The 72,089-nt window shown below is 41.9% G+C and overlaps 1 long non-coding RNA gene across 1 annotated transcript; it reads left to right on the top strand.

Annotated features, from left to right (window-relative positions):
- Positions 1–43,853: 43,853 nt before the first annotated feature.
- LOC139179945 (uncharacterized) lies at positions 43,854–66,160 on the top strand. Its single transcript, XR_011564255.1, has 3 exons — positions 43,854–43,914; positions 63,225–63,299; positions 65,185–66,160. It is a non-coding gene; the product is annotated as an uncharacterized lncRNA (long non-coding RNA).
- Positions 66,161–72,089: the final 5,929 nt, after the last annotated feature.

Below are 72,089 nucleotides of genomic sequence, written 5' to 3'. Positions count from 1 at the left end.
CTTTGGAAGGAATGATGCTAAAGCTGAAACTCCAGTACTTTGGCCACCTCATGCGAAGAGTTGACTCATTGGAAAAGACTCTGATGCTGGGAGGGATTGGGGACAGGAGGAGAAGGGGACGACGGAGGATGAGATGGCTGGATGGCATCACTGACTTGATGGACGTGAGTCTGGGTGAACTCTGGGAGTTGGTGATGGACAGGGAGGCCTGGCGTGCTGTGATTCTTGGGATCACAAAGAGTCGGACACAACTGAGCGACTGAACTGAACTGAACTGAAGTCTCTTATGATCCTTTGTATTTCTGTGTTGTCTGTTGTGATCTCTCCATTTTCATTTCTAATTTTATTGATTTGATTTTTCTCCCTTTGTTTCTTGATGAGTCTGGCTAATGGTTTGTCAATTTTATTTATCCTTTCAAAGAACCAGCTTTTGGCTTTGTTCATTTTTGCTATGGTCTCTTGTTTCTTTTGCATTTATTTCTGCCCTAATTTTTAAGATTCCTTTCCTTCTACTAACCCTGAGGTTCATTTCTTCCTTTTCTAGTTGCTTTAGCTGTAGAGTTAGGTTATTTATTTGACTTTTTTCTTGTTTCTTGAGGTATGCCTGTATTGCTATGAACTTTCCCCTAAGCACTGCTTTTTCAGTGTCCCACAGGTTTGGGGTTGTTTTGTTTTCATTTTCATTCATTTCTATGCATATTTTGATTTCTTTTTTGATTTCTTCTGTGATTTGTTGGTTATTCAGCAGCATGTTGTTCAGCCTCCATATGTTGGAATTTTTAATAGTTTTTCTCCTGTAATTGAGATCTAATCTTACTGCATTGTGGTCAGAAAAGATGCTTAGAATGATTTCCGTTTTTTTGAATTTACCAAGGCTAGATTTATGGCCCAGGATGTGATCTATCCTAGAGAAGGTTCCGTGTGTGCTTGAGAAAAAGGTGAAATTCATTGTTTTGGGGTGAAATGTCCTATACATATCAATTAGGTCTAACTGGTCCATTGTATCATTCAAAGTTTGTGTTTCCTTGTTAATTTTCCATTTAGTTGATCTATCCATAGGTGTGAGTGGGATATTAAAGTCTCCCACTATTACTGTGTTATTGTTAATTTCCCCTTTCATACTTGTTATCATTTGTCTTACATATTGCGGTGCTCCTATGTTGGGTGCGTATATATTTATAATTGTTATATCTTCTTCTTGGATTGATCCTTTGAGAATTATGTAGTGTTCTTCTTTGTCTCTTTTCACAGCCTTTGTTTTAAAATCTATTTTATCTGATATGAGTATTGCTACTCCTGCTTTCTTCTGGTCTCTATATGCATGGAATATCTTTTTCCAGCCCTTCACTTTCAGTCTGTATGTGTCCCCTGTTTTGAGGTGGGTCTCTTGTAGACAATATATATAGGAGTCTTGTTTTTGTATCCATTCAGCCAGTCTTTGTCTTTTGGTTGGGGCATTCAACCCATTTACATTTAAGGTAATTATTGATAAGTATGATCCCATTGCCATTTACTTTGTTGTTTTGGGTTCAAGTTTATACACCCTTTTTGTGTTTCCTCTCTAGAGAAGATCTCTAGCATTTGTTGGAGAGCTGGTTTGGTGGTGCTGAATTCTCTAAGCTTTTGCTTGTCTGTAAAGCTTTTGATTTCTCCTTCATATTTGAATGAGATCCTTGCTAGGTGCAGTAATCTGGGCTGTAGGTTATTTTCTTTCATCACTTTAAGTATGTCTTATCATTCCCTCCTGGCCTGAAGAGTCTATTGAAAGATCAGCTGTTATCCTTATGGGAATCCCCTTGTGTGTTACTTGTTGTTTTTCCCTTACTGCTTTTAATATTTGTTCTTTGTGTTTGATCTTTGTTAATTTGATTAATATGTGTCTTGGGGTGTTTTGCCTTGGGTTTATCCTGTTTGGGACTCTCTGGGTTTCTTGGACTTGGGTGATTATTTCCTTCACCATTTTAGGGAAGTTTTCAACTATTATCTCCTCAAGTATTTTCTCATGGTCTTTCTTTTTGTCTTCTTCTTGCACTCCTATGATTTGAATGTTGGGGCATTTAACACTGTCCTGGAGGTCTCTGAGATTGTCCTCATTTCTTTCGTTTTTCTTTTTTCCTCTCTGATTCATTTATTTCTACCATTCTGTCTTCTACTTCACTAATCCTATCTTCTGCCTCTGTTATTCTACTATTTGTTGCCTCCAGAGGGTTTTTGATCTCATTTATTGCATTATTCATTATATATTGACTCTTTAATTTCTTCTAGGTCCTTGTTAAACCTTTTTTGCATCTTTTCAATCCTTGTCTCCAGGCTATTTATCTGTGATTCCATTTTGATTTCAAGATTTTGGATCATTTTCACTATCATTATTTGGAATTCTTTTCAGGTAGATTCCCTATCTCTTCCTCTTTTGTCTGTTTTCGTGGGCATTTATCCTGTTCCTTTATCTGCTGGGTATTCCTCTGTCTCTTCATCTTGTTTATATTGCTGAGTTTGGGGTGGCCTTTCTGTATTCTGGCAGTTCGTGGCGTTCTCTTTATTGTGGAGTTTCCCCGCTGTGGGTGGGGTTGGACAGGTGGCTTGTCAAGGTTTCCTGGTTAGGGAAGCTTGTGTCGGTGTTCTGGAGGGTGGAGCTGGATTTCTTCTCTCTGGAGTGCAATGAAGTGTCCAGTAATGAGTTATGAGATGTCAATGGGTTTGGAGTAACTTTGGGCAGCCTGTATATTGAAACTTAGGGCTGTGTTCCTGTGTTGCTGGAGAATTTGCATGGTTTGTCTTGCTCTGGAACTTGTTGGCCCTTGGGTGGTGCTTGGTTTCAGTGTAGGTATGGAGGCGTTTGATGACCTCCTGTCGATTAATGTTCCCTGGAGTCAGAAGTTCTCTTGTGTTCTCAGGATTTGGACTTAAGCCTCCTGCTTCTGGTTTTCAGTCTTATTTTTACAGTAGTCTCAAGACTTCTCCTTCTATACACTGTTGATCAAACATCTAGGTTAAAGATGAAAAGTTTCTCCACAGTGAGGGACACCCAGAGAGGTTCACAGAGTTACATGGAGAAGAGGGAGGAGGGAGTTAGAGGTGACTCGAATGAGATGAGGTGGAATCAAAAGAGGAGAGAGCAAGCTAGCCAGTAATTACTTCCTTGTGTGCGCTCCACAGTCTGGACCGCTCAGAGATGTTCACAGAGTTATACAGAGAAGAGAAGAGGGAGGAAGGAGACAGAAGTGGCCAGGAGGATAAAAAGGGGGAATCAAAAGGAGACAGATCCAGCCAGTAATCAGTTCTCTAAGTGTTCTCCACCGTCTGGAACACACAGAGATTCACAGAGTTGGGTAAAGAAGAGAAGTGGGAGGGAGGAGACAGAGGCGACCTGGTGGAGAAAAAGGAGAGTCCAAAGGGGGAGAGAGCAGTCAAGCCAGTAATCTCACTCCCAAGTAAAAATGGGTACTGAAGATTGGGTTCTTAAAGGTACAAAATTGATAACAAATACCAAAAAGCAAAGATTAAAAATCTAGAATAGAGGTTGGATTTTCAAAAATACAATATTAAAGAAAAGGAAAAAAAAGGGAAGAAAAGGGAAAAAAAGGAAAGACAAACCAAAGTCACAAAATTATATTAAATATATATATATGAAGTTTGCTTTTAAAAATACGGTCTTTTTTTTTTTTTTTTTGCAAAGTAATAGGTTATAAAAATGAAAATTAAAGGAGTAATAGAGGACTTTAAATTTTTTTAAAAAATTAAAAAAAAGAATGATAGTAAAAATAGTAAAAATATATCTAGGACTTTCTCTGGTGGTGTTGTGGGCAGTGTGGGGTCATTTCATTTTCAGATAGTTCCTTGGTCCGGCTTATATTTCTCAAGATCTATAGGCCCCTTCCTATGTCAGTTCAGTCGCTCAGTCATGTCTGACTCTTTGTGACCCCATGAATCACAGCATGCCAGGCCTCCATGTCCATCACCAACTCCCAGAGTTCACTCAGACTCACGTCCATCGAGTCAGTGATGCCATCCAGCCATCTCATCCAATGTCGTCCCCTTCTCCTCCTGTCCCCAATCCCTTCCAGCATCAGAGTCTTTTCCAATGAGTCAACCCTTCGCATGAGGTGGCCAAAGTACTGGAGTTTCAGCTTTAGCATCAGTCCTTCCAAAGAAATCCCAGGGGTGATCTCCTTCAGAATGGACTGGGTGGATCTCCTTGCAGTCCAAGGGACTCTCAAGAGTCTTCTCCAGCACCATAGTTCAAAGGCATCAGTTCTTCGGCGCTCAGCCTTCTTCACAGTCCCAACTCTCACATCCATACATGACCACAGGAAAAACCATAGCCTTGACTAGATGAACCTTTGTTGGCAAAGTAATGTCTCTGCTTTTGAATATGCTATCTAGGTTGGTCATAACTTTCCTTCCAAGGAGTAAGTGTCTTTTAATTTCATGGCTGCAGTCACCATCTGTAGTGATTTTGGAGCCCCCAAAAATAAAGTCTGACACTGTTTCCACTCGGTACTAACTACAGGTTTTAATCTATTGCACCTGTCACTTCCAAGGCAGTTCCCTCTGTTTTAGCTCCTTTTGTTTGCTGGTCTCTTCAGTGTCTGATTTCCACCCTAACACAGAGGGGGCAGTGGTGGACACTTTTTTTAGGCTCACTTGTTCAGTCGCGCTGTGGGGAGGGAGGGACGCTGCAAACAAATAACACTGGCGTGTGCTCGCAGTGTCTCAGCCACACTGGGCCTGCCCTCCCTCACGGCGTGTGTGCCCTCCCTGCCCACACTGCTCAGGCTCTAGGTTGCTCTGCCGGGAACCGTCCAAGGCCGGCCCTGGGCTGCCTGCACCTCCCAGATCTAAGCCGCTCAGATTTAGGCACTCAGGTAGTCCTCAGAGGCGCAGACTCGGTTGGGCCTGCGTTTTGTGCCCTTCCCAGGTCTGAGCAGCTCAGGTGATGAGGTGTTTGGCAAACGCGGTCGCTGCGACTTATTGCCTCTCCCATCCCTGCCGCTCGGTTTTCTGGGTGTACAACCGGCGCACCTTCTCAGGCGGATGTTGACCATCCAGAACCCCAAGAAGTCTTAGTTAGCAAAGAAGCCTGCTTGCAGTTTTGTAGATAATGTCTCTCTGGGGCTGTGACTGCCCCCTTCTGGCTCTGGCTGCCTGTCACTGGAGGGGGATGGTCTGCAGCCGGCTATCTCTGTTCAGCCCTTTGTTCTGTGTGTGGGCCTGGCAGTGTCTTATGTTAGGGCTTTTCTCGTGGTAGCTATCCCACAGTCTGGTTTGCTAGCCCAAGTTAGTTCGCTCAGATTGCCCTCGGGGCATTCAGGCTCGGTCCTTACTCTAAGCAATGCAGCCCGCACCTCCCTGCCCAGGCCCCACTTGCTAGAGGCGGGTACAGGCGTCTGCGCTGCTTCTCCACTGGGGGAGTTACCATTGGGCTCGTAATCTGTGGGTTTTAATTATTTATTTATCTTTCCCCCCTGTTATGTTGCCCTCTGTGCTTCCAAGGCTCGCCACAGACTCGGCAGTGAGAGTGTTTCCTGGTGTTTGGAAACCTCTCTTTTTAAGACTCCCTTCCGGGGACGGAGCTACGTCCCTACCTCTTTTGTCTCTTTTTTTGCCTTTTATATTTTTTCCTACCTCCTTTCGAAGACAATGGGCTGCTTTTCTGGGTGGCTGATGCCCTCTGCTGGCATTCAGAAGTTGTTTTGTGGAATTTACTCAGCGTTTAAATGTTCTTTTGATGAATTTGTGGGGGAGAAAGTGGTCTCCCCGTCCTATTCCTCCGCCATCTTAGGACTGCCTCCCTGAATTTATGATTTCTTAAGGTATGACATCTGTACAGCTGATAAAACTCAGGCAAGCAAGCAAAGTGTAGTTCAGTGGTTTCCTTTGTTTTCTTAATTTTTGCATTGCACAGACCAGATGACTACCTTTATATATGGTGTCAACTCAGTAAATTTGTCGATTGCTGTGTTTATATAGTAATTTCCCAACAGCCTATACATTGGGTGAATAAACATATGGTATTCAAGGGTTTGTTAGCTACAGTGTTAGTCACTACACTAGGTTATTCATCAGCACTTCAGATGACACTGAAATGATGTTTTAAAAAACTGTAAAGATAGATGGGGATTGGCTTAGGATGAAACATTGGGGAGTAATGAGAAATGGAGCTCAGTTTGTAAATTGGAAGAACATGGACTGTCTGAAGCTGATCTATATAGAGCTTGGATTACATCCTGAGGCTATTGGAGAAACAATGAATTTTTTTCTCACCAAAACATGTGACGACAGAAAGACTTAATAAACATGAAGTTAAATTTGTCTTAGATGGGCTGCCTTCAGTTATACTACCTGTGAACCTCAGGGGTGTCCTGTGTTCTCTGAAGTGTGGCAATTAGTTCTCTTAGAAAAATCTGGAAATGTTACCTGGAAAAAAAAGTATTTTACCCAGATTTGAAACAGATGGAAATTTGACAGACTGATACAGGGAGGGGTGTTACTTGAAGAAAAGATCAAAGTGTTCTACGGCCCATTAGGAGAAACAGCCCCTTTTATTCTTTTCCTGGAAATTAACTCAAAAGTAACTATAACTGACCTGGCATTTTGAAACAAGTGGTTGACTCAGGATTCTAAACCTAGTCTAATTCAAAGGGGCTCATCACATCCAGTACAATGAAATTTAGTGCTGTGGACCCTTGTTTTATCCCTTAAAAGCACCTTATAATCCCTCCTTGAGTCTTATTATCGAGAATAAATAGCCCATTTTCAACTGCTACTTCTGACATAGCTTTCAAGATGAAACCAATAAAGTTAATCAAAGTTATGTGAACTACATGTTTTAGTGGCCCAGATTATCTGATCTATATCTTCCTAAACTATATACTGATTTTGTGTTTTTGTTTCCATGCCCCCGATAAGTATGCTAGAGCAACTGGACAATAATATGAATAAAAATGAACAGTTACTTAACTGTACACAAAAGATGGGTTTTGGTCTTAAAGATTAAAATTGTAAACCTAGAGAAAATATCTTTGCAACCTTGAAGTAGACAAGGTAGTTAAACCAAAAATGGCACTAACCATTAAAAACAAACATCAGAATTTTAAAAATACAATAAAAAATGCAGGTACAGACAAAGTAAGTCACAGTTTATCTGGTAGGACATTAATAAGAAAAGACAACTTAACCTGATTAACAAATAACTGGGTTGGCCAAAAGGTTCACTGGGGTTTTTCCTTTTTGGCCAACCGAATAGAACCAAGAAGGAACACTACAGTGCACCCAGTATGATGACAAGTAGATGCCATACCAAGGATGTACAAATAACTGGGACTCATACATTGCTGTTTAGAGTGTAAGATGATACACGTACTTTGGAGAAGTTCTATTTCTAGGAAAATTTAAAACTATCCATTCTATTAGCCAGAATTACTACCATTTGTAGAGGAAAGGATTCCCAAGAGAAATGAAAATGTGTCCTTAAATGTTCATAGCAGCTTCATTACTAAATATCATCAAGAGAAGGGCAATTTGTATAGTGGAATACTGCATAGTAAAAAATCAAGATAGGAATTATTGATACATGCCATAGCACAGATGAGTATCAAAAACAAATGAAAGAAGCCTGGCACAGAATAGTATATGCTCTATTCCATTTATGTGAGGGCCAAGAACAGGCAAAACTAGTTAACATAATAGAAGCCAAATTAATGTTTACCAGGAGGTGTGGAGCGGGAGCTGGACTAACAAGGGGCCTAGTGGAACTCTCAAGTGATGGAAATCTCTTGTATGCTGATCTGGGTAGTGGTTAAACAGATGTGTACACAATATGAAAATCATTAGCTATACATTTAATATTCACTTTAAACATGTATTTAAAATCTAATGAAAGTGGACGTTGCTCAGTCGTGTCCAACTTTTTGCGACTCCATGGACTATACAGTCCATGGAGTAGAATTCTCCAGGCAGAATACTGGAGTGGGTAGCTGTTGCCTTCTCCAAGGGGATCTTCCCAACCCAGGCATCGAACCCAGGTCTCCCACATTGCAGGCAGATTCCTTACCAGCTGAGCTACCAGGGAAGCCCACAGTTCATAGTCATGCTTACTGTTTGAAGAAATAAATCTAATTAAACCTAAAAATGTGAAATAAAAAATACTTAGGAAAAAGAGTAAATTTCTAGTGAAAGATACAGAATGAAACCCAGGAAAACTTAAGATACTGGAAATATCAAAGTACAGTTCATAAAATTTTTGTTTAGTCACTAAGTTGTGTCTGACTCTTTGCCATTCCATGAACGGTAGGCTGCCAGGCTCCTCTGTCCATGGGATTTCCCAGGCAAGAATACTGGAGTGAGTTGCCATTTCCTTCTCCAGGGTATCTTCCCAACCCAGGGATTGTACCCATGTCTCCTGCATTGCAGGAGACTTTACCTCTTTACCACTGAGGTACCTGGGAAGCCCACAGTTCATAAACAGTCATGCTTAATGTCTCAAGAAATAAGATGAAGGTTTTAAAAGTGAACATCTGATTTTGGTGTCATGAGTAAAGCCGGATCCCTGAACAACTCACCTCTTCCATGATAGCTGATCTTAGAACATGCTTTTTAAGGCGTTGCTGGCAAGAAACTGAAGGCTTCCCCCAAGGACATTTCTCCCTCTCCTCTGCCACCCCAAGCCCAAAGCAGAACTAAATCTGGATTAATCAGGGTAGGGACTAGTTTTGCAGCTTAGATGACTGGGAGCAATTTATTTGAGGTCTGGAGCTGAAGAATAGGGGAATTAGAACAGGCTGAAGTATTTCCAGGTGGGAAATGCCAGTAGAAGCCAAATCAGATCCCTAGAGGGGAAACTTCCAAGTTAGGCCAACAGAACTCTCACAGCATTATTTAATAGTCACCAAACATGTAAGACCAGCCACTACAGAAGCATGGGAACACAGATCCAATTGTCAAGTGATAGATAAAATGCAGAGTAGCTATAATTATTAACATGAGCTTACAATAAGAAACATTAGGAATAAATAGAGTAGGGACTTCCTGGTGGTTCAGTGGCTAAGACTCTGAGCTACCAATGCAGGGGGCCTGGATTCGATCCTTGGTCAGGGAACTAGATCCCATGTGCTACAACTAAAACTGCATGCCTCAACTAAAAATCCCACATGCCACAACAAAGACCCAGCACAGCCAAATAAATATATATATTTAAAAATTTAAAGGAATAAACAGACTTAAAGTTAACAGTAAAAGTGAAAAATATAGGAACTGACATCAACTCAATGAACAAATCAAAAATGGACTAGACATAACTGAAGTGATTTAATCTTGAAGATATATCTAAATAATTGACCTAGAAGACAGCAAAGAGAGAGAGAAAAGGACTGTATGAAAGAGAAGAGGTATGGAGGATGGAATGGGAATGTGCAATACTTGGTTATATTTAATGAAGAGAATAGAGAAGAGGCAATATTTTAAAAGGTAAAATTCCCAGAGCTGATAAACATGAATCCATAGCTCCACGAATCACAGTGCATCCTATATAGGATTAAATTATGCCTATACACCTAGTAAAACTAAAGGACATCAAAGCAAGACGAAGATGTGATTTCTACTACCTGTATGATGGGCTAGGTTTTAAGGCCAATGTTTCTAATGAGTGCAATTAAAATACTAGATAAAATATTTCAAAAATGTTAACATCCAAGAGTTAATATAATAAGGAAGAATGAGCAGGCCAAAATCTAAGATACAACAAGAACCTAGAAAGTTAACAGCTACTTAGACATGTTTGCTGATCTATATAATCTTGATAGCTTTTCAAGGGACAGAGCAGATGACCAAGTAGGCCTCACCTAAGTCAAGGAGCCTGTAGATCCTTCCCATTAAGTTAGGACCCCAGAAGTAAATTTAGATTCTTTCTTTTGCCTCGTTTCCTTGGTGCTGAACAAAGTATATTGTCACCGTGCTTATTTAACTTATATGCAGGGTACATCATGAGAAATGCTGGGCTTGATGAAGCACAAGCTGGAATCAAGATTGCTGGGAGAAATATCAATAATCTCAGATATGCAGATGACACCACCCTTATGGCAGAAAGTGAAGAGGAACTAAGGGCCTCTTGATGAAGGTGAAAGAAGGGAGTGAAAAAGCTGGCTTAAAGCTTAACATTCAGAAAACTGAGATCATGGCATCCGGTCCCATCACTTCATGGCAAATAGATGGGGAAACAGTGGAAACAGTGGCTGACTATATTTGGGGGGGCTCCAAAATCACTGCAGATGGTGATTGCAGCCATGAAATTAAAAGACGCTTACTTCTTGGAAGGAAAGTTATGACCAACCTAGACAGCATCTTAAAAAGCAGAGATATTACTTGTCTACAAAGGTCCGTCTAGTCAGGCTATGGTTTTTCCAGTGGTCATGTATGGATGTGAGAGTTGGACTACAAAGAAAGCTGAGTGCAGAAGAATTGATGGTTTTGAACGGTGGTGTTGGAAAAGACTCTTGAGAGTCCCTTGGACTGCAAGGAGATCCAACCAGTCCATCCTAAAGGAAATCAGTCCTGAATATTCATTGGTAGGACTGATGCTGAAGCTGAAACTCCAATATTTTGGCCACCTGATGCGAAGAGCTAATTCATTTGAAAAGACCCTGATGCTGGGAAAGATTGAGGGCAGGAGGAGAAGGGGACAACAGAGGATGAGATGGTTAAATGGCATCACCGACTCAATAGACTCCAGGAGTTGCTGATGGACAGGGAGGCCTGGCATGTTGCAGCTCATGGGGTCGCAAAGAGTCGGACACAACTGAGCAACTGAACTGACTGACTGAACAGATGAAGTTTCCTTGGTACTGAACAGAAATTAGGGGGGGGGGGAATGAGAGAGGAAAAACCTGTTCCTGAGACAGTAGATCAAGTACTGACCCTTGAGCAGAATTAAAGACTGAAGGCAGGAGGAGAAGGGGACAAATCTGCATTACTATAATGGGGAGAGGGACTGGGAGAGGAACTCTCAGGTCATGAATTAAAGTGGTTCCAGAAACAAATCCCAAGTGCACAATAGATGCAAATCCCATTCATTTCTGGAAAAACCAATCCTCATCCCTCCTCCCAGGTCATGGTAAAACCACATCATGAAAAAAACTTTGTTTTTTCAAGGACTATGAGCAGCACACAGTGAATAATATGCATATAAGGAGACCACATTGCTGGGGACAACTCTCAAAATAGAAGCAAAAACAGCCTATTCTCCACACCACCACCCCCCCCCCAAAGAAAACAGATTCTGGAATTATCAAATGCAGATTGTAAAATGCAAATTAGTGTATTTTTAAAAACACAAGGCATACTTGAAAACAGGAGAATGGGCCACTTAAAAATGGTAGACCAGATTTGAAAACCAAATATAACTTCCAGAAATGAAAAATAAAAATAAAGTGCAGTTGGACAAAGCTGAAAGAGAATTACTTAACTGGAGATGGAGCAGAAAAAATGCAGAATGTAGCAAAGAGAGAGAACAAATTACAGAAGAGAGAGTAAGATACAGGGATGATACAAAGCAAGTCCAATAGATGTTTAATTAGTGTCCCAGAGAAGCAGAGAGAAAATGGATCATAGACATCATCTGAAACTACAAAGGCTGAGAATTTTCTCCAACTGATGAAGATCAGTGCTCACAGGTACTCAAAATCCCAGGTAATCTCAAACAGAATAAATAAAAATGAGCCCATATCAAGACACAAAGTCATGAAATTAGATAACCAAAGACCAAGAGAAAAATTTGAGATAAAAGCAGAATTTTTTCTTTGACAGATTCCTCAAAGCAATGGCAGTCTGATGACTAACTCAGTGTTCATAATAGAAACAATGGAACAATTCCTTTCAAGGTATTGCTAAACTAGGATTTTATACCCAGTAAAAATCTTTCCAAAATGAAGGTGAAATGAAATTTCTAAAAAATTAAAACTGGGAGTTTGCTCTCAGCAGAAGTTCACCAAAGGAAATCCTAAAAGATTTAGGCAGAAGAATGTAAGATCAAATCTTAAGAAGACCTAAGATGCAAGAAAAAATGGTAAGCCAAAGAGCAGTAAGTTAGGCAGGCAAATGCAGAATGTATTTAAACTACATGAAAGAGATAATTGTGACATTTTTTTAAATGACAGAAAAATATAGCGCATTACAATATTTGGAAAGTGAGGAAAGAGGTAAGTGGAGTTTAAATGTTCTGTGAACCTTGTATTATCCAAGAGAAAGACAAAGATCTTGATTCATTTAAAGTTTTAAATATACATTATAAAATGTTGGATAACCACTGAAGGGACAGAAATAGTACCACTTCCCCATACTAGTAGAAGGGGAAAACTTGAAATTAATTTTTTTTTTAAGTCAGAAAGGAGAGACAAAAAGCATGAAATAATATAGGTTGACCAAACATATCAGTAGTTACAGTAAGCGGAATAGGATCAAATGTTCAAGGTCAAAGATTTTCAGGCTGGATTTTAAAATAACAACAACCTTGTGAGAGACATAGCTAAACCATAAGAACATGTTAAGGTTGAAAGTAAAAGAATAAAAAAGGATAAGATGTAAAAATGCTACCCAAAGGAAAACAAGTATAACTATGTCATTGTTGTTTAGTTGCTAAGTTGTGTCCCACTCTCTGTGACCCCATGGACTGTAGTTTTCCAGGCTCCTCCATTCATGAGATTTCTCAGACAAGAATACTGAAGTGGATTGCCATTTCCTTCTCCAGGGGATCTTCCCAACCCAGGGACTGAACCCTTGTTTCCTGCCTGCTGAGCTACCAGGGAAGCCCCAGACAAAACACACTTTCAGGCAAGTAAACAATGCTAGAATTCAAGGTTAGTCATGTCACGATAATAAAAGATTTGTTTCACCAAAGACACGATTATTTAAATTTTTCATGCATCTAATTAAATTTCTTTATTGTGTAGAGCCAAAACAGAAAGAACCACAAAAAGAAACAGACAAACCCATTGCAGTAGTGAGAGGATTTGACAAACTTCACTCAGAAATTGATAGAACAAGCAAGTAAAAATAGAAACCATAGGACTTCCCTGATGGTCTAGTGATTAAGAATTCACCTGCCAAAGCAGGAGAAATGGGTTCAATCCCTGGTCCAGGAAGATTCCACATGCCAAGGGGCAACTAAACCTGCGTGTCACAACTGTTGAGCCCAAGCACCACCACAAGAAAAGCCACCGCAATGAGAAGCTCGTGCACTGCAACTGGAGAGCAGCCCACGCAAGCCACACTAGAGAATACCCGCGAACAGCAATGAAAAACCAGTACAGCCAAAAATAAATAACATTTTTTTAAAAAGTAAGCATACAGATTTCAACAAGATAATTAACGATGCGGACCCAATAGAAATGCATGGAATCGTGCATTCAACATCTATAGAACATACACGATTTTTCAAGAATACACAGAATGTTGACAAAAATGAGCCCAAGCAATTTCATCCAACTTCGAAATATTGAAGTCATACAGAGGAGTTTCTTGAGTTTCTCAGACCACAAAACAATTAAACTGGAAATCAACAAGAAGACTGAAGAACTTCATGCACATCGAAGTTGACGCACATGCTTCTAGAGAACCCACAATTCTCCTCAATCAAATGGACAAACTATCTTAAGCTGAATGGTAATAAAGAGTCTAAATGTTAAAACTGATGAATTTTTAAGCAGTCCTAAGAAAAAATTTCATTTTAAGTCCATACATTAGAAAAGAAAAAAGGCTAAAAATTAATGAGGCAAGCCTTTGTATTAGTTAGGGTTGGCTAGCGCACAGTAGTTTACTGACTCAAATGCATAATGGCTCAACCTAACAGGCAATTATTGCTTGTGCATTTAAGTATCTTGGACTGAGAGCAGGTTGGTTTTGCTGTAACAATTCTTCAGTAGACTGAGGCTCTGCGATTCTCAAAACTCTCCTTCTAAGATCACACTGGGGCTGTGGTTCTCATACTTCATGTGTCATGTACTCAGTCATGTCCAACTCTTTGCAACCCCATGGACTATAGTCCACCAGGCTCCTCTGTCCCATGGAATTTTCCAGGTGAATTTTCCAGGAGAATACTGGAGTGGGTTCCCATTTCCTCCTCCAGGGGATCTTCCCGACCCAGGGATCAAACCTGCATCTCCTGTTTACCTGCATTGCAGGCAGATTCTTTACCCACTGAGCCATCAGGAAGGCCTGTCTTATACTTCAGCATGTATCCAAATCATACAGAGGGTTTTTTGTTTTTCTGCTGATGTCACTGTTGTTTGAAATAAAAAATAAATGTTAACTATCTTATTATAGGATATAGGTAGTTCCAAATTTGGAATTTCAAAATTCCACCATTTGGGGAAATAATTCAGAGAATAGAATTTTAGAGTTTATTTTAAATTTTATTTTCCCCATACTATTATAAGAATATTTCCCTTCCCCCTAGCCTTACTGAGATATAGTTGACATATAACCTTGCGTACCTTTAAGATGTAAATATGATGATTTGATAGTACAATTTTGTATACCAAAGGTTTACCACAATAAAGTTAGTTAACACCTCCATCCCCTCACATAATTACCATTTATATGTGTGTGTGGTAAAACATTTAAAATCAGATCTCTTAGCAACTTTCAGGTATGTAATACAGTATTGTAAATATTGTCAAAGAAAAAGGAGGAAAGGGGGCAAGGGAATAAACTTTGAAAGAATGACATAGTCTAAGGACATGACATAAACTGATTAGAACTAAATAGGTCCAAGATGGCAGACAAGTCACTTCCATTAGACCTTGAGCCTCAGTATATGCTCGTTGTAACACGTCAGCAAGCTAAATGACATACCCAGAAGCACCATGACATTTCCAAGGCCGACCTCAAAGATCAAAAGCTGGACAGTGGCCCAATTCCTGGAAATTTCTGCCCCTTCCCCTAAAAAATTGGAATAATTTTCCTTCTCATTATCCTATGAAATTACACAGCCCATAAAAGCTAACCACACCACATTTTGAGGCCACACTTTCCTGTGTGACGGTCCACACTCTCGTCTGTTGAGTGTGTTTCTCTCTAAATAAATCCACTTCTTGCCTATCACTTTGTCTCTCACTGAATTCTTTCTGCAACGAGACATCAAGACCTTGACCTTCATTAGATCCTGAAACAGGTATATGGTCTCAGTTGGAAGACCATGGGTTTGGGGCAAGTTTGAGTCCTAACACATGAGTTCAAGTCCTAATCTGAGGGAAACAGTTTCATTTTGACTAAGATCTCCCACTTCGGCATTCTTACCTTGAGAACCCTGTGAACAGTATGAAAAGGCAAAAAGATATGACACTGAAAGATGAACTCCCCAAGTCAGTAGGTGCCCAATATGCTACTGAAGAGGAGTGGAGAAACAGCTCCAGAAGGAATGAAGAGGCTGAGCCAAAGCAGAAACAACGCCCAGTTGTGGATGTGTCTGGTGGTGAAAGTAAAGTCCGATGCTGTAAAGAACAGTATTGCACAGGAACCTGGAATGTTAGGTCCATGAATCAAGGTCAATTGGAAGTGGTCAAACAGAAGATGGCAAGAGTGAACATCGACATTTTAGGAATCAGTGAACTAAAGTGGACTGGAATGGTGAATTTAACTCAGATAACCATTATATCTATTACCATGGGCAAGAATCCCCTAAAAGAAATGGAGTAGCCATCATAGTCAACAGAAGATTCCAAAATGTAGTACTTGTATGCAATCGCATAAACAATAGAATGATCTCTTTTTGTTTCCAGGGCAAACCATTCAATATTACAGTAATCCAAGTCTATGCTCCAACCAGTAATGCTGAAGAAGCTGAATGGTTCTATGAAGACCTACAAGACCTTCTAGAACTAATGCCCAGAAAAGACGTCCTTTTCATTATAGGTGACTGGAATGCAAAAGTAGGAAGTCAAGAGATACCTGGAGTAACAGGCAACTTTGGCCTTCGAGTACAAAATGAAGTAGAGCAAAGGCTAACAGAATTTTGCCAAGAGAACACACTGATCATAGGAAACACCCTCTTCCAACAATACAAGAGATGACTCTATACATGGACATCACTAGATGGTCAATAAAGAAATCAGATTGATTCTATTCTTTGCAGCCAAAGATAGAGACACTCTATACAGTCAGCAAAAACAAGACCAGGAGTTGACTGTGGCTCAGATCAAGAACTCCTTATTGCAAAATTCAGACTTATATTAAAGAAAGTAGGGAAAACCACTAAAGGTCATTCAGGTATGACCTAAATCAAATCCCTTATGATTACACAGTGGAAGTGACAAATAGATTCAAGGGATTAGATCTGATAGAGTGCCTGAAGAACTAGGAACAGAGGTTCGTAACATTGTACAGGAAGCAGTGATCAAAACCATCCCCAAGAAAAAGAAATGCAAAAAGGCAAAATGGTTCTGTGAGGAGGCCTTACAAATATCTGAGAAAAGAAAGGCAAAGGAGAAAAGGAAAGATAAATCCATTTGAATGAAGAGTTCCAAAGAATAGCAAGGAGAGATAAGAAAGCCTTCCTAAGTGAACAAAGCAAAAAAATAGAGGAAAGCAATAGAATGGGAAAGACTAGAGATCCATTCAAGAAAATTAGAGATACCAAAGAAACATTTCATGCAAAGATGGGCACAATTAAGGACAGAAATGGTATGGACCTAACAGAAACAGAAGATATTAAGAAGAGTTGGCAAGAATACACAGAAGAACTATACAAAAAAGATCTTAATGACCCAGATAACAATGATGTGATCACTCACCTAGAGTCAGACATCCTGGAATGTGAAGTCAAGTGGGCCTTAAGAAGGCATCACTACAATCAAAGTTAGTAGAGGTGACAGAATTCCAGTTGAGCTATTTCAAATCCTAAAAGATGATGCTGTTAAAGTGCTGCACTCAATGTGCCAGCAAATTTGGAAAACTCAGCAGTGGCCACAAAACTGGAAAAGGTCAGTTTTCATACTAATCCCAAAGAAGGACAATGTCAAAGAATGTTCAAACTACCACACAAATTGCACTCATTTCACATGCTAGCAAGGTAAAATCCTCCAAGTTAGGCTTCAACAGTACATGAACCGAGAATTTCCAGATGTACAAGCTGGATTTTGAAAAGGCAGAGGAACCAGAGATCAAATTGCCGACATCCACTGGATCATAGAAAAAGCAAAAGAATTCCAGAAAAATATCTACTTTTGCTTTATTGACTACGCTAAAGCCTTTGACTATGTGAATCACAACAAACTGTGGAAAATTCTTAGAGATGGAAATACCAGACTCTGTGTTCCAGAGAAACTGGTGGAATGGGTCTTTAGATTGTTAGATGTTTTCAGGAACTGATTCCATGATCCCAGTCCTTGTATCTCTTCATATCTAGAAAATCACTAAATCCTTTTATGGTAACATCAGCTCCTCATGACTAGCAGAAATCTTTTGTAAAATAAGTGTTTGATTTCACTGAACTCCACCTTCACCAAAATCTTGTACATTGACCTACCCCGACAGCTTGTTTGGAGCAGTCTCTCAGAGCGCCCTGAGGTGCTGTCTCCCAGGCTGCAGCCCTCATTTTGCCCCAAATAAAACTTAACTCACAACTCTCAAAGTGTGCATCTTTTTTAGTCAACACATTGCACAGGAAATGATTGATAAACTGGAGTACATTAAACTTTATAACTACTTTTTCTCAAAATACTTCAAAAATATTGAAATTAATCCCCAAACTAGATTATATTTGTAACACATGTAACTGACAAGTGTGTGTGTTCATCCTAAATCGCTTCAGTCTTGTCCGATTCTTTGTAACCCTATGGACTACATCCCACAAGGCTCCTCTGTCTATGGGATTCTCCAGGCAAGAATACTGGAGTGGGTTGCCATTCCCTCCTCTAAGGGAATCTTCCTGACCCAGGTATTGAACCCGCATCTTTTACGCCTCCTGCATTGGCAGGCGGGTTCTTTACCACCAGTGCCACCAGGGAAGCCCAACTGACAAGGTAGAGTATCAGAGTATATAAAAAAACTGTGAATCTCTCAGTTAAAGAAAACTCAATAAAAACCTGGGCAAAGGTCATAAATAAACATTGCATAGGAGAATAAAACATGAAATGCAATAACCATGTGAAAAAATGTTCACCTTAGAAATTAGGGAATTGAAAATTAAAATCATGAGAGGCTACTTTATAAGCATTAAAAATGATATAGAACAAAGGAATTTTTATGTGCTCCAGTTGGGAGTGTAGAGTGGTATCATCATTTGGAAAGAATTTTGCATTATATTATAAAGTTGAAGATGCTTATACCTATAAGCTGGCTCTTCCACTCCTAGGTGTATACATCAGAAAAACCCTGGCTTGTACGTTCCAGGAATCATGCCCAAGAATGTTCACAACAGCCTGCGTGCAATAGAAAATCACTGAAAACATTCCAAGTATCCAAGAATAAAAGAGTGAAGAAATTCACATCAGTGAAAATGAATGAACCACATGATCAGCAAGCATGGTTCAATCTCAGAACTTAATTTTGAATAAGAAATGCAAATTACAGAAGCATATGTGTATATAACATGATTTATGTAAGATGAAGTTAAAAAACCTGCTAAACTCAACAAAATGTGTTTAGGCAAACATATGTATGTGTTTTTTAAAAAGCAAGAGAATGAGAAACAAAAATTCTGGATGATGGTTATGTCTGGCAAGAGAAGAGGATGGCTTCCCAGGTGGCTCAGTGCTAGACTCTGCCTGCCAATGCAGGAAATGCAGGAGATGCAGATTCGATCCCTGGGTCGGGAAGATCCCTTGAAGGAGGAAATGGCAACCCACTCCAGTTTTCTTGCCTGGGAAATCCCATGGACAGAGGAGTCTGGCGGGCTACAGTCCATGGGGTCGCAAAGAGTGGGAACTGATTGAGCGATTGAACAGCAACAAAGGCGTATAAAAAGCTGATAATTCTATTTCTGAAACCACTAGAAAATGATTACTAATGCTACCCAATTTTTAATTTATGTGAAAAACAGCTTAGGAAAAAGATCCACCCCAATGTTTCTCTCAATTCAAACCTTTTCCTAATCGTAAAGTCTTCAGGAATAGAATGAGTTCAAGACATAGAAATAAGGAGTCTTGCCCCATCAGAAGCTCTAGGGGGCGCCTGGCAGCTGCTGTGGGGCTCACAGGTTTGTTTCCTGGGTTTTGCAGAGGGCTCTTCCCCTCTTAGCCCAGTGGCTGGCACCCAGAACCCACAGAACCTAGAAACAGCATGCACCCACAGAGGAACACCCCTGAAAATTTGTGACATTCACATTTTAGGAAAATCTGGGCTATGCCTGAGGGCCTGGTAAATTACAAACATTAAACATGGAGGGAAATGAAGAATGATTTTATAGTCTTCTGTGATGCTAGGGAACAAATTAAATGTGATTTGAATAAATATATTCACCATTAGGTATTTGTCCTCTAAGAAAAATACAATTTGGGACTGGTTATATATGTCCAAATATGGGCTACATATTAATAATTTTATGATTTAACAGTATAATTTAGCCAGAATACAATTATTAAGTTGAAAACAGCAGCTGGGTGCTCCTCGAATCTCTACCCATAGGGGAATAGTCTGCAAAATATTGACATTGTATCTTTAAAACAATTTGATTCTAATTGCAGAGTTGATAAATGCCATCTTTTTATCTCAATCTAGCCCCTCTCCTTTTGGGGCGTGGGATTTCATGCTGACTTGAGGGGGCATTAAATACATTGCAATGTCATACAGGAAATCAAGGATTTAAAGTAATATTGTGTTTATTGGTGTAATTTCCTCTTTGTTCCCAAAGGGTTTCCCCTTTAAAGCAGGTGGGACAAGGAGAAGAGCCAGTGACTGACGTCGGCCTGTCCTGGCTGCTCCCTCAGCCCCCATCATCGAGAACGTGTTCTCAGTCTATGGAAGCACAGAACACACACTCATCAGTTTTCTCGTTTATTTGTTTATTCATATTCAGCAATGTTTACTGAGTTACAAAGAAATCCTGGCAGAGCTTGCTAGAATTTAGAACTTCCTCCCACAGTTCATCACTGCTGATGAAAGACCAGTATAATTGTACTTGGTGATATTTGTGGGAGAGACAGAGCTAGAAGAGAGCTGCTTTCTGAAGGACTTGGTAGGTAGAATCTGCGTTTACAATTGTGCCTCTGGAGTTTCCGACTTGGAGATGGAGACAGAGTCCAAGAGCAGAAAGTCCAGCTTGTTGTGCTGCACACAAAATTGTGCCTAATGGGCAGTGAACACCCTGCCCCGGGTGAGGAGATGGAGACAGGCAAATCTGTTCCCAGACGGCTCTAGTGGTGAAGAAACCGCCTGGGTCCAGAAGATCCCCTGGAGGAGGAAATGGTAACTCACTCCAGTATTTTTGCCTGGGAAATCCCATGGACAGAGGAGTCTGGCGGGCGACAGTCCATAGGGTCACACAGGATCGGACACGACAAGGGACTTAGCACACACGCACTTAAACCTGTTCAAACAGGTTTAAACTCTCAAAGGGAGTGATGGACTCACCATGGTTTCCTAGCTCAGACAGATCCAGGTTCAAATCCTGCATCTGGCACCTGCTCTGGGAACTTGAGCATGTCATTTTCTCCTGTTTCTCCCACCTATATAGTAAGAACTGTGACACCTGCTCCAACAAGGCCGATCTGGGCATTAAAGATGAAATACACCTGTGAGAAGGCCTGCTGCCTAGTAGAAAGCTTATGCATGCAGTATCTTTCTGGGCCTTTCTCTTTGCTCAGTCCAAAGAAATCAGTCAATGTGCCTTCACTGAAAGCCTGATCTAAGCTTCGAGAAATTTCTGCCAGCATCAATCTTTGCTGTTTCAAGAAAAAAAGCAGAAACTTTTGCAAAGGAAAGAACTTTTGCAAACTGCAAAGGAAAGAATTGGGTAAAGAAAGCATTTTTCTCCATTTTAAAATGAGAAGCATATAGCGGAGTACTTCCCTAGTGGTCCTATGGTTAAGAATCCACCTTGCAAAGCAGAGCAAAAGGGCTCGATACCTGGTCAGGGAACTAAGATACCACATGTCTCAGGGCAACTAAGCCTGAGAGTCACAACACGCCTTGATGAAGACCCAGTACAGCCAAATAAATAAATAAAAATTAAAAAATAAAATAGTGAGAGGGACTATGTCAGTAAGCTGAGTTTACCCAGTGCTTACAGAGGGAAGGAGAGAAATTATAAATTTGCCAGGTCCAAAGTTCTGCGACACCAAGCTGGTATTAGAAGATTAAAAAGTTGGTTAGTATTTTGGTAGAAGAAATATGAATTTTGGTATATTTCATATTGATTCCTCCTGAGTCACTGTCTTCAGGAACTCCTATAATAAGTTCCTTCTTGTGACTACCAGTCAAGGGCTGGCTTAGAATTGTGACTCGGAAGAGAATTCCTGCTCATCCTTGTCTCATTTCAGGCTGAGAAATTGTTAGCAGAAGTCTGCCACAAACACATTTCCTCTCTATTCTTACAATACAAGCAAAGCATGGTTAGATGATAATTTCGTATCATCCGAGGATTAATTAGCCAACCCAATTTAACTGGCAAGTGTCTTACAAGAAAAATGGGCAATGCTGGCTTGGCTAGGTGTTTGTGTATAAAACAGAGTTGTGTTGATGGTTACACTTCCTTATTCTTTTTTAGCTCTGAGTCATTGAAGGGCTCAAGGCTCAGCTCTTTTAGCCCCAGCAATTTCCCAGTGTCTGCTGCTTTTTCACCTGGCAAATGAGGACAGTGACCCCTGTCCCCAGAGTCACTCTTAGGATCCAGGAGAAGCAGAAAGCAGAAAGCACAGTTCTCATTGTGGGGAATCTGTTCCCATTGTGGGGCTACAGAGGCAACGTTTGCAGTTGTGCTCTGCTATCAGACCTCATCAAGGACAGTACCACACACGAGGGGTCTCTTTGGAAGTGCTCCTAGTCCCCCATATCCACTGGAAGGGTGTACCATCCCCTGCAGTGTTGGGGGGCAGTCCCAAACAACAAAGCTGTCCTGCACCCCACATAAATTCTCTGAGTCCTACCAGAAACTCGTGTATATAAAAAGCCTGTTCCTGGTTAGCTCATCCTGGAACTTTGTTTTTTATATAAACACATAATACTTCTGTGTGGTGGTGTGTTCTAGAAATGCATCCAACTGTGTAAGTCGAGGTAAGATTATGCTTTATTTCATTATGATTGAAACTTTAGTGAGAGTTTTGCCGTTTTAGAAAGTTGAAACTACGCCTGTATTTGAGTCACTAAGAAAGAAAACACCCGTTAGCCTGCCATATCCACAGTGTTTTTATATATAGATATGGGCATCTGACCAGGGCTTCCCTAATAGTTCAGAGGGTAAAGAATCCGCCTGCAATGCAGGAGACACAGGAGCTCCCGGTCCCATCCGTGGGAGAGGAAGATTTTTGGAGAAGATTTGGAGGAAGATTTTTTGGAGAAGGCCATAGCAACCCACTCCAATATTCTTGCTTGGGAAATCCCATGGACAGAGGAGCCAGGCAGGCTACACTCAACAGGGTCACAAAGAGTCCGACACGAAACAGCAACTGTTGCTCAGTCGTGTCCGACTATTTGTGACCCCATGGACTGCGGCACACCAGGCCTCCCTGTCCTTCACCATCTCCCGGAGCTTGCTCAAACTCATGTCCGTTGAGTTAGTGATGTCATCCAACCATCTCGTCCTCGGTCGTCCACTTCTCCTGCCTTCAATCTTTCCCAGCATCAGGGTCGTTAGAGCTTTTTGTCTAGAGCAACTAGACAAAACAACAAAAAAATGGGCATCTAGCTACTTCATTGTATCTGCGGGTGTAATTGCATCCAAGCTTTTATATATTGAAATACATATTTTTACAAATTATTTTTCTTTCTTCTAACATAATATTAGAATTGGAACATCACATTGATTTGGACTTACTACATGTGATTGATTTTTATTTCAAGATGATAAAGGGAACCTTGCAAAATATTTGCATATAAAAGAAAAGTTTTCTCAGGAAATCTGGTAGCCTGTGAAGCAGAACATCACTGAAGATCCAGAATTCTGCAGTGCTTCTGCATCTGACGTTGTTGCTTGTATCTATTTGGATTAAGCTCATTTGCCCCAAACAAAATACCCAAATACATGGCTTAAACAAGACAGAGTTCGGTTTTTCTCTCCCACAAATGAAGTCCAAAGATAAATGTCAAAGAACAAATGACTCATGAGAATTGTTCAAGACGATAAGGGAAGACACTATTGGAAGGGACTCAATACAATGGGGTTTTTAGCAAGGGGCTGAGAACAGGCTAAAGTCTGAATACAACAAAGACAAGTAAGGATTTATAGCCAAGGAGCAGGGTGCTGGGTAAATGAATGGAAAACTACAGAACGCAAACATCAGGGGTGAAGGAGGATTCTGCCTAAAGTGGCCAATTGTATTCCTGCTGAAGCAGCCGCCACAGCAATCAGACATCACCTGGAGGATGATGGAGGATAAGGAAACTGATCTGATACCAAGTGTTCGAATATTGACTGGGGGTGGAGGGGTTTCTGGCTAAAGTAGTTTTGCAGGATTCCTGCTAAAACTGGATGATGCAGAGATGAACACAAAAGCTCAAAAGTCAGGGTCTAACTGAGAAGAGAGTCCAGGGAACTCAGATAAGAATTTGATCAAGTGGAGAATCTTGGTTATAGGCAGTCCCACTTAGTACGGCAATTCCTCGTCATCGGGGACCCAGGTTTCTTTTATCTTTTTGTTCCCTTACCCTCAGGGCCAGGCTTCTATTCTCAATACTGTTTTAAATGACAATGGACCTCCAGTCACTTTGGCCACATTGTAAGCAGAAAGCTAGGAAAGGGAAGGGCAACAACAGTCTGTCTGTTCCCTTACAAGCAGGTACCCAGAAGTCCCAGTCAACAACTTCTGCTTATGTCTCATTGGCTGCCCCTAACTGCAAGGGGTGCTGGGAAATGTAGTCTTTCAATTGTGTACATTGTTTTCCAGAATAAAAGTAGAGTTCGGAGAAGAAGAAAGGGAAAATGGCTATTGGAGTGGCAGCTAGCAATTTCAGATGCTCCTGCTAGTGTTTTTGATATTGTAAAAGCATCTCCCTCCGCAGGAGTAAGGGGCTTAATTTTTATGATGCCTAAGAGACCTGGGTCACACTGTAGCCCATCCACTTACTTATTATGTGATGACCTTAACCACATGACTTAACCTCTTTGAGCCTCATTTTCCTTATCTGTACAATGGGAGTAGAAATAGTACTTAGCTCCTAGGGTGAATGTGAATTTTAAATTGTTTGAAAAGGCCTTAGCAAAAGCACTTAGAAACATCCACCTCTCCTCTCCCACACAGACACAATTACACACTTAGGAATAACACCTTGGGTCCTTCATGAGGAAGCCTGGCACTCCTTGTTAGAGACATCAACTTGGTGGGAGAGGAAGCAGGGCTCCAGGAAAACCCCCGCCTCACACCTGTCAGTTCTTGGCCAGTTGCTCAGCGGGAAGGATGCGAAGACAGCTGGGCTTGGTTTTTCTGGGCTTTTCTCCATGGTCTTTTCCGGCAGGGCCAGCCAGAGGCCAAAATCTTGAAAGCAGTGAGGTTTCTTTGCAGCATCTGTCTCTCCTGGCTGCACCAGAAAAGATCTGACCAGCGATTGTGGGAACTGCTTGTCTATTTCACTTCCACAGGAGAAAGGCTTTTGCAAAGATTGTGTTCTCTTAAGCACCAGGGCACCTTGGAAAAATGACTGACTCCAGGGCTAGGGCAGGATGTGGACATGATAAGCCTGGGACATCTTGTGCCAGAAAACAAGGAAGCTCTCTGGACCCCAGATCCTATGGAAAAGATGTAGAATCCACTTGAAGGGGCTGTCTGTGGCCATAGATGAGACAGTGGAGTATCACAATGAATAATGATTGTAATTTATTGAAATATCATATATCCTTTAAATCCTTTTAAAATGATACTTAAGAAAAATGTATTATGGGGTTTTTGTTTGTTTAGGTTTGGAAGGGAATGAGTTATTATTTTGAAAACAGGTAAAATAAAAGGAAAGAAGCAAACATTCATCCTGTCTTTACTGGATAGAATATATTTCAGAGTAACTAAAGAGTTGATGGGTAAAAGTTTATCTTTATAGATGAATAATGGTGAATAAAATCAAGAAACATGACTAGAAAACCAAATAATTTTGCAACCCCTATTGAAATATTATATTTAAGCCAAGGTCATCATCGCTGCTAAAACCATGCAGTAAAATGTAAGGGGGATTTATGATGTATAGTGAGCCTCCTGGTTCATTGTAACATCATCAAAAGTATAGCACCCAGATGTGATGTGCCACAGAAAATACACAGCACTACTATGCAGCATCCTTACTCCCCAACTGATTCCAAATTGGACGACAATTCTAGATCTTCCTACCAAAACTACAAAAGATGGAAGAATGTATTTTAAAAGTCCCAGAAGGATATGATCTCCAAAGGCCACAATGTCAGAAATTACTGGATAAATGACTTCGTTTCTCTTTTTTTGGCTGCACTGGGTGTTCACTGCTACCCTTGGGCTTTCTGTAGTTGCAGCGAGTGTGGGCTACTCTCTAGTTGCGGTTCTCAGGCTTCTCATTGTGGTGACTTCTCTGGTTGCAGCATACAGGCTCTAGAGCGTGGGCTTAATTTTCCTGAGGCATGTGGAATCTTTCTGGACCAGGGGTCAAACCCATGTCCCCTGCATTGGCAGCCAAATTCTTATCCACTGTACCACCAGGGAAGTCCAAAAGAGACTATTATTATAGATGAAAATAAATTTTAAAGATGTTAAAACACATAAACTGTATGCAAAAGGAACATGATTGGATTCCAACTTGGACAAACCAATTGCAAAAAGACATTTTAACACAGCTGTTGTTCAGTCATTCAGTAGTGTCTTTTCTTTGTGACCCCATGGACTGCAGCACGCCAGGCTTCCCTGTCCTTCACTATCTCCCAGAGCTTGCTCAAACTCATGTCCATTGAGTCAGTGATGCCATCCAACCATCTCATCCTCTGTCAGCCCCTTTTTCTCCTGCCCTCAATCTTAACACAGTTAGGGAAATATGAACATGGATTGGGAATCAGATGATTTTAAGAAATTATCATAATTTTGTTGGGTGTGATAATGGTACTGTGGTAATGTTTTCTTTCTTCTTTTTTTTTTTTAAATTTTATTTATTTATTTGGCTGCTCTGGGTCTTAGTTGTAGCATGTGGGATCTAGCTCCCTGACCAGGGATCGAACCTGGGCCCCCTGCACTGGGAGCTCAGAGTCTTAGCCACTAAACCACCAGGGAAGTACCTGTGGTAATGTTTTCTAAAAGTCCTTATCTGAGGGTGAAATGATAAGGTATCTAGAATTTACTTTGATATGTTTTGTTTTGTTTTGTTTTGTTTAAAGATGAGTGGATAACAGGATTAAAAAAAAAAAAAAAAAAGAATGGCTAGAACTCAGTCACATGTCCTGCTAACTGAAGGGAGTCTGGGAAAGCAAAGGGAAATAAGCAGAAAAAGAAAACCACCCAAACCAGCCAAAATGGATTTTTAGCTTCCCCAGCTCCCCTTGTCTTCTTAACCTCAACTTCAGAGGATGGGACTACTCCTATTCCTCAGTCATGATCCATCATCATCAGTCACTGTCAGGGCTCATTGGACAGAAGACGGGCACATGGGAAGATGTATTTCCCATACTCCCTTCAATTAGCGGGGCACGTGACTGAGATCTAGCCATTCTCTTTAGATCCCACATATAAGGGATGTCATAAGACTTCTCCTTCTCTGTCCGACTTCCTTCACTCAGTATGACACTCTCTAGGTCCATCCATGTTGCTGCAAATGGCATTATTTCAATCTTTTTAATAGCAGAATAATATTCCATTGTATATGTGTACTACCCCTTCTTTATCCATTCCTCTGTTGCTTATCCATTTAGGTTGCTTCCATATCTTGGCTATTGTAAATAGTGCTGCTATGAATATTGGGGTGCATGTATCATTTTGGATCATGTTATTCTCCAGATATCTACCCAAGGGTGGGATTGCAGGGTCATATGGTAGCTCTATTTTTAGTTTTTTGAGGGAACTCGTACTATTTTCCATAGTGGCTGCATCAATTTACACTCCCACCAACAATGCAGGAGGGTTCCCCTCTCTCCGCATCCCCTCCAGCATTTATTGTTTGTGGATTTTTTTATGATAGCCATTTTGTCACTGCTTCTACCTTTTCCCCATCTGTTTGCCATCAAATAATGGGACCGGATGCCATGGTCTTAGTTTTTTGAATGTTGGGTTTCAAGCCAGCTTTTTCACTCTCCTCTTTCACCTTCATCAAGAGGCTCTTTAGTTCCTCTTCACTTTCTTCTATGAGAGTGGTTTCATCTGCATATCTGAGGTTGTTGATATTTCTCCCTGCAATCCTGATCTCAGCTTGTACTTCATCCAGCCCAGCATTTCACATGATATACTCTGCATAGAAGTTAAACAAGCAGGGTGACAATATACAGCCTTAACTCAGTCCTCTCCCAATTTTGAATGAACTCCTTTCCAAGTCCATTGTTCCATGTACAGTTCTAATTGTTGTTTCTTAACTTGCATACAGTTTTCTCAGAAGACAGATAAGGTGGTCTGGTACTCCCATCTCTTTAAGAATTTTCCTGTTTGTTGTGATCCGCACAGTCAAAGGCTATAGCGTAGTCAGTGAAGCAGAAGTAGGTGTTTCTCTGGAATTCCCTTGCTTTTTCTATGATTCAGTGGCTATTAGTAAGTTGATCGCTGGTTCCTCTGCCTTTTCTAAATCTGGTTTGTACATCTGGAATTTCTCAGTTCACGTACTTCTGAAGCCTAGCTTGAAGGATTTTGAGCATAACCTTGCTAGCATGTGAAATGAGCGCAATTGTGTGGTAGTTTGAAGATTCTTTGGCATTGCCCTTCTTTGGGATTGGAATGGAAACTGACCTTTTCCAGTCCTGTGGCCACTGCTGGGTTTTCCAAATTTTCTGACATATTGAGTACAGCGCTTAACAACATCATCTTTTAGGATTTGCAGTAGCTTGGCTGGAATTCTGTCACCTCCACAAGCTTTGTTTATAGTAATTCTTCCTAAGACCATTTTACTTCACATTCTAGGATGTCTGACTATTGGTGAGTGATCATACTATCATGGTTATCCAGGTCATTAAGATGTTTTTTGTATACTTCTTCTGTGTATTCTTGCCACCTCTTTTTTTTTTTTAATTATTTATTTTTGGTTGCACCAGGTCTTCATTCCTGCTCCCTGGCTTCCTCTAGTTATGGGGGACAGGGGCTACTCTAGTTGCTGTGGGCAGACTTCTCTTGTTTTGGAGCATGGACTCTAGGTTCATGGGCTTCAGTAGTTGTACGTGAGCTCAGTAGCTGTGGCTCTTGGGCATAGTTGCTCTGCAGCATGTGGGATCTTCTTGGACCAGGGATCAAACCAGTGTCCCCTGCATTGCAAGGTGAATTCTTAACCACTGGACCACCAGGGAAGCCCTTGCCACCTCTTCTTAATCGCCTCTGCTTCTGTTAGGTCCTTACCATTTCATCCTTTATCATCCCCATCCTTGCCTGAAACATTTACTTGATAATTTCAGTTTTCTCGAGGAGTTCTTCAGTCTTTCCCATTCTGTGGTTTTCCTCTATTTCTTTGCACTGTTCATTTAAGAAGGCTTTCTTATCTCTCCTTGCTATTCTCAAGAACTCTGCATTCGGTTGGGTATATCTTTCCCTTTCTCCCTTGCCTTTCGCTTCTCTTCTTTCCTCAGCTATTTGTAAAGCCTCTTTGGACAACCACTTTGCCTTCTTACATTTCTTTTTCTTTGGGATAGTTTTGGTCACTGCTTCCTGTACAATGTTACCAACTTCTGTCCATAGCTCTTCAGGCGCTCTGTCTACCAGATCTAATGTCTTGAATCCATTCATCACCTCCACTGTGTAATCATAAGGGATTTGATTTAGGTCATAGCTGAATGGCCTAGTGTTTTTCCCCATTTTCTTCAATTTAAGCCTCTGTTTTGCAATGAAGAGTTCGTGATCTGAGCCACAGTCAGCTCTTGGTCTTGTTTTTGGTGACTGTATAGAGCTTCTCCATCTTCAGCTGCAAAGAAAATAATCAATCTGATTTTGGTATTGACCATCTGGTGATGTCCATTTGTAAAGTCGTCCCTTATGTTGTTGGAACAGGGTGTTTGCTACGACCAGCATGTTCTGTTGACAAAATTCTATTAGCCTTTGCCCTGCTTCATTTTGTAGTCCAAGACCAAACTTGCCTGTTATTCTAAGTATCTCTTGACTACCTACTTTTGCATTCAAATCACCTCTGATGAAAAGGACACCTTTTTTTTTTTTTTTTTTTTTTTTGGTGTTAGTTCTGGAAGGTGTCGTAAGACTTCATAGCACCAGTCAACTTCAGCTTCTTTGGCATTATTGGTTGGGGCATAGACTTGAATTACTATAATGTTGAATGGTTTGCCTTGGAAACAAACTGAGATTATTCTGTTGTTCTTGAGATTGCACCCAAGTACTGTATTTCTGAGTCTTTATTTAACTATGAGGACTACTCCATTTCTTCCAAGGGATTCTTGCCCACAGTCATAGATATAATGGTTATCTGAATTAAAGTTTCCCATTCCAGTCCATTTTAGCTCACTGATTCCTAAAATATCAATGTTCTCTTGCCATCTCCTACATTACTACATCCAATTTAGCTTGATTCATGGGCCTAACATTCCAGGTTCCTATGCAATGTTTTTTTTTCAGCATCAGACTTTACTACTTTTACCACCAAACACATCCACAACTGAGCATCGTTTTCATGTTAGCCCAGCAGCTCCATTCTCTCTGAAGGTATTAGTAATTGTCCTCTGCTCTTCCCCAGTAGCATATTGGATGCCTTCCAACCTGGGGGCTCATCTTCTGGTGTCATATCTTTTTGCATTTTCATACTGTTCATGGGGTTTTCATGGCAAGAATCCTAGAGTGGGTTGCCATTCTCTCCTCCAGTGGACCACAATTTGTTAGAACTCTTCACTATGATTCATCCATCTTGGGTAGCCCTGGATGGCATGGCTCATAGCTTCACTGAGTTTTGCAAGATGCTTCACCACAACAAGGCTTCCCATACGTAGAAAACTGCTAAATTCCTTAACTTATGTGGTTCTCTTTCATTAACGATAATCTTTTGATGTTCTACCTGTCCTTTGTTGCAAAACTTCTATATAACCTGACTCTTTCGTCCTCACCTCCTTGGAACAGTTCTCTCAGGGTTACCTGAGATGTTGTGTCCCATGCTTGACGTCCTAAAAATTCCCACCAAATAAAACGTGACTCTCAACTTTCAGGTTGTGAATATTTTTAACACACCTGAAAGACTCAAGGAGGACTCAGGGGGCCCCAGGACAAGGTGTCTCTCATCTCTTGATCCTGTTCTGTATGGTTCACTCTCAGGAAGTTTCTTTTTTTTTTTTTTTATGTGGACCATTTTTAAAGTCTTTATTAAATTTGTTACAATACTGCTTCTGTTTATTATGTTTGGGTTTTTTGGCCACAAGGTACATGGGATCTTAGCTCTCTAACCCAGGATGGAACCCGAACCCTTCCCTCCCCTGCCCACTCTCACCACTTTGGAAGGTGAAGTCTTAATCATTGGACTGCCAGGGAAGTCCCTCAGAAAGGTTCTTGTTAGGTAGGATGCCCTCAGCCTCCCAAGGCCAACCACCCACTATCATTTCTACCACTCCAGTGGAGAGAGGGTCCTCTTATTGCAGTGAAAAGGAAAAAAGAGGAATGAGCTTTCCTCTTTCTCTTTCCTGAGACCAAAGGAAATAAAGAGAACAGTGAGCACACGTCGGCCTGAACATTTCTAGTTTTGTTTTTTTTTTTACTTTAACTGCTCCTAACTCTGCATGCGTATAACTAAATTTGCTCTTCGGCCCTCTAACTCTGCAGGAGCTGCACTTCACACTTAATTTTCCTTTGACTCTATGCTAAATACACCCTGTGTCAGGTGTTTACCCTTCAACCCCCGTCCTCTTACAGTTACATATCAGAAAGAAGGCCACAGCGCCACCGAACTGCCAGACTCAATTTCTGGGTTACTGACAGCCAGTCTACGACTGTCTCTGAAACAATGCAAGAGGAAGAAATCAAGATCCTATCACCTTTGCACCTCATCACCGACTCCTGACTGTGAGCCGTCACTTCATATAAGTGCCTAGACTCCTCACGGAGAGGGGACATAGTTCTTGAGGCACGAGCCTACTGTGTTCCCCTCTGCGCCAGCTGAGAATAAAAGCCACCTTTCTATTTCTTCCAAACGCTGTCTCCATGCTCCATATTTTTTAATTTGACTTTGCTGGGCAGAGAAAGCGAAGATTTTAGCCAGCAGCACTCTTTCCTAAGAAACCAGCGGAAGCCCTAGGACTGACTTTCCTTGGCTGGCTTGGGGCACGTGCACATCCCCAAGCCAATCGCTGTGTCTTAGGGACTGAAGAGGGTAAAGGGCCCAGCTGGGTCAGGTCTACACCCCGGGGGAGCCAGGCAGCCTCACCTGAGTCACCACTGACTATGAGAGGGACAACAGTTGCTACAGCCAGAAGGGGTCTCCAGCATTGGCAGAGAAGACACACAGATACCCCTTCATCATGTCACCAGCTCCTGCCCCCATTCCTCATCTGTTAAATGGAGATGATGCTGCCTACTCCAGCTGTGTCTGAGTCTTTGCAACCCCATGCACTATACAGTTCATGGAATTCTCCAGGCCAGAATACTAGACTGGGTAGCCTTTCCCTCCTCCAGGGGATCTTCCCAACCCAGGGATTGAATCCAGGTCTCCCACATTGCAGGTGGATTCTTTACCAGCTGAGCCACAAGGGAGCCCTAAAGAGTCAACAGGATCTCCCAAGTCCTGGCACTTGGCAATATGATAAGTGTAACTGTTCTCACCGCCACTCTTTCTAATGGTTCTATTTCTGTTCATTTTCATTAAGACAGAGCTTGGGCTTCAGACAGCCCTCGAGCCAGTGTGTGTGCTGTAGTACAACTACTTCATGTCACCAACCCTTCCTTTTAAAATAAATTTTGGCTTCACCTTGTGGCATGCAAGATCTTAGTTTCCCAACCAGGGATCAAACGCATGCCCCCCCTGCATTGGGAGCACAGAATCTTAACCACTGGACTACCAGGGAAGTCCCACCACACTTCCTGCTCCTGCTCAGTAGTACCAGGCAGCCCTGGAACTGGCAAAACTCCCCAAAGTGCTGGGCTTCCCCCGTGTCACTAGTGATAAAAGACCCACCTGCCAATGTGGGAGACATAAGAGACATGCATTCCGTCACTGGGTGGGGAAGATGCCCTGGAGGACAGCATAGCAACCCACTCCAGTATTCTTGCCTGGAGAATCTCATGGACAGAGAAGCCTGGTGGGCTACAGTCCATAGGGTCACAAAGAGTTGGACATGACTGAAGTGACTTAGAACATAGGCACACACCCAGAAATGCTACACAGCGATTGGTCAGGCCATCTCTTGTTATTTACTCACTAAGTCCTGTCCAATTCTTTGCAACCCTATGGACTGTTAGCTCGCCAGGCTCCTCTGTCCATGGGATTTCCCAGGCAAGACTACTGGAGTGGGTTGCCATTTCCTTCTCCAGGGGATCTTCCCCAACCCAGGGACGGAACCTGAATCTCCTGCATTGGCAGGCAGATTCTTTATCACTGAGCTACCTGGGAAGTCCCAGGCCATCTCTAGATAGTTGCAAAATGTTTTCAGTGGAGCCAGCAGTGGTTGTGAGTTAACACATCTGTGTGTGGTCAAGACACTGTCTTTTTGAGAAAAAAAAAAAAGATTTCAAACATCTGAAAACACGCATTTTCTTGTGATATGAATACCTCTAGTCAAGAAATTTAGTAGCTCAATTCATTTGTCCCCATGGAGAATTCTGATATTTCCTGGCTTCTGATAACACAGCTTGAGGAATTTTTAGTGTTTTGTTTTTCTGACCAAGGTCAGAAGTCATGCAAGAGGCCAAGAGCTCAATATTTATAGTAGGGATAGAATCCTGTGAAGCAGATCTAGAATATTGGCCTTGGAAGCAGCCTGCTTTTGTGTAAATCCCAACAAGCGTTTCTTTCACGCAGTTTCCCCATCTGTAAAATGGAACTTGGAATTTAGCTGTGACACTTCAATGAAGAAACTGGGTCTCAGGCAAGCAGGCCAGCGCTCAGGGCAGTGCTCTTTCCCCAGCGTGGGGATGACCTGAAGCAGTAGTTCCGGCCCTTGGTGGGGATGTGCCCTGGGGCCTTCGCCTCCTTTGTCTGCCCCTTTTGTTCACCATCTGTCTGGCCAGGGTGCCGCCTGCCGGCTGGACCCCACCGACTCCCCTCCCCCAACCTGGGGCTGCCCCGGGGCCTCCCTCAGAACAATGCAGGACGCCATCGGGGTGGCCTGGGTCAGGTCTCTGCTTTGCATCCGCCTGGAAACCCCTCTCCCTCCCAGCCAAGCCCAGATGGGCCCTTGGCCGAGGCCCTTGCAGGGGACATCAAAGGGAGGCTTTGTGGACAGGAATGTGAGTTACAGAAGACAGGGATGGACACGGACAGCTCGGCTTTCCAGATGCCTCCTAGCTCACCCCAGGCCTTGGTCTCCTCCGCAAGGATAGTTCTGAGCTTTTGTGGGAACCAGGCAGGTCTGGAGGCCCAAGTTTGTTTGGATTTACAAGAGCTTTATCTAAAGTTAATTCTGTCTCCTGGGAACTAGTCTTGCTGTCTTTGGGGGTACCAACATATTCAGTGTGTTCAGGTGGCATTCTTTAAGGAAATTCTCTTTCCTATCATTTGCTCATGATGACTGGATTTTTTATTTTCCAGCTGTATTAAAATATTGGCATATGTCATGTCATGAGTAAGTTTAAGGTATACAATGTGATGGTTTGATATACTCATATATTGCAAAATGATTACCGCAAAAAGTTTAGTCAGTACTTTCATTCTCTCCCATAGTTCCTTTTGTGTGTGTGTGTAATATTTAAGATCTATTCTCTTAACAACTGTCCAGGACAGCGGCCGGATCCCCGCTGCTCACCATGCGCCGGGCGGCCTGCGCCCCTCGCCGGCGCCCGCGGGCGTCCCTGTGCGGACCCCTCGGCCGGTCCTAGCCCCACGGAGGGGGGTTAGGCTTCAGCTCCCTGGCCGACCCCGTGGCCGCCCTCCGAGGAACCGCGCTCCCCGCAGGGGCGAGCCCTCGCCTGTGTCGCGGCGCCGGCAGAAGACTCATCTTTGAAAATATGTATTTGGAAGATAGTCGCGTTCTATTGAATACCTTGTGCCGGTGCTGCCATAGAAAGATCTGGTTACACTCTGGGGAGGTCGGCTGCGGCGGCAGGACTGATGCATCTCGGCCCTGAGATGAGTGTGCTGCCTGACATGAATAGATACACAACCATCAAGCAACTCGGGGATGGAACCTGCTGGGAAGAAGCATCGAGTTCCGTCCTGCTGGGAAGAAGCATCGAGTCTGGGGAACTCGATGAAAATGAAAAATGAAAAGAAAGTTTTATTCCTGGGAAGAATGCATGAACCTTTGGGAGGTCAAGTCTTTAAAGAAGCTCAACCATGCCAATGTAGTAAAATTAAAAGAAGTTATCAGGGAAAATGATCATCTTTATTTTATCTTTGAGTACATGAAGGAGAATCTTTACCAGCTCATTAAAGAAAGGTACAGGGTGGTCATCATATTCTTAGAAATAAATGTTGCAACACGCAAAAAAAAAAAAAAAAAACCAAACAACTGTCCATTGTACAATTCACTATTGGTAATCTTGCTGGCCAAAATCTTGGCCTTTTTTTGCCCACCGAAGTTGATGAAAAATACAGAGACAGAGTTTGGAGAAAATAGAAAAGTGGTTTTTATTCTCAGCCGGTGGAAAGGAGAACACGGTAAGCTCACGCCTCAAGAACTGTGCTCCGTCTCTATGAGGAATCTAGGGGCTTATATAAAGCAGGGCTGACAGTCAAGAGTCAGTGATGAGGAACAAAGGTGACGGGATCTTGATGTCTTTCTCTTGCCTTGTTTCAAAGATAATCATAGGCTGCTGTCAGTAACCCAGTACTTGAGTCTGGTAGTTCAGCGGCTCAGTGGCCTTCTTTCTGATATATAACTACAAGGGAAAGGGTGTTACAAGGGTAAACGGCAGATAGGGACAGTATCTACCATAGAGTCAAAGGAGAAAATGGGAATTGTAGCTCCTGCAGAGTTAGGGGGCAGAAAAGCAAACTTAGTTATAGACATGCAGAGTTAGGAGCAGTTGAAGTAAAAACAACCAAGGAATGTTAAGGGGCCTGCTCACTGTTTTCTTTATGCTCTTTGTTCTCAGGAAAGGGAAAGAGAAAAACTAATTGCTTTTTTTTCCCTTTTCACTGCAACAAAAACTAGTCACCATTCTGTACTCTAGATTCCCACAACTCATTTATCTTATAGCTGGAAGTTTGTACCCTTTGACAAACATCTCCCCATTACCTTCACCCTCCAGGTAATCACCATCTTACTTGCTGACTGAAAAGTTACCTGCAACCTAAAGGTTAAGAGTTGTATTTTATTTGGTGCAAATTGGGGGACCTCAAGCCTGGGATCTCAAGTAACCCTGACAGAACTGCTCTGAGCAGGCAAGGGTTATATAGAAGCCAGGTTATATAGAAGTTTTGCAACAAATTGCAGGTAGTCTGAACATCAGAAGATTATTGCTAAATGAAAGAAAACCAGATATCCTAAGTTAAAGAATTTAGCATTTTCTAGACAACACTTTGCCGACAAAGGTCCATCTAGTAGTCAAAGTTTTGGTTTTTCCAGTGGTCATGTATGACTGTGAGAGTTGGACTATAAAGAAAGCTGAGTGCTGAAGAACTGATGCTTTTGGACGGTGGTGTTGGAGAAGACTCTTGAGAGTCCCTTGGACTTCAAGGAGATCAAACCAGTCCCTCCTAAAGGAAATCAATCCTGAATATTCACTGGAAGGACTGATGCTGAAGCTGAAACTCCAGTACTTTGGCCACCTGATGCGAAGAACTGACACATTGGAAAAGACTCTGATGCTGAGAAAGATTGAAGGCAAGAGGAGAAGGGGACAACAGAGGACGAGATGGTTGGATGGCATCACCGGCTCGATGGACATGACTTTGAGCAAGCTCCAGGAGCTGCTGATGGATATGGTAGCCTGGTGTGCTGCATCCCATTGGGTTGCCACCAGTCAGACACAACTGAGCGACAGAACTGAACTATGTAAGGGAAGATGCAAGAATGTAGGCTCACTGAAATCATTCCTTTCATATGCACCTCAGCTATCTGGGGCCAGTATCCTGTGTTCTCACATCCCGAGTTTCCTTTCCTTAAGGCTCACCACAGGGAGCGGCTGTAGTCTGATGGCTGCTAGATGGCAGGTATTCTTTCCTTCCTGAGTTCCCTCAGGGCTTACCAGCTCACCGTGGTGGCAGCAATCACTGATAACTGTGACATCCTTGTTTACTAATATGGCAGGAAATACTCCATTTATCATACTCTCTATTTCTTCAAGTTCAGCTTTAGAAAGATTCTACACATAAGTAACACACAGTTTTGTCTTAATCTGGCCGACTTACTTCACTTAACCTAATGCCTTCAAGATCCATCGATTTTGCTGCAAATGGCATGATTATCTTATTTTTATGACTCAATAATATTCCATTTTCTTAGCTTGTTCCTATTTCTCAGTTATTGTAAATAATGTTGTAGTGACCCTGGGGGTACAGCTGTCTCAACGAGGTAGTTATTTTCCTTTGAATGAATACCTGGAACAGGAGAGAAGGGGGCAGGGCACAACTTGGAAAGAATGCCGTAGCCCAATCAGTTCAGTTGCTCAATTGTGTCCGACTCCTTGAGACCCCATGGACTGCAGCACACCAGGTTTTCTTGTCCATCACCAACTCCCAGAACTTGCTCAAACTCATGTCCATCCAGTCGTTGATGCCATCCAACCATCTCATCCTCTGTTGTCCCCTTCTCCTCCTGCCTTCAATCTTTCCCTGCATCAGGGTCTTTTCCAGTGAGTCGGTTCTTTCCATCAGGTGGCCCAAGTATTGGAGTTTCAGCTTCAACATCAGTCTTTCCAATGAATATTCAGGATTGATTTCCTTTAGGATGGACTGATTTGATCTCTTTGAAGTCCAAGGGACTCTCAAGAGTCTTCTCCAACACCACAGTTCAAAAGCATCAATTCTTTGGCACTAAGCTTTCTTTATGGTCCAATTCTCACATCCATACATGACTACGGGAAAAACTATAGCATTGACGAGACGGACCTTTGTCAGCAAAGTAATGTTTCTGCTTTTTAATATGCTGTCTAGGTTGGTCATAGCTTTTTTTCCAAGGAGCCAGCATCTTTTAACTGCATGGCTGAAGTTACCATCTGCAGTGATTTTGGAGCCCCCAAAAATAAAGTCTGCCACTGTTTCCACTGTTTCCCCATCTATTTACCATGAACTGATGGGACCAGATGCCACAATCTTAGTTTTCTGAATGTTGAGTTTTAAGCCAACTTTTTCACTCTCCTCTTTCACTTTCATCAAGAGGCTCTTTAGTTCCTCTTCATTTTTTGCCATAAGGGTGGTGCCATCTGCATATCTGAAGCTATTGATATTTCTCCTGGTAATCTTGATTCCAGCTTATGCTTCATCCAGCCAGGCATTTTGCATGATGTACTCTGCATATAAGCTACATAAGCAGGGTGACCATGTACAGCCTTGATGAACTCCTTTCCCAATTTGAAACCTATCTGTTGTTGTTCCCTGTCCAGTTCTAACTGTTGCTCCTTGACCTGCATACAGATTTCTCAGGAGGCAGGTAAGGTGGTCTGGGTAGTCCCATCTCTTGAAGAATTTTCCAGTTTGTTGTGATCCACACAGTCAAAGGCTTTGGTGTAGTCAATAAAGCAGAAGTAGATGTTTTCCTGGCATTCTCTTGCTTTTTTCTGATCCAGTGGTTGTTGGCAATTTGATATCTGGTTCCTCTGCCTTTTCTAAACCCAGCTTGAACATCTGGAAGTTCTCAGTCCCCATACTGTTGAAGCCTGACTTGGAGAATTTTGAGCATTACTTTGCTAACATGTGAGATGAGTGCAATTGTGTGGTAGTGTGAGGATTCTTTGGCATTGCCTTTCTTTGGGATTGAAATGAAAACTGACCTTTTCCAGTCCTGTGGCCAAGTTTTGCTGCTGAGTTTTCCAAGTTTCCTGGCATGTTGAGTGCAACAAAGGACACAACATAAGCTGAGTAGGATCAAATGGGTCCAAATGGGTTAGAGTCCCACACTGGATTTTGGCCAGGTTTGAATCCCAGCCTTCTTACCTATCACTTTGGCTCTCGTTGAATTTTTTCTGTGAGGAGACATCAAGAACCTGAGCTTCATTTGGTCCTAAAACCAGATCTGTGACCTCAGTGGGAAACCATGGGTTTCACTGGGTTCAAGTCCCAGCCACGTGGCTTAGGGTCCCAAGCAGAATTTTGGTTCAGTTCAAGTCCCAACACATCTGTTCAAGTTCCAATCTGAGGTAAACGGTTTCAGCTTAAAGTGCTTCATCATCAAGAAGATGCATAGGAAGGCTAAGGAAGCAGTTACAACAGTTCCACATCAAGGTGATGGCTACATGGGGATTCCAGCCCACATTGATTAAACAAAGAGCTGCCCTGCCCCTGGGGCCCCTAAATCAGGTATCCAGAGATTTTTACTCTCTGATAGGTAGGGTCCATGCTTCTACTCAGCCTTGAAGCAGTTACAGAAGATGGACCATTGCCCTTCTGCTTCCCTTAATATGGGAGTAAAATCTCTGAGAGAGAAATGAAACAGGAGGGAAGTGGGCAGGGCACAACTTTTGATAGAATGACATGGCCCAAGGACACAACATAAACTGATTAGAATCAAATGGTCCAAGAAGGCTGAAAAGTTAACTTCAACTAGACCTTGGTCCTTCATCAGCAATCTAAATGACATACCTAGAGGCTCCATATGAGTTCCAAAACACTGTTAAAAGACCAAGGAGTGTACGGTGGCCCAGTTCCTAGAAATCTCCACGCCTTCCCCAAAATAGGTGGAACAATCTTCCCATTCATTAGCCTATGAAATTGTTGTTGTTGTTCAGTTACTCAGACAGGTCAGACTCTTTGCAACACATGGACTGCTGCATGCCAGGCTTCCCTGTCCTTCACCATCTCCCAGAGTTTACTCAAACTTATGTCCACTGAGTCGGCGATGCCATCCAACCATCTCATCCTCTATCACCCTCTTCTCTTCCTGCCCTCAATCTTTACTAACATCAAGATCTTTTTAAATGAGTTGGCTCTTCCCATCAGGTGGCCAAGGTATTGGAGCTTCAGCTTTAGCATCAGTCCTTCCAATAAATATTCAGGATTGATTTCCTTTAGGGTTGTTTGGTTTGATCTCCCTGCTGTCCAAGGGACTGTCAAGAGTCTTCTCCAATACTGAAACCATTTACCTCAGATTGGGATTTGAATCCATGTTCTGGGACTCAAACTCAGCCAAAACCCATAGTACCTGGTTTCAGGACTTAATGAAGCCCAGGTTCTTGATGTCTCATCACAGAAAGAATTCAGAGAGACACAAAGTGATAATTAAGAAGTGGATTTAGTATGGGCCATACTTCCCTGATTACTTCCCTGGTGGCTCAGATGGTTAAGCATCTGTCTATAATGTGGGAGACTCGGGTTCCATCCCTGGGTGGGGAAGATCCCCTGGAGAAGGAAATGGCAATCCACTCCAGTACTATTGCCTGGAAAATCCCATGGACAGAGGAGCCTGGTAGGCTACAGTCCATGGGGTCTCAAAAAGTCGGACATGACTGAGCAACTTCACTTCACTTAGTATGGGCCATACAGAGGGGTGAGTACTGCCATGAAATGTGGCATGGTTAGTTTTTATAGGCTGGGTAATTTCATATGTTAATGAGTGGGATTGGTCATGGGGTTGCTCCTCCCCACCGCCGCCCTTGGCTTCGGGCTTCGGGGCAAGGGGTAGCTCCTCTATGACCTAAATCAAATCCCTTATGATTATACAATGGAAGTGAGAAATAGATTTAAGGGCCTAGATCTGATAGATAGAGTGCCTGATGAACTATGGAATGAGGTTCGTGACATTGTACAGGAGACAGGGATCAAGACCATTCCCAGGGAAAAGAAATGCAAAAAAGCAAAATGGCTGTCTGGGGAGGCCTTACAAATAGCTGTGAAAAGAAGAGAAGTGAAAAGCAAAGGAGAAAAGGAAAGATATTAACATCTGAATGCAGAGTTCCAAAGAATAGCAAGAAGAGATAAGAAAGCCTTCCTCAGTGATCAATGCAAAGAAATAGAAGAAAACAACAGAATGGGAAAGACTAGAGATCTCTTCAAGAGAATTAGAGATACCAAGGGAATATTTCATGCAAAGATGGGCTCGATAAAGGACAGAAATGGTATGGACCTAACAGAAGCAGAAGATATTAAGAAGAGATGGCAAGAATACACAGAAGAACTGTACAAAAAAGATCTTCACGACCCAGATAATCACGATGGTGTGATCACTGGCCTAGAGGCAGACATCCTGGAATGTGAAGTCAAGTGGGCCTTAGAAAGCATCACTACAAACAAAGCTAGTGGAGGTGATGGAATTCCAGTTGAGCTATTTCAAATCCTGGAAGATGATGCTGTGAAAGTGCCACACTCAATATGCCAGCAAATTTGGAAAACTCAGCAGTGGCCACAGGACTGGAAAAGGTCAGTTTTCATTCCAATCCCAAAAAAAGGCAATGCCAAAGAATGCTCACACTACCACACAATTGCACTCATCTCACATGCTAGTAAAGTAATGCTCAAAATTCTCCAAGCCAGGCTTCAGCAATATGTGAACCATGAACTTCATGATGTTCAAGCTGGTTTTAGAAAAGGCAGAGGAACCAGAGATTATTGCCAACATCTGCTGGATCATGGAAAAAGCAAGAGAGTTCCAGAAAAACATCTATTTCTGCTTTATTGACTATGCCAAAGCCTATGACTGTGTGGATCACAATAAACTGTGGAAAATTCTGAAAGAGATGGGAATACCAGAACACCTGATCTGCCTCTTGAGAAATTTGTATGCAGGTCAGGAAGCAACAGTTAGAACTGGACATGGAACAACAGACTGGTTCCAAATAGGAAAAGGAGTACGTCAAGGCTGTAGATTGTCACCCTGTTTATTTAACTTATATGCAGAGTACATCATGAGAAACGCTGGACTGGAAGAAACACAAGCTGAATCAAGATTTCCAGGAGAAATATCAATAACCTCAGAAGGCAGCGGCATCCCACTCCAGTACTCTTGCCTGGAAAATCCCATGGGCGGGAGAGCCTGGTGGGCTGCAGTCCATGGGATTGCACAGAGTCGAACATGACTGAAGCGACTTAGCAGCAGCAGCAGCAGATATGCAGATGATACCACCCTTATGGCAGAAAGTGAAGAGGAACTCAAAAGCCTCTTGATGAAAGTGAAAGTGGAGAGTGAAAAAGTTGGCTTAAAGCTCAACATTCAGAAAACAAAGATCATGGCATCTGGTCCCACCACTTCATGGCAAATAGATGGGCAAACAGTGGAAACAGTGGCTGACTTTATTTTTCTGGGCTCCAAAATCACTGCAGATGGTGACTGCAGCCATGAAATTAAAAGACACTTACTCCTTGGAAGGAAAGTTATGACCAACCTAGATAGCATATTCAAAAGCAGAAACCTTACTTTGCCAACAAAGTCTGTCTAGTCAAGGCTATGGTTTTTCCAGTGGTCATGTATGGATGTGAGAGTTGGACTGTGAAGAAGGCTGAGCGCTGAAGAATTGATGCTTTTTAACTGTGGTGTTGGAGAAGACTCTTGAGAGTCCCTTGCACTGCAAGGAGATCCAACCAGTCCATTCTGAAGCAGATCAGCCCTGGGATTTCTTTGGAAGGAATGATGCTAAAGCTGAAACTCCAGTACTTTGGCCACCTCATGCGAAGAGTTGACTCATTGGAAAAGACTCTGATGCTGGGAGGGATTGGGGACAGGAGGCGAAGGGGACGACGGAGGATGAGATGGCTGGATGGCATCACTGACTTGATGGACATGAGTCTGAGTGAACTCTGGGAGTCGGTGATGGACAGGGAGGCCTGGCGTGCTGCGATTCATGGTGTCACAAAGAGTAGGACATGACTGAGGGACTGATCTGATCTGATCTGAATGAGTGGGAGGATTTTTCCATCTATTTTTGGAGAGGGGGTGGAGATTTCCAGGAACTGGGCCTCCACTCCCTCCTTGGTCTTTTGACAATGCCTTGGAACTGTCATGGCACCCCTGGGTGTGTCACTTAGCTTGCTGATTGATGATCAAGGTCTAGTCTTGTCCACCATCTTGGTCCCATTTGATTCTAATCATTGTGTCCTTGGGCTATGTCATTCTTTCAAAAGTTGTGCCCTGACCCTTTCCCTCCTGTTACAGTACTACACTTCGAAAGCATCAGTTCTTTGGTGCTCAGCCTTCATGGTCCATCTCACATCCATACACAACTACTGGAAAAACCATAGCTTTGACTAGACAAACCTTTGTTGGCAAAGTGATATCTCTTCTTTTTAACACACTATCTAGGTTTGTCATAGCTTTCTTCCAAGGAAAAAGCATCTTTTAATTTCATGGTGGCAGTCACTTTCAGCAGTGATTTTGGAGCCTTTGAAATTACCCAGCTCATAAGAACTTACTATGTCACATTTTGGGGCACCACACTCATCCTCTGCAATGGCCCACATTCTATCTGAAGAGTGTGCTTCTCTCTGACTCTGAATAAATCCACTTCTTACCTATGACTTTGTTTCTCACTGATTTCTTTCTGCAATGAGACGTCAAGAACCTGAGCTTCATTAGGTTCTGAATCCAGGTCTGTGACCTCAGTGGGAAGACAGTGGGTTTTGGCCTGGTTTGAGTTCCAGCCACTGCGGTCAAGTCCCAATTTGAGGTAAACAGTTTCATACCAGAAGTGGAATTACTGGATCACATGGTAAATCTATTTTTAATTTTTTGAGGAACCTCCAAACTATTTTCCATAGTGGCTGTACCAATTTACATTCTTACCAACAGTGTATCAGGGCTCCCTTTACTTTGGTGGATTTTTTCCAAGTTAGACTCAAGCACAAGAGATCTTGTGAACAGAGGGAGGGACTGGAGAAAGGTAAGATGAAGAAAGAAGCAAACAGTTTCAAATAACTGGTGGAGGGGAAATAGTTCCATTTTAATTAATTAATTTATTTTTTTGGCCTCACTGTGCAGCATTGCAGACTCCCAGTTCCCTGACCATGGGCCAAACCCACATCCCCCCAAGACTGGACACGCAGAGCCTGAATGACTGGACCGCCAGGGAAACCCCTCTGTTTTTAATTATATACATAATATGAGGCTTTGAATGTTTAGATTTTAATATTTCAAATAAAACAAGTGAGGAAAGACACTCCCAAAGGAAAAAAATAATAAATAAGCAGATTTGTCTTCACAGAAAAAGACATCAAACGAGTTCCTTGTAGAATTTTATCTTCACTGTGCTTTTGATCATCATAAATTGAGATGGTTGGATAGCATCACCAAATCAGTGGACATGAATTTGAGCAAACTCCAGGAGATAGTGAAGGATGGGGAAGCCTGGCATGCTGCAGTCCATGAGGTCACAAAGAGTCAGACAAGACTTAGCAACGTAACAACAACAAAATAACCCTGGGCAGCAGGTAGTATTATCACAGCAGAGCACAAGAAATGAAAGCTCAGAGAAGGTAAGTGTCTTGTCTAAAGTCACATGGCCAGCCAGTAGAAGTCAACTCATATCTGAGTTTTTCTGGTTCCAAAGTCTGTGCTCATTTCAGGGCTCCTGGTCTCCCATGAGACATCAGACATCCTGTGAGCAACCTGCTTGCTCACTTCATGTCAGTAAAGAAGGCCCTTAGGGCCAAAGTCTCCGTCTCGTGAAGTGAGGAGTTCTCATCCCACTGCGCAAGACAGTCCTAAGGCTTAAGTGAGATAATAGATATGGAAGCATTCTTAAAAGCATAAAGAGCAGCTGTTCTCTGTACAGGTGCTGCTTTTTATCCCAGGAGCCCTGTTATTGGTTTTAATTGGCAGCATTTACAGTCCAGGCATGCTCCACAGTGACTCAGGCCTCTCCCCCATAGACACGGGGAGGAATACAGCAGCTCCAGTCAGAGAGCTGGTAGCTGATGTAAAGCCCCCAAGAAGGAAGGGATGAAGATAAAGAGGCAAAGGCAACCCCAGCAAGGGTAGGAGGGATGATGAGCATCCTAGCGGCAGAGCCAGAGAGGAGGTCTGACAGCATAAAGAGAAAATATGCACACAAATGAAAGGAGGGAAGCCATAGGAGAGAAGCTGTTTTAGCATCTTGACCTTCTAGTGACCTTGGATGCTCACAACACACACACACACACACACACACACACACACCCCATTGAGTGTCCCCACTCAGCGTGTGCTTTTTCTACCATTAAATAATGATCTCCAAGATCCTTCTTTATTTTCCCTTAAGTATAAAAAAGGCTGATTTATGCTTCTATTAACATTCTGTATTTGTGCACAGATACCAATTTTATTGCCCATTTTTTAAACTGATTTACTTATTTTCTTATTATTGAGCTGTGAGAGTTCTTCATAAATTCTGAATATAAGTCCCTTTTCAGATATGTATGTGGCATGTATTTTCTCTGCATTGTGGCTTGTCTTGTCATGATTTTTTTTTAATGTTTATTGATACACCGTGTCATAGTTGCAGCATGAGGGATCTTTGGTTGCAGCATGTGAGATCTCATTTCCTGACCAGGGTTTGAACCCCTGGTCTCCTGCATTAGGAGCACAGAGTCCTAGCATCTGAACCATCAGGGCAGTCCTGTCTTTTCGTAATCCTAACAGTCTTTCAAAGAACAGAAACTTTTCATTTTGAGTAAGTCCAATTGACCGATTTTTCTTGTAGGGTTCAGGCTTTTTGTGCTCTCTTTTAGGAAAAGACTTTTGGCTTAGGACTTCTCTGATGGCTCAGTGGTAAAGGATCCACCTGCCAAATGCAGGATACATGGGTTCAATCCCTAATTCTGGAAGATCCCACATGCTGAGAAGCAACTAAACCCTTGAGCCACAACTATTGAGCCTGTGCTCTAGAGCCCAGGAGCCAAAACTAGTGAGCCCTTGTGTTGCAACTACTTACAAAGCCTGTGCACCCTAGAGCCTGTGCTCTGCAACAAGAGCAAACTCTGCAATGAGAAGCCCGTGCACGCAACTGCACAGTTAGTCCCCACTCTCAGCAACTAGAGAAAAGCCTGAGCAGCAACGAAGACTCAGCACAGCCATAAATAAGTTGATTAATTAATTTAATTAAATATAATAGAAAAGAAATCTTGGCCTAAATGTTAAGTCAGAAATATTTTACATTAACTCTATGATTCATTTTGGATTGATTTTTGTATTTGGTGCAAGTTTAAGATCATGGTCCTGTTTTTGGTGTTTGTTTTTTAAAAATAGTGTTTTCTCCATTGAATTACCTTAATAATTTTGTTGAAGAATAATTGACTATATACGAATGGGTCTATTTCTAGGCTCCATATGTCTGTATGATCTATGTGTGTGCCAATTTCACACTGTCTGAATTATGATAGCTTTATAGAAAGTTATAAAACCAGGTAATGTGAGCTGTTTAGATGGGTTACCTATTACAGATTCATTGTTTTTCCATATGAATTTCAGAATCAGCTTGTCAATTTAAAAAAGCCTCCTGTAATATTGATTGGGATTGTATTCAGTCTATACATCAATTTGAGGAAACTGAATCTTAGTAATGACACTTTTAATTTATGAAGATGGTGTATCTGTTTATTTAAGTCCTCTTTACTCTCTCTCATACAAATCTTGTGCATTCTTTAAACATTTTGTCCCTATGTATTTTTTTATGCTCTTATGAATGGCACTATTTTATAAATTTCAATGTACAATTGATCATTAATATATGTAAAAATACAATTGATTTCTGTATTATGACTTTGTGTTTTCTGATTTCACTTATCTCAGTTAATAGACTTAATAGATTTCTTTGTTGGTTCTTTGGGATTTTTTTTCCTGGATGATCATGTCGTTGGCAAATAAAGATAGTTTTGTTTTTTTATTTCTGATTTAAATGACTTTTGTTTTTGTTTGTTGCCTCATTGCTCTTGCTAGGATCTCCAGTATGATGTTGGTAGGAATGATGAGAGTGGTAGGAATGATGAGAGTGAACATTCTTGTTCCCATTCGTGGAGGAAAGACTTCAATTTTTTTTTACCAAAGGTATGCGTTTGCTTATCTAACATATGCTGAGTACATCATGCGAAATACCCAGCTGGATGAAGCACAAACTGGAATCAAGATTGCCAGGAGAAATATCAGTAACCTCAGCTATGCAGATGACACCACCCTTATGGCAGAAAGCGAAGAGGAACTAAAGAGCCTCTTGATCAAAGTGAAAGAGGAGAGTGAAAAAGCTGGCTTAAAACTCAACATTCAAAAAACGAAGATCATGGCATCTGGTCCCACCACATCATGGCAAATAGATGGGCAAACAATGGAAACAGTGAAAGACTTTATTTTCTTGAGCTCCAAAATCACTGCAGATGGTGACTGCAGCCATGAAATTAAAAGATGTTTGCTCCTTGGAAGAAAAGCTATGACCAACCTAGACAGCATAGTAAAAAGCGGAGATATCACTTTGTCAACAAAAGTCTGTCTAGTCAAATTTATGGTTTTTTCAGTAGTCATGTATGGATGTGAGTGTTGGACTATAAAGAAGGCTGAGTGCCAAAGAATTGATGCTTTTGAACTGTGATGTTGGAGAAGACTCTTGAGAGTCCCTTGGACTTCAAGGAGATCAAATCAGTCAATTCTAAAGGAAATCAATCCAGGATATTCATTGGAAAGACTGATGCTGAAGCTGAAACTCCAATACTTTGGCCACCTGATATGAAGAGCTGACTCATTGGGAAAGATCCTGATGCTGAGAAAGATGGAAGGCAGGAGAAGGGGATGACAGAGGATGAGATGATTGGATAGCATCACCAACTCAATGGACATTAGTTTGAGGAAACTCTGGGAGATGATGATGGACAGGGAGGCCTGACATGCTGCAGTCCATGGGGTCACAAAAAGTCAGACACAATTGAGCGACTGAACAGCAACAAATGAGTTTAGCTGTAGGTTGTGAAATTTCCTTTTGTCCCCTTCTAATTCTTGATTTGTTGAGCATTTTTATCCTAAATAATGTTAAAAAAAAAAAAGAATTTTCAAATGCTTTTTGCATCTACTAAGATGATCACGTGGTTTTTATTTTTAACCGGTTGATGTTGTGAATGATCTTGATTGACTTTTGAATGTCCAGCCAATCTTATATTCCTGGGATAAACCTCACTTGGTTGACTTGGTTGTGATGTAGTCTCTTCTTTATATATATATGTGTGTATATATATATATATATATATATATATATAAAATTTTATTTCTTTGTTTATTGGCTGTGCTGGGTCTTCATTACTGCACAGAGTTTTCTCTGATTGTGGAGAGTGGGGGCTACTCTCTCTAGTTGAGGTAGGTTGGCTTCTCTTTGTGGTGGTTTCTCTTGCTGAGGAGCACACGCTGTAGGGAAGGTAGATTCCATAGCTGTAATTCCTGGGCTCTAGAGCACAGGCTTAGTAGCTGTGGCACATGGGCTTAGTTGTTCCATGTCACATGGGCTCTTCCCAGATCATGGATCAAACCCGTATTTCCTGCATTGGCACTCACATTCTTTTCCACTGAGCCACCAGGGAAGCCCCTGCAGTGATCTCTTCTTTAATAGAGTGTTGCATTAAATATGTTCATTTTTTAAAGGATTGTTTATGTTCATATTGGTCTGTGGTTTTTGTTGGTTTCTTTTGGCCATGTCTTGGGCTTTGGTATCAGGGTGATGCTGGACTGGCTCCTAGAATAAGCTGGAAGAGTTTGTGTAGAGTTCTAACATACAGTTATAACAGCTGCTTTTAAAATCCTTACATGCTCATTTGAATATCTGAGTTATCTCAAGGTAGGTCTTTTTTCTTGATAATGGGCTAAATTCTCCTGACCTTCATATTTCAAATACATTTGGATTGTATCCCCAACGTTGTGCACCTTATTTTGTAGAGACTCAAGATTCTGGTTTGTATATTTATTCATTTGTTTCTTAGCAGATGATTACCTTTGTTGGATCCCTCTCTTGAGTAGTAGCTCAAATCTCAGTTCACTTCTTTTTCCCCGATGAGGCTGCTCACTATCTGCCCTAGGCATGTATGGGTCAGTGGTTCTAGAGATGTGAGTGGAGACTGGCACTGAATTTGGGACTTCCTCTCCCCAGCTCTCTCCTTTACAGGATCTGCCTTCAGTTTTCAGTGGCTAGTTGCCCTGAACTCTATCTTCTACTTTTTCAGGCCCAAAAGTGCAGGCTTTCTAGCAGAGATTTACCTACCTCATGTGGAGCTGACTTAGGCTTACTTTAAAGCTAATACCCATAAATATGTGTAACTCACCTTGTGCCACTCATTTTTTTCTTAGATTCATCCTCAGAATCTTCCTGCTTTGGTTCATTCTTCAGTGTCTTCAGACGTTTTTGGTTTTTTTTTTTTTTTTGGTACATTTTTCTGAAGTTTTGTTTTCTCTGGAAGGATCAAGTCCTTTGGCCCTATTGGCAGTGAAAATATCCTTTCTTTCTTTGTCCATATACTTGTTCCTTTTAAATTTATTTTAAGCTTTGTAAACATACATCTCGAAGAAGGCAATGGCACCCCACTCCAGTACTCTCGCCCGGAAAACCCCATGGACAGAGGAGCCTGGTGGGCTGCCGTCTATGGGGTCGCACAGAGTCGGACACGACTGAAGCGACTTAGCAGCAGTAGCAGCAGCAAACATACATCTGACAAAATACTGCCCAGTTTAAAATGAAATTTTCATTTTGCTGAATTCTAAAAACCATGACATCAACAAAAATCTAAGATATAAAAAGGCCTGTTGACAGCCCTTCTGCTTTTCCACAAGAAAGTGTTCGTTCTTGTGTGTTCCAACAATGCTGAGCAGGAAGACTTTTGTGGAATGCTTTTCGGTGATGAAGGCAGATTCTTTAAAACAAATGTTTTTTAAAACTTGATTTACTTATTTATGGCTGTGGCGGGTCTTTACTGCTGCGTAGGCTTTTCTCCAGTTGCAGCAAGTGGGAGCTACTCTCTGGTTGCGGTGCTCAGGCTTCGCACCGCAACCTTGTGGTAGCTTCTCTAGTGGTGGATCACAGACTCTAGGGCACACAGGCTTCAGTAGCTGTGGCACACAGGCTTAGTTGCTCCAGGTCACGTGGGATCTTCCTGGATCAGGGTTTGAACCCGTGTCTCCTGCATTGGCAGATTGATTCTCTACCACTGAGCCACCAGGGAAGCCCCGAAGGCAAATTCTTTAGCTCATATCACGTTGGAAGAACAGAGACGGCCCATGTTTGGTAAACAAGGCCATGCTTCCACAAGGGAAGACACCCCCCCACCCCCCTCCCCTCCCCTGGGTAGAAGCTTCATTTACTCATTAAATATTTACAGAGCACCTACTGTTTGTCAGACAAGGTTCTGAAGACAGAAATATGATTCTCAGTGACTTACTAAGGGAGCCAGGCATGAAACAACACCCAGGTATAGGATTTGAAACTGTGATTAAAAGTTATGCCCTGAGTTAAAGCATAGGAAGTTACTAGAGTGAATAACAGGGTGCTTGGTACAGTCTGAGAGGTCTGGGAAGGCCTCCCTCGGGAATGAGAAATCATCAGAAAGAAGAGTAAAACTTAATGAAGTGTGTGTGCTAATGGGCCTAGTTCCAGGAAGAAGGAAAAGCATGTGTGAAGACTCAGAGATGGGAGAGGGAATTGGAAATGTGCAGGAGGGAGAGACCCAGGTGAGCTAGATTGTAGAGGACCAGGAGGGAACGGAGTACAAGATGAAGACTTTAAGCTCATGAAAGTGCACAAACTGTGATCTGATCACTCGAACTCGGTGTTCCAGTTTTGTTGTTTTTCAGTCACTCAGTCATGTCTGACTCTTTGCGATCCCAAGGACTGCAGCAAGCCAGGTTTTCTTGTCCTTCACCATCTAACGGAGCTTGCTCAAACTCCTGTTCATTGGGTTGGTGATGCCATCCAACCATCTCATCCTCTGTCATCCTCTTCTCCTCCTGCCTTCAATCTTTCCCAGCATCAGGGTCTTTTCCAGTGAGTCAGTTCTTCCCAACAGGTGAACAAAGTATTGGAGTTTCAGCTTCAGCTTCAGTCCTTCCAATGAATATCCTGGATTGATTTCTTTTAGGATTGACTGGTTTGTTCCTTGCAGTCCAAGGGACTCTCAAGAGTCTTCTCCACACCACAGTTAGAAAGTATCAGTTCTTCGGCTCTCAGCTTTCTTTATGGTCCAACTCTCACATCCATACATGACTACCGGAAAAACCACATCCTTGACTAGACAGACCTTTGTTGGCAAAGTGATGTCTCCACCTTTTAATATGCTGTCTAGGTTGGTCATCAGAGAAGGCAATGGCAACCCACTCCAGTACTCTTGACTGGAAAATCCCATGGGCGGAGGAACCTGGTGGGCTGCAGTCCATGGGATCGCTGTGTCGGACATGACTGAGCGACTTCGCTTTCACGTTTCCCTTTCATGCATTAGAGAAGGAAATGGCAACCCACTCCAGTGTTCTTGCCTGGAGAATCCCAGGGACAGGGGAGCCTGGTGGGCTGCCATCTATGGGATCGCACAGAGTCGGACACGACTGAAGCGATTTAGCAGAAGCAGCAGCAGGTTGGTCGTAGCTTTTCTTCCAAGAAAAAGCATCTTTTAATTTCATGGCTTCACTCACCATCTGCAGTGATTTTGGAGCCCAAGAAAATAAAGTCTGTCACTGTTTCCACTGTTTGCCCATCTATTTTTCATGAAGTGATGGGACAGGATGCCATGATCTTCGTTTTTTTAATGTTGAGTTTTAAGCCAGTTTTTTCACTGTCCTCTTTCATCTTCACCAAGAGGCTCTTTGGTTCCTCTTCACTTTCTGCCACAAGGGTGGTGTCATCTGCGTATCTGAGGTTATTGATATTTCTCCTGGAAATCTTGATTCCAACTCGTTCTTCATCCAGCCTGACATTTTGCCTGAAGTATTCTCTGTATAAGTTAAATAAGCCGGGTAACAATACGTATATTGTCACCTTGATGTACAGCCTTGACATATTCCTTTCCCAATTTTGAACCAGTCCATTATTCCATGTCCAGTTGCTTCTTGACCTGCATACAGATTTCTCAGGAGGCAGGTCAGGTGGTCTGGTATTCCCATCTCTTGAAGAATTTTCCACAGTTTGCTGTGATCCACACAGTCAAAGGATTTAGCTTAGTCAATGAAGCAGAAGTAGATGTTTTTCTGGCACTCTCTTGCTTTTTATATGATCCAACAGATGTCGGCAATTTGATATCTGATTCCTCTGCCTTTTCTAAATCCAGTTTGTAAACCTGAAAGTTCTCGGTTCACATACTGTTGAAGCCTAGCCTGAAGGATTTTGACCATTCCTTGCTAGTGTGTGAAATGAGTTCAATTTTGCAGTAGTTTGAACATCCTTTGGGACTGGAATGAAACTGACCTTTTCCAGTCCTGTGGCCACTGCTGAGTATTCCAAATTTGCTGGCATATTGAGTTCAGCACTTTAACAGCATCATCTTTTAAGATTTGAAATAGGTCAGCTGGAATTTCATCTCTTTCACTAGCTTTGTTCATAGTGATACTTCCTTAGGCCCACTTGACTTCGCATTCCAGGATGTCTGGCTCTAGGTGAGTGATCACACTATCATGGTTATCCGGGTCATTAAGAGCTTTTTTGTGTAGCTCTTCTGTGTATTCTTGCCACCTCTTCTTAATATCTTCTGCTTCTGTTATTCTTCTTAATATCTTCTGTTTCTGTCCTTTATTGTGCTCATCTTTGCATGAAATGTTCTGTTGGTATCTCTAATTTTCTTAAAGAGATCTCTGGTCTTTTCCATTCTATCATTTCCCTCTATTTCTTTGCATTGTTCACTTAGGAAGGCTTTCTTATCTCTCTTTGGTATTCATTGGAACTTTCCATTCAATGGATATATCTTTCCTTTTTTCCTTTGCCTTTCATTTCTTTTTTGAACTGTGGTGTTGGAGAAGACTCTTGAGAGTCCCTTGGACTGCAAGGAGATCCAACCAGTCCATTCTGAAGCAGGTCAGCCCTGGGATTTCTTTGGAAGGAATGATGCAAAAGCTGAAACTCCAGTACTTTGGCCACCTCATGCGAAGAGTTGACTCATTTGAAAAGACTCTGATGCTGGGAGGGATTGGGGGCAAGAGGAGAAGGGGACGACAGAGGATGAGATGGCTGGATGGCATCACGGACTCGTTGGACGTGAGTCTGAGTGAACTCCGGGAGTTGGTGATGGACAGGGAGGCCTGGCGTTCTGCGATTCATGGGGTCGCAAAGAGTCGGACACGACTGAGCGACTGATCTGATCTGATCTGATCTCTTCTTTTCTCAGCTATTTGAAAGGCCTCCTCAGACAACCATTTTGCCTTTTTGCATTTCTTTTTCTTGCAGGTGGTTTTGGTTACTGCCTCCTGAACAATGTTACAAACCTCTATGCATAGTTCCTCAGGCACTCTGCCTATCAGATTTAATTGTCACTTATATTGTATAATTGTAAGGGATTTGATTTAGGTCACACCTGAATGGCCTAGTGGTTTTCCCTACTGTCTTCAATCGAAGTCTGAGTTTTGCAGTAAGAAGTTCGCGATCTGAGTCACAGTCAGCTCCTAGTCTTGTTTTGGCTAACTGTATAGAGCTTCTCCATCTTCAGTTGCGAAGAATACAATCAATCTGATTTCGGTGCTCACCATCTGGTGATGTCCATGAGTAGAGTCGTCTCTTGTACTGTTGGAAGAGGGTGTTTTCTATGACCAGTGTGTTCTCTTGGGAGCACTCTGTTAGCTTTTACCCTGCTTCATTTTGCACTCCAAGGCCAAACTTGCCTGTTACTCCAGGTATTTCTTGACATCCTACTTTGCATTCCAGTCCCCTATGATGAAAAAGACATCTTTTTTGGGTGTTAGTTCTAGAAGGTCTTGTAAGTCTTCATAGAACCGTTCCAACTTCAGCTTCTTCAGCGTTAGTGGTTTGAGCATAGACTTGGGTCACTATGATATGGAATGGTTTGCCATGAAAATGAACAAGATCATTCTGTCCTTTTTGAGAATGCACCTATGTACTGCATTTCAGACTCTTTTGTTGACCATGAGGGCTGCTCCATCTCTTCTAAGGGATTCTTGCCCTCAGTAGTAGATATAATGGTCATCTGAATTAAATTCACCCTTTCCCATCCATTTAGTTCACTGATTCCTAAAATATCAATGCTCACTCTTGCCAGCTCTTGTCTGACCTGTTCCAATTACTGTTATTCATGGACCTAACTTCCCAGGTTCCTGTGCAATACTGTTCTTACAGCCTTGGACCTTACTTTCACCTCTATAAACATCCACAACTGAGCATAGTTTTTGCTTTGGTTCAGCCTTTTCATTCTTTCTGGAGCTATTTCCCTGCTCTTCTCCAGTAGCATATTGGGCACCTACTAACTTGGGGAGTTCATCTTCCAGTGTCATATCTTTTTGCTTTTTCATACTGTTCATGGGGTTCTTGAGGCAAGAATGCTGAAATGGTTTGCCATTCCCTTCTTCAGTGGACCACATTTTGTCAGAACTCTCCACCATGACCCGTCTGTCTTGGATGGTCCTACAGGGCATGCCTCATAGTTTCATTGTTAGACAAGGCTGTGACGCATGTCATCAGTTTGGTTAGTTTTCTCTGATTATAGTCCTCATTTTGTCTGTCCTCTGATGGATGAGTATAAGAGGCTTATGGAAGCTTCCTGATGGGAGGGACTTGCTGTGGGGGAATCTGGGTTTTGCTCTGGTGGGCAAGGCCACACTAAGTAAATATTTAACCCAATTTTCTGCTGATGAGTGGTGCTGTGTTTCCTCACTGTAGCTTGGCCTGAGGCCAAACTATGGTAGGGGTAATGGTGACCTCTTCCAAAAGGACTTACGCCAGCATGCTGCACCTCCCAGCATTGCTGCGGTCAGTGCCCCTGACCCTGAGGCAGGCCACTGTCAACCCGCTCCTCCACCAGGGACTCTCACTCACAGGCAAGTCTGGCTCAGTTTGCTGTGAGGACACTGTCCTTTCTCCTAGGTCCTGGTATACACAAGGTTTTGTTGTGCCCTCCAAGTTTCCTCAGTCCTGTGGAAGTTCTGAAATCAAATCCACTGGCCTTCAAAATCGGAGTCCCTGGGTGTTCTCAGTTCCTCTGCCGGATCCCCAGCTCGGGAAACCTGTTGTGGTCCAGTTCAGGAATTTGTTTTTTCCTTCTCCTCCCTCTTTTACCCCTTTTACCCTTTTGTTAAGTCATTAAGAAAATGACTCATGAATTATAGTCAAAACCTCTGTGTACTCTCCCTGTCCCCGCCCCAGGCCATAGAGATGACCATTGTCAAGGTTTCTCATATATGTTTCTAGAACAATTTCACAAACATACGTCTAATATACTGTATAGATATTTCTAAGAAACAATGGGTATATGAGGGGAAGGCAGATGGGGTTTTACTCGCAGTATTTCACACTTTCATTTGTTCCACTGGACAACACATGTAGAGACTTCTCCATGTCAGCACAGTTGGACACACATAGGTTTTTTCCAGGGGCTGCATGGTACCCCAATGCATGGATGTGACATTATGCATTTACTCAATCTCTGATTGATGGATATTTTAAGCTTTTACTGTTTTTCACTGTTAGAAACATTGCAGCCAGAAACACTCTTATAAAGACATATTTGGGCACGTGTGTGAGTATATGTATAGGATAAATTCACTTCTGAAGAATTTCTTGGTGAAAAGTGTGCACATTTATAATTTTGAAAGGCATTATCTAATTGTCCTCTGGATATATTTGTCCAGGGCCCTTTTACCATTAAAATGTTCTATAGACATAGCTTAGCATCAGGGGCCTAGGAAAATGTCTGAGCACTGAACAGTATAGATTAGCTTCCTGACACAGGGAAACTGCAAATTTGAGATCAATAAATATTTAATTAAATATCTCTACAATGTATTACTTGTAATGCTATTATTCATACAGAGTTCATTATATTTGAAAACAATTTGTAGGTTATATATTTTGCTTATTTTGCAAGAATTCACAACTATGTATAATGACTATTGAGAAATAGGCTATTATAAATTAAACAGCTTATCATAAATTAAACAACTCATCATAAGGATTACTTCAGTTCAGTTCAGTCACTCAGTCGTGTCTGACTCTTTGCAACCCCATGAACCACAGCACACCAGACCTCCCTGTCCATCACCAACTCCCAGAGTCTACCCAAACCCACATACATCGAGTTGATGATGCCATCCAACCATCTCATCCTCTGTTATCCCCTTCTCCTCCTTCCCTCAATCATTCCCAGCATCAGGGTCTTTTCAAATGAGTCAGCTCTTCCCATCAGGTGGCCAAAGTATTGGAGTTTCAGCCTCAACATCAGTCTTTCCAATGAACACCCACCTAAAGGACTGATCTCCTTTAGGATGGACTGGTTGGATCTCCTTGCAGTCCAAGGGACTCTCAAGAGTCTTCTCCAAAACCACAGTTCAAAAGCATCAATTCTTCGGCACTCAGCTTTCTTTATAGTCCAACTCTTACATCCATACATGCCTACTGGAAAAACCATAGCCTTGACTAGACAAACCTTTGTTGGCAAAGTAATGTCTCTGATTTTTAATATGTTATCTAGGTTCAGACGGTAAACTGTGTGTCTACAATGTGAGAGACCTGGATTCGATCCCTGGGTTGGGAAAATTCCCTGGAGAAGGAAGTGGCAACCCACTCCAGTACTCTTGCCTTGAAAATCCCATGGACAGAAGAGCTTGGTGCAGGCTACTATCTATGGGGTCACAAAGAGTCCGGCACGACTAAGCGACTTCACTTTCTAGGTTGGTCATAACTTTCCTCCCAAGGAGTAAGCGTCTTTTAATTTCATTGCTGCAATCTCCATCTGCAGTGATTTTGGAGCCCAGAAAAATAAAGTCAGTCACTGTTTCCACTGTTTCCCCATCTATCTGCCATGAAGTGATGGGACCGGATGCCATGATCTTTGTTTTCTGAATGTTGAGCTTTAAGCCAACTTTTTCACTCTCCTCTTTCACTTTCATCAAGAGGCTCTTTAGTTCCTCTTCACTTCTGCCGTAAGGGTGGTGTCATCTGCATATCTGAGGTTGTTGATATTTCTCCCGGCAATCTTGATTCCAGCTTGTGCTTCTTCCAGTCCAGCGTTTCTCATGATGTACTCTGCATATAAGTTAAATAAGCAGGGTGACAATATACAGCCTTGACGTACTCCTTCTCCTATTTGGAACCAGTCTGTTGTTCCATGTCCAGTTCTAACTGTTGCTTCCTGACCTGCATACAGATTTCTCAAGAGGCAGGTCAGGTAGTCTGGTATTCCCATCTCTTTCAGAATTTTCCACAGTTTATTGTGATCCACACAGTCAAAGGCTTTGGCATAGTCAATAAAGCAGAACTTTATTGCATGAATGCACTGGAGAAGGAAATGGCAACCCACTCCAATATTCTTGCCTGGAGAATCCCAGGGACGGAGCAGCCCGGTGGGCTGCCGTCTGTGGGGTTGCACAGAGTCGGACATGACGAAGTGACACAGCAGCAGCAGCAGATGTTTTTCTGGAACTCTCTTGCTTTTTACATGATCCAGCAGATGTTGGCAATTTGATCTCTGGTTCCTCTGCTTTTTCTAAAACCAGCTTGAATATCAGGAAGTTCACGGTTCACATATTGCTGAAGCCTGGCTTGGAGAATTTTAAGCATTACTTTACTAGTGTGTCAGATGAGTACAATTGTGCGGTAGTTTGAGCATTCTTTGCATTGCCTTTCTTTGGGATTGGAATGAAAACTGACCTTTTCTTTGGGATTGGGATGAAAACAGTGGCCACTGCTGAGGTTTTCAAATTTGCTGGCATATTGAGTGTGGCACTTTCACAGTGTCATCTTTCAGGATTTGAAATAACTCAACTGGAATTCCATCACCTCCACTAGCTTTGTTCATAGTGATGCTTTCTAAGGCCCACCTGACTTCACATTCCAGGATGTCTGGCTCTAGGTGAGTGATCACACCATCGTGATTATCTGGGTCATGAAGATCTTTTTTTTTTTTTTGAAGATCTTTTTTGTACATTTCTTCTGTGTATTCTTGCCACCTCTTCTTAATATCTTCTGCTTCTGTTAGGTCCCTACCATTTCTGTCCTTTATTCAACCCATCTTTTCATGAAAGATTATACAAACTGTGTAGAGTTGTCTGAATCTTTATACCTTCATCAGGCTTCCCAAGGAGTTTCAACGATAAAGAATCTGCCTGCAATGCAGGAGTCCTGGGTTCAATTTCTGGGTCATGAAGGTCCCCTGGGGAAGGGCATGGCAACCCACTCTAGTATTCTTGCCTGGGAAATCCCATGGACAGAAGAACCTGGTGGGGTACAGTCCATGTGGCCACAGAGTCAGACTCAACTGAGCACTATGCCTTCATCAACATTTTGTGTTTTCTTTCTTTTTTTAAATTTGGGTATTGTTTTTGGCTGTGCTGGGTCTTTGTTGCCACATGCAGACTACTCTCCAGTTGCAGGGAGCAGGCTTCTCATTATGATGACTTCTCTTGTTGTGGAGCCCAGGCTCTAGAGTGTGTGGGCTTCGTTAGTTGCTGTTCCTGGTCCCTAGAGCACAGGCTCAATAGCTGGGGTGCACAGGCTTCATTGTTTGCTGGCATGTTGGATCTCCCCAGACCAGGGATTGAATCCATGTCTCCTGCATTGGCACATTCCACTGTGCTCCCAGGGAAACCCAACATTTTGTGTTTTCAAAATTATGAATCTATGTCAACCTGATAATGTAACATTTTTGTTCTTTAGTTTCATATTTATTTAATGATGAGTGCAGTTGAGCATCTTTTCTGTGTATTTCTATGCCATTTTCCTCTTTACTATGAGCTAAATTGTTGTGTTCCAGGTCCATTTTGCTATTGGAATTTGATCCTTTCTGTGTCGATTTGTTAGGTCTTTTATATAATGAGGACTATAGCTCTTTGTTACTCACATCATGTTGCGAATATTTCCCTCCAATTTATTCTTTGTTTTTAGCCTGCTTTATGATCATTTATGTGTGTTCTTTTTTAGCCTCTTTTATACATTTTCTTAGTTAAATTTAAACTTTTCCTTTATGGCTTCCTGCAGGAAGTCCAAGAACAAAAGGAAGCGTTGAATGGTTTTTAAGCAGGAAAGTGATATAATCTGATTTGTATTCTAAATGTGGCTGCTGCCCAGGAAACTGAAGATTGGACTCTCAAGAGGGCAAGATTAAATCCAGGGAGAGTGGTTAGAAGGTGAAAGGTGATGGTGACCTGGCTTGAAGAGGATAAATGGGAGAAATATCAAGAGGCAAAACCAGTGCAGCTGAAGATGGAGAATAAGGCAAGGGCGGCAACAAGGATGAGTCTCAGATTCTGGTTCTGATTTTGGAAAGGAATGGAGCAGCCACTCTCTGACATAGCAAACACTAAAGGAGGACTAGGGATTTATGTATTTATTGTTTTTTTATTTCAGTGAGGGTTGGGGCTTAGGTTGCTGAGACTGTGAGTTAGGATTAGGACATGATGAGTTGAAGTGTTGTTGACATATCTGGTGGAGAAGGAGAAGAGGCTGATGGATCCACGGTGATGGAGCATAGAAGTGAGACATGTAACAGGTGTGTTTCCACTTTGTGAGTTTTGGTTTCCACATTCAGCATCAAAGTTCAACAAACCCCTTTGTGGTCTTGACTCACCAGGTTTCACTCGAAAAGTTCAATTTGGGTCTAGAAGTTGGCATAGATTTAAGGAATTGCTAAATGATTTTCCTGCTGAGAAAAAAAGAGCTTCTGGTTTAAGCAAAAATACACACCCATCTTAACCGTGAACTGATGGCCCTAAATTTTTTTAATTTAAAAATAATATCAAACATACAGAAAAGCTGTGAGAACAATACAAAGAATGCCCTCTTAAAAAAAGTCACTCTCCCTAGTGCTAGTTATCTGTTTTTGTGTTTAAAAACAAAACAAAAGAAAACTGCTGCCAAACTTAGTGGCTTAAAACAGCAACCATTATAGGAGGTATCATGATTTTCTGTGTCAAGAATTTGGGCAGAGCTCAGCTGGGTGATTTCTGTTCCATGCGGTGTTGACAGAGGTCATGGAATGCTATTTAGCTGGTGGACGGAATGATCTAGAGAATCCAAGAGAGCTTCACTCACAAGTCTGGCACCTTGGTGGGGAGAGCAGCAAGGCTGAGCTGAGTGGGGAGTGTCAACAGGAGCACCTATGCATGGCCTCTCTAGTGCGACGGTCTCAGGGAGCTGCTGGATATCTTATAGCAGCTCAAGGGCCCTGGAGAGAGCTTTCCAAGAGGCCCAGACTAAAAGGGCAAAGCTTCTCATAACATAGTCAAGGAAGTCCCAGAGTCGCTTCCCACCAGCCAGGTGGTCTAACAACTGACTAAGACCAGCTCAGATTTAAAGATAGGAATTTGTTTGTCTCCCCAGTGGTTCAGTAGTAAAGAATCTGCCTGCAAAGTAGGAGAGGTGGGTTTGATCCCTGGGTCACGAAGATCCCCTTGAGAAGGAAATGGCAACCCACTCCAGTGTTCTTGCCTGGAGAATTTCATGGACAGAGGAGCTCCGAGGGTGGGCTACAGTCCACAGGGTCACAATGAGTCAGATACGACTGAGTGACTAAACAACAAGCAACCCAATCAGAAGAGTAGCAATAAGGGTGTGGCCATCTCTATTGTACCACAATTCACCAGTTTTTGGTATTTTGCCATGTTTGTGTCATAATTTTTCTTTCTGAACTAGTTGAGAGTAAGTTGCATACATCACGCTCCTTTATCCTTGAATACTTTCCGATGTATTAATAATTTCTAAAAACAAAATAGTCTTTTTTTTTTTTTTTTAGCTGCACTGAGCAGCATGCAGGATCTTAGTTCCCTGACCAGGAGCAGTTTTCCTGTGCTCCCTCTGCAGTGAAATGCAGAGTCTGAACCCCTGGACCACCAGGGAAGTCCCAAACAAAAAATTCTTTGATGGATCCACAGAACAGCAGGAATTTTAATGCTAAAAACTACTAGTATCTAATCTATAATCCGTATGATAATTGTCCAAATATTATAATTTATAACAAACCTTTTTCTGGTCCAGGATCCAATCCAAGGTTGTATGTTACATTAAGTTGTCGGGTCTCTTTAGCTTCTTCTAATCTGGAATATTTCCTTACCCTTTCTTTTTCTTTTATAACTTTGACATTTTTAAGAGTCATGCCGATTGTTTTGTAGGATACCGCTCAATCTAGGTTTGTCTGGATATTTCCTCATTATTAGTTTTAGGTTAAGTACTTTGGGCCAGAACACCACAGAAGTGCAAAATATAAGGAGGCAGCAAGGTTGTCCCATTATTGGTGGTGTTAACTTTGATCATTTTATTAAAAGGGTGCTTGCCAAGTTCCTATTTTTCCTTTTCTAATTAATAATTACTTGGTGGAGAGATTTGTTGAGACTGTAAATATCTTGCTCCTCATTAGACTTTCAACCACATGTTTCAGCATCCCTTGATAATTTTTGCCCAGCTCTTTTACTAGGATGGTAGCAAAACAGTGGTTTTCTAAAACCGTCATTTCTTCTGCACTTTTCTACAGCAGGGGAGAGCTGCCCCTAGTGCATATATGTACAGACTTGGATGAACTTATAGATTCTTATTATTAATATATTCCGTTGGTTATAACCCATAACTGTCATACATTTGGATGCTTACTGCCTTTGGGTGTCTCCTTGTACTTTTGATCTATTCCTATTATTAATATTTCTTATTTTCTGTCACAGTCCATGTTGCAGACTCACCTTGTACTTTCCCTGCCCCAGTCCTTGAATCAGCCATTTCTTCAAGGACCGCTGGTGTTTTTTTGTTTTTGTTTTTTTTTTAACAAAGAATGCTCTTTATTTTTAAATTTTTATTTATTTAAAAAAAATTACCTTTAATGAGAGATGCCGCATGGCCTGTGGGAGCTTAGTTTCCAGACCAAGGATTGAACCTGCACCCCCTGCCTTGGAAGCACAGAGTCTTTAAACATTGAATCATCAGGAAATCCAAGAATGCTTTTCAGAAACGAAAACTGTGTGCTGGAGTGTGCTCATTGCCAATTATGTCGACACTTCAAGGCCCTTTCACTGGGCAAAGCTAGAAATACAGTGACGTGAAAGTGTTAGTCACTCAGTCATGTCCAACTCTCTGTGACCCCATAGACTGTAGCCCACCAGGCTCCTCTGTCCATGAAGTTCTTCAAGCAAGAGTACTGGAGTGGGTTGCCATTCCCTTCTCTGGGGGATCTTCCCCACCCAGAATAGGAACCCGGGTGTCCTGCTTTATAGACAGATTCTTCACCACCTGAGCCACCAGGGTAGCCCAAAGGGTCATGCTCCAGTCTCTAATTCCCATAAAACTCTGTGGGGCTTTGCTTGCTTTACTGCATTTCAGGTTTGGTTCTTCCATAGTGAGAACTCTGATTCCCAACATTAGTATATTCATTTATTTGTTCAGATCTAAAACCATAGAAAATAGTTTCAGAATCCTTGTACTCATACTATTACAGCAAACCAAATCTACTAAGTAAAAGATTGTTGCTGCTGCTAAGTCGCTTCAGTCCTGTCTGACTCTGTGCGACCCCAGAGACGGTAGCCCACCAGGCTCCGCTGTCCCTGGGATTCTCCAGGCAAGAACACTGGAGTGGGTTGCCATTTCCTTCTCCAATGCATGAAAGTGAAAAATGAAAGTGAAGACGCTCAGTCGCGTCAGACTCTTAGCAACCCCCATGGACTGCAGCTTACCAGGCTCCTCCGTCCATGGGGTTTTCCAGGCAAGAGTACCGGTGTGGGGTGCCATTGCCTTCTCCGAAGTAAAACACAAGACTTATTTATTTATGTGTGTAGTTGCAAGGAGAAGCTGAAACCTATCAAACTGGATATATTGTTACTGGATATATTGTTACTGGATATATTGTTACAGTATATAACAATATACTGGATATATTGTTACAAAACTATCATTCTGGTAATGCCAAAAGGATGGGGGAACCTTTTTGGTGGGCAACCAATAATGATTGCCACAGTCTCTCAAGGTGTTATTTGGAGAACATTGTGGGAAGGGAGTGAGGTGAGTGAGAGGAGCCTAAACTGCTAAGGGACCTTCCTGGTGGTCCAGTGGCTAAGACTCTGTGCTGCCAATGCAGGGCCTTGGGTTCAGGCCCTGGTTGGGGAACTAGATCTCACATGCCACAATTAAGAGTCCACATGCCACAGCTACAGATCCTGCATGCTGCTACAAAGATCAAGGATCCCATGTGCCACAACTGAGACCTGGCACATCCAAATAAATGAATATTTAAAAATGAATAAATAAATTGCCAAAGTCCAGGGACAAGATGATAAATATAGGAACCAGGGAAGCCCACCATTTCCCATGAAATCATCTGAACCCTTCAAGAATCTTACATACTCTAGACTGTGTCAGGTCCCTGAATAATACATTTCAAATGTATATCCTCCTATGTCAGAAGAACGCTAGCTGTGTGACCTTGGACAAGTTATTAACCTCTCTGAGCCTCGCACAGATCACTTTGGCTCCAGGAGAAAGGGTGTGAGCCTGTCCATGATGGTGCACAGAAAATTCCTCCAAATTTGCTTTTAATCAATCATTTGGACTAATAGCATGGTTTTCTTTAATCAGCAATTACATATTCTTTTAAACACTGCAGGAATCCCAGGTCCTTTTAATAGATGGCACTGTAATTGCAGTTTTCATCTTAAACCATTTTATTTTCAGAGAGAATGAGAGACTATGTCAAGAACATAATGAGATGGTTCAATGAAAAAGATGAACTGCTTGACTACCACACAGGTAATAGCTGATAAAAAGTCTCCAGTGGCAATGGATCAGGTAGTGTGAAGCGGGTAACTTTTAGTTGTGTGGGTGGAATATATTCTCAGTTATTCAATCCCCATGTGCTCAAGGCCAGCCAGCCTCAGTGATGGCTTGACCTGGCTTTCTCTCAACAGAGGGGGTGCTATCCATGTCAGTAGTGGGGTGTAGAGGCAACCATCAGAGCTTTGAGGTCAGTCAGACCTGTATTGAGATTCCAAATTATTTATTATTGTCTGATACTTAGCTGGTAAAGAATCTGCCTGCAATGTGGGAAACCTGGGTTAGATCCCTGGGTTGGGAAGATCCCCTGGAGAAGGGAAAGGCTACCCACTCCAGTATTCTGGCCTGGAGAATTCCATGGACTGTATAGTACATAGGGTTGCAAAGAGTCAGACATGACTGAGAGACTTTCACTTTCTCTTTTCACTTGGCTGTTAAATGGGGTTAAGAAATCTGACCCCATAAGATATTATGTGCCTTTGATGAGATAATAAATGGTAAAACCCAGCACAGAGACACACAGTAAATGTGTTTTCCCTCTACCTCCACAGCTTTGTGGATTTCCTTCTGTGCCCTGACAAAGCCTTATTTATCATATCCTCTCATCCCCACAATGCCCTCAGCCAGCAATGAGGATTAGACCACCAAGGGATGAGAGCAGAAAGGAGAAATACTTTCTCCTGAACCACACCTGGTATGTTTTTCAGGACTCAAGGAGCACTGAGTCATTAGCTTTGCCCTTTAAAAAAATTTGTTTTTTTAATTGATTTCTTTTTGTCTGGGCTGGGTCTTTGTTGCTGCACAGGACTTGCTGTAGCTGCGGCGAGTTGGGGCTACTCCCTAGGTGTGGTGTGTGGGCTTCTCACTATGGTGGCTCCTCTTGATTTGGAGCACAGGTTATAAGCATGGGCTTCAATAGTTGTGGCTTGTGGGCTCTAGAGCACAAGCTTAGTAGGTGGGACACACAGGCTTAGTTGCTCCAAGGCATGTGGGATCTTCCCGGATTAGGGATCCAACCATGTCTTCAGCATTGGCAGGCAGGTTCTTTACCACCAGGGGAGTCCTGCTTCTCTCTTTATAAATACATTTAGTAATGTTTTTAAGCACCTAAACAGTGTTCAGTCTCTGTATTGATCTTTATGGATGAACCAAAGAAGCACAAGATGCAGTCCTTGCTTTCCAGGAACAAAAAATCCCACTAAGGGCCCAAAATAATTATTATGAAACAAAAATAAATAATTATAACCCAAAGCACACACAGACTTGAGTTCAAACCCCAACTCTGCCACTTATTAGCTTTGTGACCTTGAACAGTCACTTAACTTCTCTGTGTGTTTATTTCCTCACCTGTGAAACAGAGCAACCTGGTGAGGCCATCACAAGGTTTAGAATAGCTGCTCCATGAAAGGGACCTGGCACAAGGTAGGCCCTTAGAAAATCTGAGCTCCTTTGTCTTCAAACCATATGGTAGATAAATAGAAGTTAAACTGAAGACCTGTTGCAAAACCGCCTGTAAGTCATTGTCAAGTGGAAGGCCCTGAAATAAAGGCTCTTGGAGTTTGGGGGAGGAGAAAACTGTTCGATGGACAGAGGAGCCTGGAGGGCTACAGTCCATGGGGTCACAAACAGTCAGACATGACTGAGCGACTTCCACCACCATCACCATCAGCTCCCTCTTCTGTAAGAGAATCATACCTCTCTTCTTTGCCAGAACTCTCCGAGGATGGAGTATAGTATAGTGGTATTCCATTGACTTTAGGATAGTCAATCGAATGTGAGAGGATGCAACAGGCACCACATCAGAGCAGAAACATTAAATGCATCTCATGATTTATTTGGTCTCATGTTCTTGTCTTCTTAGATGATGCTACTGTCAGTCTGCATCCCAGAATAAGAAAGCTTGGTGCTCAAGGGGAACTAAGCACAGCCGAGTCATGACAGATAAAGACCAGTAGACCAGAACACCCGTGAGCTAGATGTGTTTGTTATTGTAAGCTGCTGAGGTGTGGAGGTTGTTTGTTGACACAGCAAATGCTGACAAGTACATCAACATTAACTGAACACTTGTTCAGTGCTGACACTATCCTGAGCATACATGTGTGTTCTCTCATTTAATCTTCACATTAATCACGCAAGGTAGTGTTTTATCCAGTGTTTTCTATTGTAAACATCAGAAAATTACTCTCACTGTGTACAAAAGAAGTACAAGAGGAAGACTTCTGCTTCCAGCCAAGAGGGAACAACAGAGGCTGGATGTGCTCTCATACCCGAAAGAACTAAAAAGGATATGAAATATATAAAACTATGGTTTTTAAGATATTAGATGATGGGCAGTGAAGGAGAGTAATCTCTGAGATATGGAGGCTTCCAGGTCATGGTGGAAAAAAAGGGGAAGGCTGGCAGAGCTTAGTGATCTCCTTGGTTTGGGAATATGGAGCTGAGAGCAAGAAGGCCAAGGCAACTAAAATTTTCAGGGAAGCATACTGGGAAGGAGAAAGCTACACAGAGAGAGAACCAGGGAGATTTTCAAAAGGTGCCCCTCAAAGATGCAGTTGAGCACAGGTCAGAGCACGCAGAAGAGGAAACTCTCTAAGGCGTGGGAAGTAATACCAACGGAACTAGAGGGAGCAATCCCTGGAGCTCACCTAAGACTAGAAATAACACCTCGCACCACCAGCCAGAGTGGACATCAGGCAAAATACAAAAAGGGTCTTGCTCCACAGTGGGAAAAAATTACCAGGCATGCCAAGAAGCAGGTACCTACAATCCCATAACCCAAAGGAAGGAGAAAAATCAATCCACTGAAACTAACCCAGAAATGACCCAGATAACAGAAGTAGTAGATAAGGACATTTTGAAAAGTATTACTGTATTCCATATGTTCAAGATTCTAGAGGAAGGATTGAATATGTTAAATAAAGACATGGGAGATATAAAAAAGGTCCAGGTTGAATTTCTCTTTTTTATTGCAGTATAATTGCTTTACAATGTTGCGTTAGTTTCTGCTATACAACAAAGTGAAGCAGCTACATATATACCTATTCCTTCTCTCTTGAACCTCTCTCCCACCCCACCCCCATCCCACCTCACTAGGTCAACACAGAGCACTGAGTTGAGCTCCCTGTGCTAGATAGCAGCTTTCCTCTAGCTAGCTATTTTACACATGGTTCAGTTCAGCTCAGTTCAGCCACTCAGTCGTGTCCGACTCTTTACGACCCTATGAATCACAGCACACCAGGCCTCCCTGTCCATCACCAACTCCCAGAGTTTACTCAAACTCATGTCCATCAAGTTGGTGATGCCCTCCAGCCATCTCATCCTCTGTCATCCCCTCCTCCTCATGCCCCCAATCCCTCCCAGAATCAGGGTCTTTTCCAATGAGTCAACTCTTCGCATGAGGTGGCCAAAGTATTGGAGTTTCAGCTTCAGCATCAGTCCTTCCAATGAACACCCAGGACTGATCTCCTTTAGGATGGACTGGTTGGATCTCTTTGCAGTCCAAGGGACTCTCAAGAGTCTTCTCCAACACCACAATTCAAAAGCATCAATTCTTTGGCACTCAGCTTTCTTTACAGTCCAACTCTCACATCCATACATGATGAATGGAAAAACCATAGCCTTGACTATATGGACCTTTTTTGGCAAAGTAGTATCTCTGCTTTTCAATATACTATCTAGGTTGGTCATAACTTTCCTTCCAAGGAGTAAGTGTCTTTTAATTTCATTGCTGCAATCTCCATCTGCCGTGATTTTGGAGCCCAAAAAAAATAAAGTCTGACACTGTTTCCCCATCTATTTCCCATGAAGTGATGGGATCAGATGCCATGATCTTAGTTTTCTGAATGTTAAGCTTTAAGCCAACTTCTCATTCTCCTCTTTCACTTTCATCAAGAGGCTTTTTAGTTCCTCTCCACTTTTTGCCTTAAGGGTGGTATCATCTGCATATCTGAAGTTATTGATATTTCTCCCGGCAATCTTGATTCCAGCTTGTGCTTCTTCCAGCCCAGCGTTTCTCATGATGTACTCTGCATATAAGTTAAATAAGCAGGGTGACAATTTACAGCCTTGACATACTCCTTTTCCTATTTGGAACCAGTCTGTTGTTCTATGTCCAGTTCTAGCTGTTGCTTCCTGATCTGCATATAGGTTTCACAAGAGGCAGATGTAGTGTATCTATTTTACACATGTAGCTATCTATTTCACATGTAGCTATCTATTTTACACATGATACCACTATAATGGCAGAGAGAAAAGAGGCCTCTTGACGAGGGTGGAAGAGGAGAGTGAAAAAGACAGATAAAACTCAATATTAAGAAAACTAAAATCATGGCATCTGGTCACATCACTTAATGGCAAAGAGAAGGGGAAAGGGTGGAAGCAGTAGATTTCCTCTTCTTGGGCTCTAAAATCAACCTGGATGATGACCACAGCCCTAAAATGAGAAGACAATTGCTTCTTAGAAGGAAAGCTATGAAAAACTTAGTGTATCCAAAAACAGAGTCATCACTTTGCTGACAAAGGTCCATATAGTCAAGGCTATGGTCTTTTCAGTAGTCATGTACAGATGTGAGAGCTGGACCATAAAGATGGCAGAGCACTGAAGAACTAATGCTTTTGAACTGTGGTACTGGAGAAGACTCTTGAGAATCCCTGGGACAGCAAGGAGATCAAGCCAGTCAATCTTAAAGGAAATCAACCCTGAATCCTCATTGGAAGGACTAATGCTGAAGCTGAAGCTCTGATACTTTGACCACCTGATGTGAAGAGCTGACTCATTGTTTTCCCAATGTGGGATCCTGGTGCTGGGAAAGATTGAAGGCAGAAGGAGAAGAGGGCAACAGAGGATGAGATGGTTGGATGGCATCACTGATTCAATGAACATGAACTTGGACAAGGTCAGGGAGATGGTGAGGGACAAGGAGGCCTGGCATGCTGCAGTCCACAGGGTCACAAAGAGTGGACATGACTTGGTGACTGAACAACAACAATAAGTGTATACGTGTCAATGTTACTCTCTCAATTCGTCCTACCATCCCTTTCCCCAACTGTGTCCACATCCAGGCTGAATTTCTAGAAAGAAATCTACAATGTACGAGATGAAAATACACTGGGTGGGATTAACTGCAGATTAGACATAGTAGAAGGAAAAGTTAGTGAAACTGAAGACATAGAGGCAGTTGAAAATGAAGCACAGAGAAAAAACAGATGAAAAATCTAAATGGAATAACAGCGAGCTGTGAGGCAATTTCAGGCAGCCTGTGCAGGTGGAGTAGGGGTCCTTGAAGGAAATGGGCAGAAAAATATTTGAAGAAATAAGAGCCCCCATGTTTCTCAATATGAAGAAAACTCTAAACACACAAATCTAAAAAGTTTAAAGAAACTCAAACATAAGACACATAAAGAAAACTACACCAAGGCACATCATAATTGAATTGATTAAAACCACTGATAAAGAAAAATAATTGAAAGTAGCCAGGGAAAAGGAGGGAACATATTACATACAGAGGAACAAAGAGGATAACAGCAGTTTTTTGGGGTTGTTTTTTTTGGGGGGTCAAAAACAATTTAATATAAAAGACTATGCAGCAGCATCTTTAAAGCAATGGAAGAAAAGCAAAAAATCCATCAACCTAAAATTCCTTACTAAGAAGAAAGCTTTCAAAAGTGAGGATAAACAAGGTTTTTTCAAATAGACAAAAGCTTTAAGAACTCACCACCATCAGACCTGTACTATAAGACCCATACAGGTTAAAAGTAAAAGGATAGAAAAGATATATTATGCTAGCACTAATTTTAAAAAGAAGTGAAAGCATATTTAACAATAGCAAACAAAAGAGATTTCAGAGCAGTGAGTATTAGCAGGCACAAAGAGAGTCGGTTCATAAAGGAACATAACACCCCAAAAGTATATGCACCTAAAACCAGGCTTCAAAATACATGAAACAAAAAGAGAGAGAAATGTAAGAAGGCGCAGACAGATTCACAAGTATACTTCTATACCCTCTCTTAATGATTGACAGAACAGATGGACAGAAAATAAGTAAGAATATAGAAGACTTGAATAACACGGCTAACCTGATGTCATTGGTATTTCCAGAGCAGTTCATGCGATAGTAACAGAATACACATTCTTTTCAAGGGCACTCAAAACATTTATAAATATTTATAAAGCTCAACTGTATTCTGAACCATAAAATAAATTTCAGTAAATTTAAAACTATTCAAGTTATAAGAAGAATGACCACATAGAAATGTTAGGAACCAATACCGGAATGATGTCTGGAAAATCTTCAAATATTTGGAAACAAAATAACTAAATTCTAAGTAAGCTATGTGTCAAAAAGAAAAAAAATTACAATGTTTTTTGAGCTGAATGTAAATAGAAATACTATGTTGCAAAATTTGTGAGATGCAGTATTTAGAAAACAATGTATGGCACTAAAGGCCTATATTAGACTAGAAAAATGGTCTAAAATAAATGATCTCAGCTTTGCACCTTAAGGGAAAGAGCAAATGGATGCCAAAAGTAAGCACAAGAAAGGAAAGAGAGCCAAAAAAAGCATAGAGAAAATAAATGAAAACAAAAGTTGATATTTGAGACCATCAATATAATTGATAAACTGCTAGCCAAACTGAACAAGCAAAATAAGAAAGAAAAGGCCCAAAATACCAGTATCAGAAACAAGAAAGCTGACATCACTATAGAAATTCTCATGTAGTAAAAAGACAATAAGGAAAAATTATGAACTCAATGCCAATATAGTCAACAATTACCTGACATGACAAATGTCTTATAAACTACTATAGTTCATTCAAAAAGAAACACAATAGTTCTGTATCTATTTCAAAATAATTGAATTTCTGTTTAAAACTCTCCCCGTAAAGAAAACTCCAGGGCCGGATTATTTCACTGGTGAATTCCACAAAACATTGAAGAAGAAATACTATCATTTCTATATTTCTTTTTTCTTAGAAGAAAGAAGAATGTTGTTAACTCATTCTTTTCTTTCTTTTTCTCTTTCCTTTTTAGTGCAATTTGTTAACTTATTCTTGAAATCCAGTCTTCGTTTGGTGTCAAAGCAAGACAAAAATATTACAAGAAAAGAAAAGCACAGACAGTATCCTCATGAATATAGACACTAATGGAAATCCAACCATGTAGTAAAAGGACAATATATCACAGCCAGGTGGGATTTATCCCAGGAATGCAAAGCTAGTTCCACATTCAAAACCCAATCAGTGTAATTCACTCTATGACTAGATTTAAGAAGAAAGAAAATTGGGAAATCACAAAATGACTTGGAAGGCTAGAGAGCAAGATCCAGGAAAAAGAAAAATACCATTAAAAAAGGCAGGAACAACAAAATCAGCAACAAATGCAGGGCTCAGAAATACAGCTGGAATCACACTCCAAACCCAGTCTACTGAGCTGCCACTGACAGCACTGATCATTGGATGTAGGAGTGGGTACCATAGCTGATGGCGTCCTTGGGGGCTGGATGTTGCTGCTGCCAATGCTTCCATCCAAATGAATTCTCCACCATCTTTGCTTTTTTTGGAATAGCTGGTTCCAGCTTTGAAAACCCAGGAGGAAGGGTGTGATTAGCCAAGCTGTCAGGAAGACTGGAAAACGGAAGGTAACAGAAGGAGTTCTTAGATGCCAACGGTAGAATCCACTCCACCTATTTCATGCAGGTGGGGACTTAGTGAAGCAGAATAAATAGAATCATTGGGATTGTTGAAAACTAGGCTCTGGATGGAACTTTCAGGAAAATAATTCTGTCGACAGAATGGGTCTGGTAAGGGAGTGTCTGCCACAAATGAGATGAGGAAGCTGGCACTCTCACTCCGATTCCAGAAAAGAGCTCCCCAGAAGTACCTGCCAGAGGGGATTCCATAGGCCTAGAGAATGTTCTAGAGGAGCGAACTTCTGAATCTGACTGGTATGTTTGTCTGGCAGAATCCAGATCACAGCCGCATCCAGGGCGAGGGAGGCTAGGACATGAAGGGGTTTTATTTGCTTGATTTTACCAAAAATAAAATGCAACGAGCACTTGCAAGAAATTTGAGAGCTATGACTGGGAACTGGGCATTTTTTTTGCCACGCAGCCTGGCATGTGCAATCTTAGTTCCCCGACCAGGGATGGAACCTGTGTCCTCTGCAGTGGCAGTGGCAGTGCCTTGGTGGCCACTGGACCACCAAGGAAGTCTGACGGGCACTGGGCTTTTTGTTCATCTGTAGGAAGCAGAGTTGCTTGAATTCATGTGGAGGGGAACTTCTCAGGCTTGGAGAGGTGATTCAACTGCTCAGTATTTCAATGTGAGAAATGCCACTAAAGAAAGGTACTTTAAAAAAAAGTCCTTCTTGAACTTGTTACAATATTGCTTCTGCTTTATGTTTTGGTTTTTTGGCTACAGTCATGTGGGATCTTAACTCCCCAAGCAGGGATCGAACCCACACCCCCTGCATTGCAAGGCAAAATCTTTTTTTTTTTTTAATTTATTTTTTTATTATTTTATTTTATTTTTTAACTTTACAATATTGTATTGGTTCTGCCATACATCAAAATGAATCTGCCACAGGTATACATGTGTTCCCCATCCTGAACCCTCCTCCCTCCTCCCTCCCTGTACCATTCTTCTGGGTCGTCCCAGTGCACCAGCCCCAAGCATCCAGTATAGTGCATCGAACCTGGACTGGCAATTCGTTTCATATATGATATTATACATGTTGCAATGCCATTCTCCCAAATCATCCCACCCTCG

This window comes from Bos indicus, chromosome 1 (assembly GCF_029378745.1).
Source record: "Bos indicus isolate NIAB-ARS_2022 breed Sahiwal x Tharparkar chromosome 1, NIAB-ARS_B.indTharparkar_mat_pri_1.0, whole genome shotgun sequence".
Lineage (NCBI taxonomy): Eukaryota > Metazoa > Chordata > Mammalia > Artiodactyla > Bovidae > Bos > Bos indicus.
This window is presented reverse-complemented; position numbering and strand designations above follow the sequence as displayed.